Source organism: Cryptomeria japonica, chromosome 1, assembly GCF_030272615.1.
Source record: "Cryptomeria japonica chromosome 1, Sugi_1.0, whole genome shotgun sequence".
Lineage (NCBI taxonomy): Eukaryota > Viridiplantae > Streptophyta > Pinopsida > Cupressales > Cupressaceae > Cryptomeria > Cryptomeria japonica.
Genome location: NC_081405.1, coordinates 158,161,126 through 158,225,384, shown reverse-complemented (window position 1 = coordinate 158,225,384; position 64,259 = coordinate 158,161,126). Strand labels below are relative to the sequence as shown.

The 64,259-nt window shown below is 36.8% G+C and overlaps 1 protein-coding gene across 1 annotated transcript; it reads left to right on the top strand.

Annotated features, from left to right (window-relative positions):
• The first annotated feature begins 25,601 nt into the window (after positions 1-25,601).
• Positions 25,602-27,374, top strand: LOC131855781 (allene oxide synthase 1, chloroplastic-like). The gene has a single exon (XM_057982138.2). The coding sequence runs from the start codon at positions 25,690-25,692 to the stop codon at positions 27,112-27,114; it is 1,425 nt and encodes a 474-aa protein (XP_057838121.2). The 5' UTR covers positions 25,602-25,689; the 3' UTR covers positions 27,115-27,374.
• The last annotated feature ends 36,885 nt before the right edge of the window (positions 27,375-64,259 follow it).

Below are 64,259 nucleotides of genomic sequence, written 5' to 3'. Positions count from 1 at the left end.
TGCGGTTTCTAACTGTTCTCGGGCGTGCGTGCAGATAAAAGCACGACAGGTCAAATAAATTGGAAATATTTCTACCACAGGACCACGGGCTTTAAATTTTTTAGTTTTTTAATATATTTTATATTATTTTAAAAAAAAATTATTTAATAAGTTTCAATTATATTTTGAATAATTTTTTAATATATTTTTTTTCAAATGAATATTAGTTTATTGGACATGTATTGATTTTTTATTTAATTATATACAATAAAAAAATCAATATATTAAATTAAACCTTCATATTTTAATTCTAATCTTAAAGTTAAAATTTAATTTAATATTACAATTGAAATATGAGGATTTAATCATAGGTAAAATATCATTTAAGATTAGGGTAGAGATATAATTAAGATTAGGGTTAAAATATAAAGGCTTAATTATGGTTAGAATATTTTTTAAGATTCTGATTAAAATATAGTTTAAGATTAGGGTTAAATATCATTTATGATTAAGATTAAAATATAATTTAAAATTAGGGCTAAAATATAAGGGTTTAATTATGGTTAAAATATCATTTAGGATAAAGATTAAAATATAATTTAAAATTGAGGTTAAAATATTTTAATCCTAATGTTCATTAATAAAAGTTGAATATCAACATTTTAATTTGACTTGAGTAAAAAAGTTATTAAATATGTAGTTCTCAATTATATAAAGATGATTAACATAAGAATTGATGAAAAAAATCATATAAAAAGATTATCATTGATTAATGAAAATTAGATGGAACCTCCAAATTAATAAATATTATTGATAGTAAATTGATCTATAAGATTAAGCTTATGTCTAGTACATATATATAGGAAAAAAGTTAAAGTGGAGTCTTTAGAAAGGAATATCAAATATGAATATAGAAATAGCATTCCTTTCTAAAGACTTCACTTTAACTTTTTTCCTATATATGTACTAGACATAAGCTTAATCTTATAGATCAATCTACTATCAATAATATTTATTAATTTGGAGGTTCAATCTAATTTTCATTAATCAATGATAATCTTTTTATATGATTTTTTTCATCAATTCTTATCTTAATCATCTTTATATAATTGAGAACTACATATTTAATTGCATTTTTACTCAAGTCAAATTAAAATGTTGATATTCAACTTTTATTAATGAACATTAGGATTAAAATATTTTAACCTCAATTTTAAATTATATTTTAATCCTTATCTTAAATGATATTTTAACCATAATTAAACCCTTATATTTTAACCCTAATTTTAAATTATATTTTAATCCTAATCATAAATGATATTTAATCCTAATCTTAAACTATATTTTAATCCAAATCTTAAATAATATTCTAACCATAATTAAGCCCTTATATTTTAACCCTAATCTTAATTATATCTCTACCCTAATCTTAAATTAGATTTTAACTTTAAGATTAGAAGTAAAATATGAAGGTTTAAATTAATATATTTTAATTTTAATATATTAATTTTTAATTGTATATAATTAAATAAAAAATCAATACATGTCCAATAAACTAATATTCATTTGAAAAAAATATATATTCAAAAATTATTCAAAATATAATTGAAACTTATTAAATAAAATTTAAAAAAAATAATATAAAATATATTAAAAAAAAGTAAAAAATTTAAAGGGGCCCTCCCTGTAGTCCCCTGGTGAAAATATTTCCCCTGCTACACAAGGCCCTGTAAAAAAATTATTTGACCTATCGTACTTTTATCTACATGCCCGGGAACAGTTAGAAGCCGTAGAGCACAGGCTGACAACGTACATCATATACTAAGCATAAAAATAAGGCATAGAGGGGCATAGGCTAAGCAGGTGCAGTTTACATTGTTGCTTAGCCAGTGCCATAGGGGAGAGAGGAGCCAAAACGTGCGCAGGATCTAAACGTGCGATAGCATTGAGGCGGTTAGGGGCCCATAGATGACTGCCTAACCATCCAATACGTGTTGACACAGGTACCAACACATGTACAAGCCAGAACCAATCAATAACACCATAACATATACACACGTATTAGTCAAAAACTATTTCGTTCCCATTCCAAATATAAAACTTTAAGTTCATAACAAAATATTAAAACAATGCATATTAATTCAAAATAAAGGTTTCGTGTTCAGTCATAAAACAGTACATGCCCAATAATGGGACCACAATAAAAATATTGTGTTTGCATTAAACATTAAAAGTATAACTATTCAACCCTTCAGACATCCACGTTCCACCAATACAAAATGACATGACAACAACCTCATGCCACATGAGCACCCATGGATAGTGATGTGGCCACACAAAGGTCTCTTGATGGTCACTAGTTGTCCAAGTGTACGTCAGACCATGGGACCCTTTCGACACCTTTCCACACTCGTCATCCCATTTGTCCAAGTCGAACCAGCCATATATGGTCACTTCAACATCGTCACTGGTCATATCACCTGCATCCATCACACTGATTATGTAAGGCCACGAATTTAACAACCAAAACAATCGACTTAGACATAAATGGAAAAAAATGAATATTCAAAATTTCAAATGCAACACACTAGGTAAAGATATTAAAGGACTTCGATTCAAATTCAAATTCTCATCTATAAATGTGGACATCAAATCTTCCCATTTCATTCAGTGGAGCAAGAAGATAGAGCATGAAGAAGTGAAGAGGATCAAGAAGCGAAGAGGAGAAAGAATACATAACATGTTGCAAAGGTGCAAGAAGACACAAAATCACACAAAGAAATATTTTTTCCCAAGTTTTAATCTTCTTCACAATCCAAAACTTTTTTTTAACTACTATAATAAAATAACTTGTCTATTTTTAAAAAAACACTATCAATACCTTACCAAAATGCAAGCAAAAAACAATTGTCATACATTAGCAATTCTTATTTCTTGCGGACCCCCATGGGCCTAGTTACCTAGATGTTTGCCAACTCCCTTTTTGTTTGCAGTGGGCACTGCTTGTCACCTTCATCCCCACCCCACCTCCCACCTCTACACCACCTTCTTTTTCACAAACATATTGTTCCAACAATATCCACCCCATGACCGCTTCCAACCTCCTAGTTTCTTGGTCCTCCCCTACTCTCCATCTAATAAATGGGAAGATGGTAGTCACTCCTCCCTCTTTAGCCCCATTCTGAAGATCAAAACCAATTTCAGGGATGGCCCTACTAAGAAAAGGTTGCAGGCCAGACAACCATTCCTACCCCACTATTCCCTGCAATAGCCATGTAACATTTTCAGCATTCTTCCCAATCTCTAGCCCCCATGCAACTGCCATACTCACAATATCTACATTGGTGTGGTACCTATGTTCCATTTCCATGAAACATTCACTACTCTGTTTCCATGAAACATTCACCAAGATACACCTTCAGTATCGTAAGAAATTCTTCATCATGGTGCTTGAAAATTGACTTCAATCTCTTGTCAGATATTTTCCCAAGAAATGTGAGGTATTGCTTTGTTGTGTAGAGACTGAATGTAGCTTCCATGGTTACCTACAATTCCCAACTACTTCCCCTTCCCTGCACACTACTTCAAATAAACGAAATTGTCCACGCATTACATACTTCACCCCTATTAATACAACCATTCAAGGGTTATTTAATATCTCCTCACAAATGCTTTCAAGAAATGGTGGCTAGCCAAATCTCTTCTAAGATTTTCCCAACATTCCCTACTCATTATGCAACCACCACCTCATATTCCCAACATTAATGTCATTTATTGCCAAATGTTTTCGAAATTAAAAAGGGTGTCCCTTTTCAATTCCGACTTCATGACATATAATTGTCGTCCTTTTCACATTTAATGGATAATGTGGGAGAGGAGCCAGAACGTGAGCACCCCATCTTCAGGGTGTCCACGTATACATATGTCTTGAAGTATATATATATATATACTTACTATCAAATTTCTTTATTTCATAGTGTGTATATATATATATATATATATATATATATATATATATATATATATATATATATATATATATATATATATATATATATATATGCATTAAACTTTCACAAAACTCTATTTTCAAACAACCAATTCAATATACATATAAGTCCAATTCAAACATCGAAATCCAGATCCAAATGCACAATTGAACAAACATATAAGTGTACATGACTAAAAATGAACCCTCCATCAATGAAAATGAGGGCCTTCATGCCGATTTGAACAGACATTCAATCATTTACTCAAACATGCAATGAAACAGATAATCAAATAGTGACTCAATAGTACATACATATAACTATACAAATCTTCCAAATGAACTCTTCATCAATGAAATATACATATAGAGCTGATTTATTTATATGTATATACAAATATGTGTACATATATGTATATACAGATATGGCCATATAGAGATGATGTACATATATTAACAAACATACATATAAGCCCAATTCAAACATCAAAATGCAGATCCAAATGCACAATTGAACAAACATATAAGTGTAGATGACTAAAAATGAACCCTCAATCAATGATAATGAGTGCCTTCATGCCAATTCAAACAGACATTCAATCATTTTCTCAAACAGCGAAAGAAACAAACAATCAAACACTAACTCAATAGAACATAAATATAATTGTACTGTAACTCTTCCAATTGATCTCTCATGAATAAAATTGAGTGGCTTCAGACCAATTCAAATAGCCATCCACACATTGACATTAAAATATCCAATGAAATGGTCAATCAAACAGTGACACAATGCAATTGAGAGCAAAACCATCATAATCCAAACATTGAGTCTACATGGCTGTATCTACAAACAAAATTGAATTAATTGGCAATTGGAAATATATATCTGTATCTACATACATATACATTTCCAACTATTGTATGTATGTGTATTTACATACATGTACATCTATGTATATACAAATTTGTACCTATAGAGGTGATGTACATATATGTACCTATAGAGGTGATGTACATATATGTATATATTGATATGTATTTTGAGTTGATGTACATAGAGCAGATGTACATATATGTATATACATATCTCTACATACACATTTGTACATACATATATGTGCATTTGTGTATGAAAATTTCGGTACTTGCCTATATGTACATATATGTATATACAGATGTGTATGTTTCTACATAATTTAATTATTATTTATAGCATTTTGTTTCACACTCTATACCGTAACTGTTTCACTTCCTCCACACAAAACCTTATTATCCTTTAACCGTCATAGTCATGGTTATTGTCATGTCCTAGTTTGTAAATCACCAATCATTGTTGTACTATGTAGTAGTGTACACTAAACGCTACATTCCATAGTTCAACTTTCAGGACACATGATATATTTGTAATTTATACCATGATGCAGATTACTATGAAGAAGTCATAATGATACATTTTAGACATCAAACATGGACACAACTGAGCGTGGATGTCTCAAAGAGAGATGAACGCTATCAGATTGTTCAAAATTATGAACATGATAGGGGAAACTATTTGAAGGCCCATCAGACAATAACAACTCAGGGTCTTATTGCAACTCTCCCTCCAACTTATGCAAATGATGAAATCCTAACTCACCTCCATGAATCTTATCCCTCCTCGCACTCAGCAATTCCACCCACCAAATAGCCAGTTCACATCCCATAACCACGCATTTGAGCACAACAAGAATGGATTGTGAAGCATGCTCATATTGTTCACCAACTCTTTGTCTATCCATACCCTTGTGATGATAATCTCTTTCCAACTAGACCATCTTTCTATTCAAGATTATTCAAGGTAAATCTAGAATCATGGCAAACCAACTATCTCAATAGATTTTTCTTAGAAAACTATGGTCCAGAAGTTTGTTAAAGCTCCACAAATCTGTCATGGCAAGAGATACTTAGAAGAGTAGTCAATGAATATATCCTATCATGGATTTTTACCAAACTATACATTCAACCTCATTGTGGTCAAACTGGGTTGCATTCTAATCTGCCTTGTCGACTATACAGTCAATAAATTGTTTGGAAGGAAGCCATTCTTGTTGGCATATTGATGATGTTGTGATTTTCATTGATGGACACACACTTGCTTTGTGTACACTTTCTTTATGTATGAGTTATGCTCAACCGATAATTATTCCAACCGGTATTATGTATTATAGTCTTCAGACTATCGGTGTTTTGCAGAAGATGTTTATTGATCACAAATTGACTGAAGACCTCAATCGGTATGAAGACCTCAAGAGGTTCGAGGAACTCAAGAGGTACGAAGGAACAAAGCGGTAGTTAACATTTTCCAGTCTTCATTTTTGACAACCAGTAATCGGTAAATTGTATGAACTGATATTACTCTGTGACGAGTTACCAACCGATATTTCTGTGATGAGTTATCATCCTCCGACACTTTGGCGGTGATTTTGTGTCATGTTACCAAATGTGTCTAGATGCACTGAACCTAGGAACTTATAATGTAATCCTATTGGACCGACATGAAATCAGACTCCTTTATAAGGACATCATGTCTAGGGTTTTAGATGTTGATGAGGTTTTTGTATGTGCGATCACAGAAGAGAAGATTAGGTTTGTATGAAGAGTAGGAGTGTGGAGATATTGAAGATTGAAGTAATGTTGAAATGCATTAACAATGAGCTATCATGGATCTAACCAAGCATAATGTGTTAGTATTTAGATCACTCACTTGTTGATTACTCACATCTTCGACAAGTCTGAAACCCTTAACCGAGTAGGCCTAGCAAAGCCTTTGTAAATCCTCTAACAAGGTGGTTCACTACTATGAATCTGAAATCCTCTCACAAGGTAGTCTTTAACATGACTTATCTCTAACAAAGATCTAGATTCCTAACAAGATCTGTTTTGGTGAAGAACATTGTATGACCTTAACCAGTTTGACCTTAACTGGTCTGGTTTCTATTCTGCAAATAGTTACTTGTGATTTTTTTCTCACCGTGGTTTCTCCCATTTGGGTTTCCACGTCAAAACATCATGTGTTATGGTGATTGTGCTCTTGTGGGTGAATGCTTTGTTTGCTATTTGGTTTGCATTTATCTTAATCGGTTTATTAGAAAATCTATTGTATCGGTTATCTGTTAAACTATTTAAGAGTTTGAGTTCAGTATTTTTTGGCATACTAATTCACCCCCCCTCTTAGTATTCATCAATTGGTATCAAAGTCAACCTTTCTATAAGTCTAACCACTTGGAAGGAGATATGGGGGAATACACTGTGAGGGAACTTACTCATCATCTCACTCAAGCTGAGAGAGCATATGATGAATTCAAAGTCAAGTATAAAGCCTCTCTGGCAAAAAGAAGAGAGCATACTGAGAAACTGATGGAGCTTACTGAAAATAGTTCTTTTGATGAAGTAGACATGGATGCCCTAGTTGAAGAAGTTGAAAAACTGAATGAATCTAATGTCAACCTGAGAAGGGAGCTGGAAGGACTGACTATTAGAATGTGTCAAGAGCTTGAGAACCAAAGGAAAGCTAGAGATCTAGTAAAAGACAAAGATCATGAGATCTCCAAGCTAAAGCAAGAAATCAGTGCCCTTACTGCTCATCTCCAAGAGAGTAAAGTGGAAAAAGAAGAAATGCAAGGTGAACTAAACATGGCTATTTCTGAGAATGCAACCTTGAAGGAATCCAATGCTTCTATTTCCAAGGAACTCACTGAGTCAAAGGAAATACTTGCCAAATTCAATCAGAGTACTGTTAAGCTAGAGCAAAAGCTTGAATCAGCAAAACCGGTAAAGAATACCATTGAACTTGGTTTCTCCGGTTATGAGGACAGTGAGACCTCTGGAACAAAAGATGTAGCATCAAAGAAGCAACCAACATCAAAGGATAAAGGTAAGAAAAATTTTAAACCTGTTTTCTTTAATTATCTCATAGAAGGACATACTGCTAATGTGTGTAGAAATAAGGCCTACAATAATTTTCCTTATTTTCTAAACAATAAGCCTAGATCCAATAGATTCAATGGAAACTGTTATGCATGCAACAAGTTTGGGCATAGAGAATTTGAATGCAGGTCTGTTGTGAACAACACTGGGAGATATCCTCAAAGAACTCAAGGAGTTGTTCTAGAACCCTCTGTGAACCATAATATTAACCGGTATAATACCTATGACCATCGGTTAGGTGGCTATCAAGCGGCAACCGGTTGGAGAGCAACTTGTTTAGTCTGCCATGGTAGCGGTCACACTACTGCAACATGTAGAAGGAAGAATGGTAGTATGAATAATGGACCATGGAGAACACCTGTAATAGCATGCTATCATTGCAACAAACCGGGACACACTGCCAAAACCTGCAGAATGAGAAAGAACCTATCGGATGATATATCGATCACTCCGGAAGGGGAGATTGATGTTGAAATTGTTCAAGCGAGAATGAATAAAACTTGGAAAAAGAAATCTGAAGAAGTATCATAGGATGAACCGGTTTCTGCACCTAGTGTGGAAGTCTCTGAACCAACAAACTGAGCTTCAAAAAAGCTTAGGGGGAACAAATCGGTGAAATGTTTTGAACCCCCGATTTATATCGGTAAAGACCCAAACCGGTATATGTTAGCTATCAATCGGTAGAAGTTTTTGAAGCGGTACAAGACAAAATTAGGGTTTGTACCCTAGCGATGGAGCATTTATTATGGTAGGTGAAGAATTTGTTTAAAAGGGATTCTTAACGTCATTTTCACTTATCAATTTACGAATGAAGAAATTTTCAAGAATAGAACGACAAAAGGCAATTCGACTTGCGATTCAGAGAATTCAAATCTTGTAGAAGAATCCAGAGATATTTTCAACCTATTGGTGAAGAACACTAAGCGGTAATCAAGCAACCAAAGTGGTGTGGTGTGAGCTACATTGGCAAACCCTAAATTTCAAAATTGTGAAGGTATTTCTCAAAATTCTTGTTAATCGTGGCTTCTGCATCGCACTCCAGTTCTAATGTACCTATGGACTCAGCTGAATTTATTCAAAGGAAAATGAAATACAATGCCCTGTCCCAAATACTTGCGAGAGTCATTGTTGAAGAAGATATTTCAGGGTACATTGACTATAAATTGGAAGACCTAGGATCCCTAGTGATTCATTCCTAGCTAGGTCTGTTTTGTGGGGATGACAATAAAATCAAACTGAAATACAACATCCTAGAGAGGAAGAAACTACATAATGTTGTTTATTTTCTTGAAGAGTTCACTAAAGAATACATCCACATCATCCTGAGTAGAGTACATGGTGACAAAATGTATCTCGAGAGGACTCATGACATAACACCTGAAGCAATTCATGCCGTCACCGGTTTCTGCAACATTGGTGAGGTGCCAGCCCTAAGGAAGGTCATCAAGACTAAAATGACTAAGCCCATCGGTTCTCTGAGCGATCATTGGGGGATGACTGTCAAACCCATCAAAGATGATTTGGTCAAGTATGTCTGCATGGTGATTGGCTACCGGGTGTTTATGCTAGCCGAATAAACTCTGTCCCTACTGTAGTGAATGTCACATACAGAATGATTAAGGAAGATGCCTCATTTGATTTGTGTACCTGTTTGCAAAAACAACTTCTGTTGAACCTAAAGTCCATCATACAGGACAGTGCTCTGAGGTTCAGATTTGGACAACTTCTGGTCGGCCTATTTTTCTACTTCCAAGGCTATTTTCCAGGAGTTGGTGATATTCTATGGTTTGTTGATCAACCGGTCACTAAACAAATTAGGGAAAGTCTCCAAGCGGTGGGAACCAAGTATCCTGAGGTCTTGAATAAATACTTTGATGAATTCAAGTGGAAGATGAGTCAAAGGATGAGGATATCTGAAGATATTATTAAGAAATATGAAGAGGACATCTGCTTTACCATAAAAGTAGATGAATGTATAATGGAAGCGGTAGAGCCTTGAAAGGAAGAAGTAGAACCTATGGGATGTGATGTGATGTACGACATGTTATATGGATATACCTCTATCCTGCTTGCCTCACCTCTTGATGCAAAGAAAAAGCAAACCGACACCTACTTGGAAAGGGTAACACTAGTTGAAAATCCTACAGTGAAAAAGGGCAAGGTAGTGCCATCAGTATCAACACCGGTTACCTCAACAAGTCCAAAAGTGACCAAGAAATCACCAGCCAAGAAGAAACTGGAAGTTGCACCTGCTAAAATATTTGAGAGGAAGCGGAAGACCAAAAACAACTCACCGGAGTCCGAGGATACCAAACCGGAAGTGCAGCCTAAGAAAACCCGACAATCAAGCAAGAAGGCTAAGTCTACCGGTACTGCACCTGCATCATCAACACCAGTAAATATAGACATCTCTTCTTACAAGCCTTTGACACATTGTCAAAGGAATTTAAAGAATATTAAGAGAAATGTGCTTGATGACTTGAAAGAATATTTTGATGATTTTTCGGATAATGAGAAGGAAGAAGTAGAACAGGAAATGATAAAATGTTTGTGTATGAATGACCAGTTGCCATCTGAAATTAGATCGGTGACACCTGATTCTTTGGACAATAAATGGCGCATTGCCATTGAGAAAGAACATGAAATAAGGGAGAAAATATTTGCTCAGTACTTTCTTGAAGCCTCCAATTTCGAATTATTTGAGATAATGGACACGCATAAAGGTCTCTTCTTCATGAGAAGAAGAAGACTCGGGTTGCTAGAAGGCAAAACCTTTGAAGTGGAAAAGGACACTCATTTACATGTCAAAGTTGTTGTCTGGTTACATCAAGTGTTTGAGGCCAACAAGAAGGCCGAACAAGACCCTAACCTATCCTCAGCCAAATCGGATGAGGTATTTGATGGTGAAGGAGAAAGAGTTACAGAACAGGTTGACACTATTGATGTTGATGCATTGGATGTTGAAGATGTCACTCTAGACAGAGAGAAGGAGAAACAGGATAAAGAAAACACAGCGAAGGAGAAGCAGGATAAAGAACAAGCAGAAAAGGAGAAACTGGACAAGGAAAAGGCTGATAAGGAGAAAGCGGAGAAAGAGGAAGAGAAAAATAAAGAGGAAGAGAAAAAGAAAGAGGAAGAGAAGAGGAAAGAAGAGGAGAAGAGGAAAGAAGAGGAGAAGAAGAAAAAGGAGGAAGAAAATAAGAAGCAGGAAGAAGATAAGAAGAAGGAAGAACTAAGGAAAGAAGAAGCAAAAAAGAAAAGAGCCGCAAAGAAGGAGGAAACAGAGAAAGCCAAACAAGCGAAGACTCCAAAGGCAACCGGTGGTCAAGCCAAACCGGTTGACATCACCAGCCCTATTGACCTCCAATCTGCAGATGAATTGGAGCTGTTGCAAAGCATAAAGCTTTCACAAGAAAGATTGGAAATATTAAGGAGGAAAAAGGAACAGGATGTCATTCAAACTGCGGTTGACACCCTCACCAGTTTGATTCCAGGTACTAACCTCCCCAGTACCGATTCCTCTCTGGCCAAGCTAAAACTTCTATGTATCGTTGTAGAGGACCAGGTACAATGCCTGGAAGAAGTTGATGAAGCAAATGCACAGAAGAAGCATCAAAAGGCACTAAACATTGCCTTAGTCAAGAAACTGAATGAGCTCCAGTCTCAACTTCAGAAACAATAGAAGGATATAAGAGATGTTATGGATGAGGGAAAACTACTGTTGAGAAAAATCAGCCAACCCCATCTATTTTGTGATGATGTGCTCACACAAAAGGATAAACTCCAATCAGATCTGCAGACATACATAAGCAACTTCAAGACGCCATATGATTCTTTCACTACATATGGGAAAACAGTTAACCGGTATCAGCTTTAGTCTGCTATGATAGAATTGGAGATTAGCAACTGGATAAGAGATTTGCAGGAACTTCAACTGGTCTTATTACCCAGACTACAGATACTTCAGAATTGCTTTCTCAATCTAGAAGCCTTAACGGTAACTGAAGAGATGAGTACCATTGATGCCATGGAAGAATAGGTATCTCAAATGCAGATAGAAAGTGAGGTTGCTACCTCATTACTTGAGTCATGTGTTGGCAAATGCACACTCCGATGAGAAATTATAGGTGATTGAAGGTTTTTTCATTGATGGCAACCTTGCAATCATATGATACCATCAAGACAAAGATACCAGCACCGACACCGATAGACTCTACACCGACATACAGAACACCAATAGTGAAAGGAAGGATACCGACACCTTGGCCGACTTTAATTTTGTTTAAAATTTATTTTGTAATTAATTGTAAAATCATTGTAAGCCGACATGGCAAGTTGTAATATGACTCATATATGCATGAGATCATTTTGTAATAGGAAGTGTGTGAAAAATAAGGTGATAGGCAAAATTATGCAGACCTAATATGCGAATTATTGGTTAAGGGTTTATGTATGTAGCAAAGCTTAAACCGGTATTGAACCTAGCATAGCAGATGCTAATCGGAAGCAGTACAAGACTTTGGATTAATATAATCCATTTTGTAAGTCAGTGTGACTTCTTCTGTAATTGAGCAATGAGCTCTAGGCACTTGGCCTTCCTGCATGTGCAGGCCCTTATTGTAAGAGTAATATTCACTTATTGTTGTTGTTATTCTTGTTTACTGCATTATCTCTGGTTTACCGACACACAATTTTAATATATTTTTCATGTTTTAAGTCAAGTAAATTTATATACCGGTTATATACTAATTCACCCCCCCTCTCAGTATCTTTGGGAATCCTAACAATTGGTATCAGAGCCTGGTCCTCTATTTTCAAAAGCCTAGCAACTTGAGGAAGATCTTGTCACCGGTAGAGATGGAAAACTTGAGAAAACAATTGGAAACAACTCTTACAGACTATGATGCAGAAAAGGTGAAGAATATCAAACTTGAAGATGATCTAAAGGCTTCTTAGGATATTATTCAAGCACTTCAAGTAAATTTTACTATTTCAAGAAATAAGAGAAGAGAACTTTGTGAAAAAATGCAGAATGAGGAAAATGAAAAGGAAACTCTTAATGATCTGATAAACAAGCTAAGACAAGAAATTAGTACAACAAAGAATGAGATGCAGGATATGACTATGAGAGGTTATTTGGTTTCTCTGGGTTACAATACTTGGAAGGCTATGGAGACTAAGTATGTTCTTCCGGTGAATGGACTCAATACTCCAGATGAGATTCAAGCTTATGAAGAAAATGAAAAAGCAAGGTATGTTATTTTTAGTGCATTATCAAAAACTAAATTGACTAAGGTTATCTCTTTGAATACTGAAGTCTGGATAAGTTAAAAGACATCTATGAAGGGAATGAGAGAGTCAAGCTGACAAAGAGATTAGCTGCTCAGAGAAGATATGAAAATCTAAGGATGGAATAAGGAGAGGATATTGTGAGCTATTTTGAGAAGGTTGATACCGTAGTGAACGAGATCAGAGAACTTGGAGGCACTTTGAGTGATGAAGATGTGATTGACAAGATTTTGATGACATTACCGGTAAGCTACAGTGACAAGATCTCTACAATTAAAAAAACTTATGATCTAAAGAAGTTCATCAGAGAGAAACTATTTGGTACCCTAAATGTATTTGAGGTAAGAAAATTTGGAAAGGATAAAGACAAGTCAAAAACTACATTCAAGGCATCTGAAGACAGTCCAGATGATGAGGAAAGCCCGAAGGAGGTAGAAGCAAACTTTGTAAGAAAGTTGAATAAAGGAATAGGTAAATACAAAGGTATGTTACCCTTTAGATGCTTTAGATGTAGTAAGATTGGTCATATTGCAACTAGATGTCCAAAAAAGGGAAATAGACAAAAGTTTAAGGAAAACAAGGGAGCGTTCAATAAGAAGGCATATTATGTTAAGGATGATGCTAGCATTTCACATGATAAATTAGACTATGAGGATGGTGATTGTTTGTTTTTGGTAGAAAAGGATGTTCCTAAGTATGATATCTCTAATATTGTTGCTAACGCATTTCATGCAAGAAGAGATAATCTGAATAAATGGTTGATTGATAGTGGATACTCAAATAATATGACTGGTAATAAAAGTAAATTCATAAAAATTGAAAGGTATGATGGAGGTTCAGTTGGATTTGGAGATGATTAGACAACACAAATCATTGGTATTGGTTCAATTACCTTTGATGGGTAGCATAACACTGACAATGTTTATTATGTGAAAATGGATACAATTTCATCGTTCAGGACAATGGATGTGAGAGATCTAAAAGGATTCTGGAATGGTTATTGCAGCTGGAAGAAGGACAAATGGAAATATTTACCAGTTGGAAGGCGCTATAAAACATTTCTTGATATCACAACTTGATGATAGTTGGCTATAGCACTAGAGGATGTGCGATATCAACTTTGATAATTTGGTACAGATTAGTTCAAAGATTGAAGTAAGAGATTTGCGCAGATTGTCTAAACTGGAGAACAACATCTGCAGGGAATGTCAAATAGGAAAGGAGTACTCATCCACTGGATTACTAGATTTGATTCACATAGTCTATCTTTGTGGTCTGACTCAGACAAGAAGCCTGCAAGGTGAGAGGTATTTCATGTTAATGATTGATGACTATAGTAAAATGACTTGGGTTGGATTTCTTAGAGAAGAATCTAAAGCATTAGAAATTTCAATATATTCAAGGCAAAAGATGAGAATGAAGTTGGTAGGAAAAGCAAGTGTTTGAGATCTGACAGAGGAGGAGAATTCATCTTGAATGAGTTCAATGAAATTTGTGAAAAGAATGGCATCAAAAGACAGTTATCAGTTCCCCAGACACCTCAGCAAAATGATGTAGTAGAAAGAATGAACCAATCTATACAAGAAGCATCCAGAACCATGATAAAAGGTGTAGAGTTACTTGAAGTGTATTGGAAAGAAGCAATTCATATAACACCATACACACTCAATAGAATTTTGTATCGGAGGAAGTATGGTAAGGCATCTTATGAACTATGGTATGGCAAAACTTTGATAGTAAAATTTTTTGGAAGCAAGTGATATATTAGGAGAGATGGGGATAATCTTTGAAAGTTTGACAATAGAGGAGATGAAGGTATATTCTTGGGTTACTCAACAAAGAGAAAGGCATATCAATGTTTTAACAAAAGATTGAATAAGATTGTTGAAAGTGCAAGTGTAAAAGTTGATGCAAACAGTTCAAAGGAATCAACAATAGCAACATGATATGACTCAGATGAGTCTGAAGAAAAGGAATGGAAGGAAGAAACTAGGAGTGAAGAAAAGAACAATAAGGATGCTTCGGCATCTGCATCCAAGAGAAGATAAGGTATGTCAAGAAAAATCACTCAGAAGAACAAATCATTAGAGACAAGAGAAAAGGAGTTATCACAAGAAGGAAAGTAACACAAGAATAGGTCTTTCTATGTCTGCTATCTGAAATTGAGCCAAAGACAGTAGAAGAAGCCTATAAAGATCAGAACTGGATGAAGGCAATGAAAGAGGAACTAGATCAGAGTGAGAACAACTAGACATGGGAATTAGTCAGCAGACGGAAAGACAAGAATGTAATCATTACTAAATGGATATTTTGGAACAAGCTAGATGAAGATGGAAAGGTTGTGAGGAATAAGGCAAGGCTGGTTTTCAAAGGATACACTCAGATTGAAGGCATTGACTTTGATGAAACTTATGCCTCGATTGCAACAATGGAGGCAATCCAAATGTTCCTAGCATTTGCAACATTCAAATATTTCAAGGTTTATCAAATGGATGTGAAATCAACATTTTTGAATGGAGAATTAAAAGAAGAAGTTTACTTTGAACAAATGGAAGGATTCAAGTTGAAGGATGATTCGAAGATTGGTTGCAGATTGAAAAAGGCTTTGTATGGACTAAAACAAGTTCCTAGAGCTTGGTGTGGGAGGTTATACAAGTATCTAACTAATCAAGGATTTCATAAGGGTTCAAAAAACATTAACTTATACTTCAAGGCTAAATTAGGCAAAATTTTGATTGTGGTAGTATATGTTGATGATATAATCTTTGGAGGAAATGAAGATGTGTGCAAAAGATTTGCTGTTGAGATGCAAAAAGAATTTGAGACGTCCATGTTCTGTGAGTATAATTTTTTTCTTGAATTGCAAGTTAATCAGAATGATAAAGGAATTTTCATATCTTAGTCTAAGTATGTCAAAGAAATATTGAAGAAGTTTGGGTTGGAAAATTCCAAACCAATATGTACACCTATGACAACCGGATGCAAGTTAACTAAGGATGATAAATCACCTAAGGCAAATACAAGTCGGTATAGGTTAATGATTAGAGGACTGATATATTTGACTGGTACCAGACCGGATATCATGTATGCAGTATACTTGGCAACAATGTTTCAAAAGAACCAAAAGAATCACATGTTGTGGCAGTAAAAAGAATTTTTGGATATCTCAAAGGTATAGAAGAGTTTGGTCTGTGGTATCCCAGGAATTCAGATTTTAACCTTACATAAATCCAGACTAGGTTGGAAGTGTTGATGATAGAAAAGCACAAGTGGAGGAGCATTCTTTCTTGGCTCCTGCTTGGTCACTTGGTCAAGCAAAAAACAAGATTTTGTGTCCTTATCTATAGCACAAGTAGAGTACATTGCAACATCTTCTTGTTGCACTTAGATTTTATGCATGAAATAGACTATGAAGGACATTGGTGTGAAATTTAATGACCCCATTCCAATCACGTGTGATAATACTAGTGCAATAAACATTTCCAAGAATCTTGTACAATATTCCACAATAAAGCATATATCTATCAAGTATCACTTCTTGAAGGAAAAAGTTCTAGATAATGAGGTCAGACTTGAGTATGTGCCCACAAAATAGAAAATTGAAGATATTTTCATGAAGGTGTTATGCAAAGATACTTTCGAGTATCTCTAATAGAAGCTAGGGGTATTACCCCCTACCAGATTTAACTAATATATATTTCAGGTGTGCATTGGTCTAGTGAGCAGCACGTACATTCTTTGTTGGACTGGTGGTGATGTGCTTCCTCTCAGGGGGAGCAGGAGTGAGTTTCTCAGGCGAGTTTTTGATCACCTTTTTCATTGTTGTAAATGGAAGGGGGAGAGAGAGATGGTTGTGCATAATGATGATCTTTTGTTGATTGTTGTTGATGGATGTTGCCATCAATGATAAAAGGGGGAGATTGTTAGCATTTCATTGTGTTGTCATTGATGTCAAATCCTTTGGGTTCGAATTAAGTCTGGTTATGGTATGATGAGAAAGAGTGTTCAATTAAGGCATGTTGTGTAGTTGAAGGTTCTCAGTTTCCCTGGATGCATCTGGTATCTCGAAAGATGTTTTTTCTATATTATCTTTGGGTTTGGCGTGATCGAGAGCTCGAGGCCTTAGACCAAATATTGAGACCGCATAGTGTGTGAATGTGTTTTAGGTTTGGCCTTGGTGATGTATATAGTGTGTTGATATGTTCAAGGAGGAATGGTATGATATGGTCCACTTTTCATTCCTTCCCACCACTAGAATGTTTAGTGGAGACCTCTTTTAGATCTTCGTCTTAGCCGACATTCATAATTATGATTTTCGGAGACAATATTTATAGGAGTCGGATTTGATGATTTCATATGTGGCTTTGTGTGTTGAAGACATGCTAGATTGAAGGAATCTAGTGATTGTGTGAGTGTAGTGTTGTGAGATATTTACCGAAAGGAGTTTCGACAGCACAAACTGTGTTTTTCTTATGGTGGATTCTCTTTGTCTTTCTTTCTTCTTTGGTAGTGAGCCTTTTAGTGCAGTGAGCCTTTTAGGGCAATGAGCTCATTTTTAGTAAGCATATTGGAAGTAAGCCCACCAACAGTGAGCACATTGGAAGTGATCCACCCATTGTAAAAATCACCTTAACCAATGTCACCTTAACCGGTGTTTATATATTGAGAATTAGCATTCTTCATAATTTTTCCATGTAAATACTGGCGTCTCTTGTGTCTAATCTAAATTTTACATGGGTTTCCTAATTTTGTTGTCAACTGATTCACCTCCCCCCTCTTAGTTTCTTGGATATTCAACAAGGTTTTGTCCTCCGCACTCTTCTATTTGTTCTTAAGCTCTCTACTATCAATTTTTGATATCTGCCTTCTGTTCTCTTCTATCTCTATTCACAACTCTCTGATTTCTTCTCTATATAATTTCCTACTCTACCCCACTCTGAGTGTATTACCTTCTGAATTCTTCACGCTCTCTATTTTTCCTTCTCTACTTCAAGCTATGTATATGTCTCCTTCCTTTTTCTACTTCTATACTATACACCACACACACTCTTTTGTACTCGGCTCCCCCCTATTTTCTTATCCTTAACACAAAAATCTCTTATCATCTCTTTCTTTTACCTCTTATCAACCTTCCCACCAAAAGTTGAATTGAATGCACATCATGGCATACAAGCCAAGTTTATCCTCTATGTATTCCTTTTAGACAAATAGTCGCCATCATTAAATGCATCCTCTCCATCTTCAGATTAGTCTTCTATGTTCAGTTACTATTCTTAGTAATCTTCACCTACTCATCGATATGATATCTTGTCAATAGAAGACAACTGATCTTCTCGAACCACTCAACTGGTCTTCATTAAATGCGACCACCTCTCTTCTTCATCTCTGTGATCTGATATGATTGGACTACAAGTCATCACTTATTGTGTGTCCATACCACCATTCTTCACCAACAATTTGAATTTTCTTATTGGACAGAGGAATTGGATTTTCTTCATCCAAGCTATGTCTTCGACTTCACCTTAGTCATCGAGTCACACTTGGTCAACGTCCATGTGGGAAAATTTTCTATTGACATTATCATACTCTTGAATAATTGGAGATTTAGGCTATTGGGAACCTCAAGAAACATGGAACAACAAAATGTGTGTGCAAAAAGATAAAAAAAAGTGTGATCGGTTGATATGAGACTTGTGAGGGGCTCATTGATACAACACTATCGAGGATTGGAGATCAGGTGGAACAAAGGTTGACTATAGAAACTAGTGGAAACATTTTCATCAAAGAGTGATTAACCGATAAAGTAGGGGTGGGGTCCACTATCGGAGATCGAGGATTGAGTGGAATGGGAATTGATGACTCATAAATCCATCGAAGAGCGGTTAACTGATAAAGCAAGGGTTCAAATTGCAATTCGACAAGATATATCTGAAGTCTCTCCAAAATAGGGATATTGGTATAACAGGAAGTGTCTACAAAGGCCGACGGAGGTCTCAAAAAAAAGCAGTCACATCAAAGTGCAAGGGTGTCGAGGAGGCTTGTAGGATCTCTGACCAAAAATATCAAGCACGCAAAGAGTGGTAAAAAAACACTGTGTAGTGACGAGAAAGATCTCCCATGCATTGATGTTGAATATGAACCAACACAAATCCAACACTTCTGCAACTTATCTCCCCTTGCATACTTAACCAGATTGGCCTTGCATCTATGTATGTTGACATCAATGACATCTCAATGCCAACATGTATTTGCACACGATAGGAAAGAAAGGGGTTGTGGATAGGGGTTTGCGTTAGGTAAAACCCTGAGTTTGGAATTAACCCTAATTGAAATAGAAATTGAACTTGAATTGAATTGGAAAAGCTTTCCTTTTGAGGGCAAGGCTGAAATTCTTGAATACAGATGATTATACCTTCAATAGGTGACGTAATGCTCTTAGAATAAGTTCTCCATGTGTTGATGCAATAAAATGATAAATCACATAAAATCTATCATTAAATCATAATTGAAGATGCCTTGCAGTAGGTTTTTTCTCCTTGAATCAAATTTACTCTGAAGGAAGAAGGAATTTGCTCTTGAATTGATGATAATGTTAGCATATAATTAGGTGATGAAAATGAATTGAGAGGGATGCCTTATATAGGGATTTCATAATTAAAATCATATTTAGGCTAACTTAGAATTGATATATTCTTGCATGAAGCTATATTTGAATAGGATAAGACCACCCAATTAAGCTTTTGAAACTCAGGGAAAAATGTTTGGGCTACCTAGTTTACCCAACTTTTTGAAAAAAAATTAGGGATATGATCTATCATGATTCTAATGATAAATCCAACATAGTGGTACTAATTAAGATGTGTAGATATGCAAAATATGCTTTGAGAGTTGAAATTGAGGTAAGAAATAGGATTAAATAATAAAGGGCACACCTAGAATTAAGGGCCCAAATAAGAGTGTGATGATGTAATAAAGTGGAATAAGACTTCTAATATTTATTTAAATCAATAAAGTTCCTATAATGCATAGAGGAAAGGGAAAGACTAACATAGTTGCTCGGAGAGTGTGAAATTGGACATACTAGTAAAGGTGAATAATTTACGATGCTACAAGAACATTGCAACAAACTAAAACTATGATAATTTAGGCTTGTACCGAATCTAGGAAATTTTGGGGCAAGGAAAATAATGATAAAATAGATATGATAATTTATGAAAATAGATGAAGATGGATGGAGGATATATGTGGAGTAGGTGTATATAGAATCAAAAGTATAGTAGTAAGAAAAGATTCTATCCACCAATTAAGGAAGTCATTCTTTCAAGGAATTCTCAAACTAAGTGAAAATGTTTTTTTATTTTCTTGAGACATTTTAGTATTTATCCCCTCATCTTTATTTAAATTTTATATTTTATACTAATGTATTTCCTTTTTTTTTGTCACAAATATTTGAGTTCCTATTTAAAACATTTTTGTGATACTCTTATTTATCATGGGAAGTTGTGGCATACCGCTTTACTTAATTGTCTTGCACATTCTTGTTAGCACCTAATATTTTCCTACTTCTACACACATAAGATACTAACAACTTTATAGAACTAATTTTACTAGAATTAATAATTGCAATCCCTTATTATTCTTAAAATTCAAGTTTATAGGTTTAAGAGCACACAATATCCAAAATTGATCCATAATTCTATTTGAATTGGAATATAAAGGATGAAAGGAAAAAATAGGGGTTGACCATTTGACAAGATAGCTTCTAGTCATTGACCATTCTCTCTTTTTAAACTATAGGCACTTTTTATGATTCTATTACACAAAGGTTTCATTTTCTCAATCGTTTTGTTATATTTTTGCTATTTAATTCATAAATTAGTTCCTTTATTTGTTATAATATATATCATCTAATTTCTTTTTAGTGATTTTTTTATCATCTCCCATTAACATAGTCTGTATTTTTTTATTTATATATGAGTACCCTCAATTTCTAGTATTATATGATTTTATGTTAAGAAATACAACACATTTGAACAATTACATTTTCATATATGAGTTATATTATCATAGATAATACTAAATCTACTTTATGATACATTCCCTAGATTCCATATTACTATAATATCCTAATTTGTATCCACTTCTTCATATTCTATTATCATATTTGTTTCTTTTTTAGTTTTCCTAATTTTATAAATGAAAATATTTTATTTTATTTACATTATACATGCAATTTTGAATCTGGTAAAAGAAATTAAATAAAGGTAAATCACTTTACACATATTTGATCCACCAAATCATTTCTAATAGTTGAGATTCAAAATTGAGATCCTTGAAAAAAAAGGTACAAAATTAAGAGATAAAGTTTCTCTTAAACTAAAAACTGGTAGTGTCATAAGCCTTGATTGTAATCTATAAAATGGTGTAGGATCCCAACTAGAATGCATCCTCTTATTTGACCCTTTTATCTCACACATTTGTTTTCATGATAGAGGCTTGTTTTCACCCTCTAATCTCTATATATTGAGGCCTCTTCTACCTCTTCATCTTTTGCTAATGCTACAATTTCACCATTAATGATTCATGTGACTCAAATTTATTTTTATTTTATCATTGAAGGGGAAGGACTATATTTTAAGAATCTTTATTTAACATCACTCATGCACCTCAAATTTCTCAAATTTGTAAAATTCATTCTACAAAAGAAAAAGCATTTCCATTTCTAATATTAATGCTCAATGAGAGGTGGGTTGAATGAAATTCAATTTCATACTTTTTTTATTTATTGAACAGTTGTAAATCCAAATATCTCATCCTTAACCTCTTTCATTAATCTGAAATTTTTAGAAATACTTTAAAATAAAATAATAAATTGGTTGAGAAGATATTTTAGTGAGTATACAATATTACATTGCGAATAATATTATCTATAAAAAAAATTTCAAAACTATTTTCTTAAAGGTTCTTTTAAACTACAATCAATAGGTTTAAAACTAGAGCACATTCCCCATCATCTACTTCTTCTATATCTTTCTAAATATTAATCTTTGTACAAATTTATATATATTTAAGTGGAGTCTAAGTTGTGTTGTGGTAGCTGATTTTAGGGATGATTTCAATTGATTCTTTTAAAACATGATCTATTTTAACCTTTTCTTGGAATTTGGATAGTAGTACCATTTTTTGTGATAACAAAAATAATAAATTTTTTTCAATTTTTTTTGTGGAATATTAGAATACATATTTTCTATTATAATATGTTAGATCTCATTATCAACCATTTTTATCTATTAAATGAAGGTTTTGACATAATAAAAGAGTATATATATTCTTAAACATGGCTTTTTTAATCTAAAAATCCTATAGCAATCAAGGCCAAAACCTTTGCATCGAGAAAAGTAAAAACTAAAACTTTAGTTTAGAAATAAATACATACTAAAAAAGAATTAGGAGGATACCAATTAAAAGGGACCACAAATGAGTAATGCAAGGAATAATTATCTAATTTAGTAATTCAAACACAATGAACGAGAAACACAATATGAGAATAAACTTTTAGTTAACAAAAAATTTCTCCATTACTTATGTAGTATCCTTTAGTATCAAGTGATATACTTGTTTCAAGAAATTGTGAATTTAAATATAATTATATCAATACTCATTACCTTGTAAGAGAGTGTGAACTCCCTTAGACAAAAATTGGCGAAGCTCCAAAACCATTTGAATAACTACAAAATAAATATTTTCCACTAACACCAAAACTAGTAGAAATTATAATTTTGTTATTTAGAAATTATCTAGTAAAAGTGTGAGGTTTGCATTTAATTTATGATCATTCTTTTATGCTACCAATTGAAATTTTTTGTTTCAATTAAAGAAATTTATCTTGTATATATAAATGTGAAGATTTTACACAATAAACTTCTTTATTTCTTGATGAGAAAATAAGAGTATGTTGAGGAGAAAATTTTGGCTATGTTTATGGTTTGGTTAATTTTAAAACTTTCATTAGTTAATTTTATTTAAAAAAAAAATTGTTTCCTTTAGATCAATTTGAATGGTAGAGTTATTTTGTTATTTTTGAACCTACAATTGTAAACTATCCAAAGAATTTTTTTCCTTTTTAGCTCCATTTCATTGTATTTTTTGAGTTCTCTTTGATTATTTTCTTTTTTGTAAAATATGTGTTTTCTTTTTTTTTAAACTATAAGAAAAACATTCAATATTTTTTTGAAGCATAAGTTTAGAGGTATACATAGGATTCGTTGGACTTTTTGGAAACTATCTTGACTTTAGTATTTCAAAAATTCTTGATACCATTATGTTCTCTCTCTCTCTCTCTCTCTCTCTCTCTCTCTCTCTCTCTCTCTCTCTCTCTCTCTCTCTCTCTCTCTCTCTCTCTCTCTCTCTCTCTCTCTCTCTCTCTCTCTCTCTCTCTCTCTGTGTGTGTGTGTGTGTGTGTGTGTGTGTTTGTGTGTTTGTGTGTGTGTGTGTGCACATGCTACAGACACACACACACACACACACACACACACATACATACATACATACATACACACAACAAGAACACACACATAGAGCAACACATCTTCCTTTGTGAAGAAATTATTCTCCAACTTTATAATTTATAATTCCAATACTAACAACTTTGTAATGAGATAGAATACATATAGAGAAAAGATAAGAATGATAAGCTATATGGTGAAATAACACAACACAAGCACACATATCTCAAATGAGGACAATAATTATGTCAAATTGTAGGAGTGTTTCTATAATCAAATCAAAAATTAAAATAAATAAACCTCAAAACAATAAGTTAAAGGTAACTTTAAAAAATAGTGATCATTTATCCCTTCATGTTCCATATTATAAGATAAAAGATAGATGATCTAACCTCCTCCAAAACCCTCTACTCACAACTTAGAAAAAAACACACGAGCTCACCTTAAAAGTAGCTACAAGATAGCTATGAATATCTCTATTTATCCATTCTAATACACACTCTCATAAAAATTGAACAAGTAAGGGCAAGGATATTTTAAATACCAGGTAGGTATTCAAAATGTGATTATTATTTATCTCTTAAGGATTAACTTATTCAAATTATCCAAAGAAATAGTGGAAATAAATGAAATGAATGTCTTAGGCATAGAGGAGACAAACTTTAAAAGAAGATCATTTGAAGAAGCATGATGTAGACTCAAAAGTTTAATTCAAGAATTTAACTAATTAGAATAGTTACATCATTCACTCCCACAATTGCATCAAAGGCCAACAATCATCTGTGGATCTATCAACAATTTTAATGAAGCTAGTGTTATCAAATAAATAAATGATCAAATCCAGTATGAATACATGTACAATGCAAATGCATGTCTCATAAAAATAATAATTTCCATGTCCCTATTTTACTACACATAATGTTCACAATGTGGTATTATTGTGTGCTAAAAATTATGTAAAAAAAATCATTCTATACATTATGAAAAATAAATAATTAATAATGAAAAAATGTGTCATGTAGCTATAAGTTCCTTCCATTGTAACATAATAGAAATTAAAATTTGGATTAGAAGGTGGAAGTCTAGACATGATGATGTGCAAGTATAACCACTTCATATTTTTTAAGATCAAAGTGAAAAACATAGTAAGATAATCAAATTAGATGGTCATATGAAAAACCTCATGCCATTTTTTCCAAAATGAGATCTTTTTCTAACAAGAGTTTAGTTGTATTGCATTAGCTGGTTTGCAAGCTTACTATTAGGGAAGACTTTTGTGAATCATTCAATTACTCATGGTACTCACCACCTTCACTCAAAATAGAATGGATTTTTACAATCTATAAATCCTAAAGTCCTATTCTTAAAAAAGCATAAAAAAAAAATTAATTTTTTTTATTTATATAAGATCTAACATTAATTGCAATTTAATGAGTCAAGCATTTAGCGAATCTACATATCTCCTAAACCAGGAAAATAAACTAGATGATCATATGAAAAAGATCATGACAATTTCACCAAAATGCTCTTTTTCCATGAAGAGTTTAGTTGAACTTCATTAAATGGTATCTAAGCTTATTAGACAAGTCTGTTGCTGATAATTCTAATTAGTCATGGTACTCACCACCAACTTTTGACAATCCATAAACTGTAGATTCTTACACTTGAAAGAGTATCGACAGTGAAGACATTGATTGCTAGGATTTGACAACCGAAAATTTAGTGGATCTCTATGTCTTTCCCGACCTTCAGCTACCGAGAATTCAACAATCGGGTCATGAGGTGAAAAGGTGATTTACAGTTGGAACTTTAACTCGAACAACTTTATAAGATGCGAAGGGACAAAATAAAGCTATAAAAGTACCTAGTTGTGGATGTTCCAATCCACCCAAGCCAGTTTCTAGTTCTTGCATTCAGATTGCCAAGTTATCGTTTGATTTTAGAGCTGAGAGAAGGCCGAGCATGGCTGCTTCGAGCGATGAAGGAGTACAAGAGGTCCCTGGAAGCTATGGCTTGCCTGTCATCGGAGCCATTGCTGATCGCTTCGACTATTTCGTAAAGGAAGGGGTAGATGCTTTCTTCAAAACGCGCATTGAGAAATACAAGAGCACCGTATTCAGAGTGAATATGCCGCCTGGTCCGCCTTTGTTTCCCGATCCTCGCGTCATAATTCTGCTGGACGCCAAGAGCTTTCCCGTACTCTTCGATCTGAGTAAAGTGGAAAAGAAGAACGTCTTCACGGGCGTCTACATGCCCAGCACGGACTTTACCGGAGGCTATCGGGTACTCTCGTATTTGGACCCTTCCGAAGAAAATCACACCAAGCTCAAGAACTTCTGCTTCCATGTACTCAAGACCAACGCAACCAAATGGTTTCCGGAGTTCGAACGGGCCACGGGAGAGCTGTGGGCTAAGCTTGACAAACAATTTGCCGAGTCCGGCAAGGCCGAATTTACGAGCGAGAATTTGCAGATGTGTTTTAATTTTCTGTGCAGGTCGGTGCTGAACAGAGATCCTGCAGATTCGGGGCCTGCCAGTCTGGGAACGAATGGGCCTACTTATGTTGTGAAGTGGATTGGGCTTCAGCTCGCTCCAATTGCAAGCACTGGCGTGCTTCCCAAGATCTTGGAGGAGGTCACCATCCACGCAGCCCCTCTGCCGTTCCTGCTTGTGCGTGAGGATTACAACAAAGTGTACAATTTCTTCTGGACGTATGGAAAAGAGGCGCTCGACGCGGCGGAGCAGCAGTTCGGCCTAAAGCGAGACGAGGCGTGTCATAATTTGGTGTTCAACATATGCTTCAATACCTTCGGAGGAATGTTTGTATTTTTTCCCATTCTTATACAACACATTTCGGCGGCAGGCAAGCAGCTGCACGCAGATCTGGCAGAAGAAGTAAGATCTGCCATTAAAGATAACGGAGGATTGAATATGACAGCACTGGAGAGCATGGCGTTGGTTCGGTCGACGGTGTATGAAGCGCTGAGGATCGAGCCACCCGTGCCGTTTCAGTATGGACATGCGAAAGAAGATTTAGTGGTGGAGTCGCACGATGGGAAATATGCGGTGAAGAAGGGAGAGATGCTTGGTGGGTATCAGCCTTTTGCCACCAGAGATCCCAAGGTATTTGACAATCCTGAGGAGTTTCTCCCGCGGCGTTTCATGGCAGAGGAAGGGGAGAAATTGTTAAAATATGTGCTGTGGTCGAATGGACCGGAGACTGAGGAGACGACGGTGAATAATAAGCAGTGTGCGGGGAAGAACTTCGTGGTGATGATATCACGGCTGCTGGTGGCGCATCTGTTCGCTCATTACGACTCCTTTGAGATCGATCCGTCCACAACCACCAAAGTTGTTTTTACCTCGCTACAGAAGGCCACTTCTTAATTCCCTGTTTGTCACTCTCTTTAATGTCGCGGATGTATGTCGAGTCTTTCGGGGTCTTTTCAGTTAATAAACACGTGCCTTATTGCCTGAGAATATAAGGGTGCTTATAGGTTTAGGTGTGGCACGAGAACATAAGGGTGTTTGTAGATTTAGTAGCTTTTGGATTGTAGGTATATTATCTAGATTATAAGTGTGGTGTTTTATTATTATGTTTGTTTTAAAAAATAGTATATTTATATTTAAAAAATATATGTAAAATATGTCAAGAGATATTTTATAATTGAACAAAATTATTTTTAAAATAAATGTTCTTCTAAAATATTAAATATCAAGAATACATATCCAGTCTTGCATGTAAAAAGTTGTGAATCTAGCTGGAGACAAGTGGTGAGGGTTCTATATTATTTGGGGTAATAAAATAACACCTCCACAAAAGCTGAAATATGACATATTTCATGCATTTACCTGTCATTTGCATGTCAAATTGTTTCAAAAATTTATTTTTATTTACGGACATTTTGATGTCATTGTAGATGCCTCTCGGCATAATAAATAGAGGAGAAGAATTGGTGTGATTCTAATTTGTCAGATTAGCATGTCTAATTGTAAACGTTTTTTAAAAGAATTTTTAAAAATTGAAGATCACGTATCAATTCTATTAATTCAAGAAATAGTAGAAGACTGGATACATCAAATAGTGATCAAGAAGATCATTCCAAATCCATATAGCCTATCCAAGCTCACCAAAATATCACAGTAAATCGAAAGGCAAAATATTCAATCTACCATAGCATATACTAATAACTACTAGAAGCATATGCATAGGGTGTCTCCATATAATAAAAAAGCATAAATTATCATCATTAGTCAACATTCCCGTCTTGCCCAACGTCATCAACTGTTAGAATGAACCAGAGGAAAACTGAGAGGAGGGGGGGCGAATTGGTTTTCCACAAGTTAAACAATTATTACAGATTATAAACCTTCTACTGGAGCAACATGAGAACACTGTGAAAGATAAAGCATGAGAGTCCACAACACACAACACCAATATTTTGACGTGGAAAACCTGGTGAAAGGAAAAACCACAGTGGGAAACCCTACCCACAATCAGATAATACTTCTGCAGTAGTATGTGAAAATATTACAATGGGGATTGCACTTACAATCAGGCCAACCTCTTAGAGGACACTCCTCAATACAAAAGGGAAGTCTCACAGACTTAAATAATCATCAAACTACAATCCAGAGGAAATGAACTGTGAAAATAGCATCTCCTAATGCTTGGTTACAATTTCAATTAAGAGCATTGTCTGCAACACAACCAGAGAACTAAATCATCATACAAAAACCTCCATCAACCTTGTAGACCTTATTTCACATCTACATATATTCGTTAATCGCTCATCTATGCATCCAATCCATCCATCCATCATTCATTCATTCATGATCTACAATGAGATCTTACAATCATATTTATACGTTACATAGACCTAAACAAGTAGGTCGATCGCCCTAATATAAATATATCATTACAATGCATCAAACAATAATTGGACCACAACCCATGTCGGCGAAGGACCCAAATAACGAATCATCAAACACTTCCGAAGAGGATTCTGGATAAACCGTAACACATTACACCAATTGGGAAAAACCCTCAGTGTCAATAACACAGAATATCCTACTGAGCCCAAATAGGATCACCAAATCTTCACACTAGCCAACGTGAAGCCACCAAATAATTGAGACATGATCAAGAACACCTTTAGCACATTAAGAACCATTTCTAGAAGCCGCATCAAAACCACTTAACCATTTCATCAAATATTACCAACCAGGACCAAGAGCATCAATCAACAGTCTAGAACATAATCAGTAGCTTCTAGAGCACCAAATCATGAACCAACTAAATATGACATACATATAATTATCATGAATATCCTTTCAAAACCGAATCCAACAATCTGAACATACCAGAGTAGAATCTCTGATAACCTCTACCAAAACCATGTCCAACCAGAGCAGTGTTGACATCAATGACAACACATAATCAATTCCTGCATATTGCCAAGAATCAACATCATCCATCCTACTTCAACTTCCTCATCCTGGTCTTTTGCATCACCTCCTTCATTGCCATCATTATGATCCTCATCTTCATTCTATTGTCCTTCCTCTTCAACCAGTTTATCAACATCATCACCTTTTTGTTCCTCCTCTTCTTCTTCCTGTTGAGCCTCACTGGATGCCACCTATTTATCCTTCCTATTACCATTTCCTTGATGCTCTGGTTGTCCCTTTATTTCCTTGTAGGATTCATATGTTCCTAGAGGAGGGGTAATCCTTTCCTAGCTAGTGGTGTCCAAGTTCTGGTGGGACACTTCCATGTATTTAATTACTGCATCTCTTCTGAGTTGATACTGATGCTTGTTGATGTACACCTTCTGAAAATCAATATACACATCTTGGAAGTTTTTGTCCATGTGTCTCAAATATTGAGGCCAATAATATGCTCTCTTTATATCTTTTTTTAACAAGGGGGGGAGCCCTCTTCTATCACTTTCATAAATCTATCTATTGTTAATTTAAGTGTGAGAGTGAATTGTTCAAGAATCAATAAGGATGTGAGTCTAAGAGTAGACCCCGTAAGAACTCTATTCTTGTCTTCATAAAGATATTCATTATGCTTTTTCCACAAGAGCCATAACATTTCAATAGAAAGAATGAACCAAAACATATTATGCCTTTTTAAAACCCCTTTAACATGACCAATTACAATTTCAGATCGAGAGTTAACATCACATATGTTCCAACCATCAATCTGACTCATAAACAAAGACTAGATAGAGACTACATATCGACAATTGAATAATATATGCATATAATGTTTAGGACTTCCACAAACAAGACACATGATAGCCTTATCATCAAACAGTAGTTTTTGAATCAACATTTGCCATCTAAAACGTTTCTTTTTAGGATCAAACAAACCCGACAAACAATTAGAAAAGACTTTATAACACATTCTAACATCCCAATTCAGATTCCAAACCTTATTAACATGCTCAAGAATGCAATTAGAATGGACTAATAGCTTATATAGACATTTGGCTTTAAGCTTCAAAAAAGGAAAACCATGAGCCCATTTGAAACATGAAAGATATTCATTATTATCTTTTATTTGCAGAAGTTGCTTTAAACATATCAAGCTCTTCTCTAGAATAGAATATGTTCTTTTATTATTACAAGACGGATCAAATTCTTCTTATAATGTGTTCTATTTTTTAAGTTTTCCATTGCAAAAAATGTCTTTGAATGTAGAGATACAAATTTTGTTCCATTTCCTAGTAGAGCACCCCTGTAACAAGGCTAAAGGTTTGCCCTTATGCATTAAATTCCACCATGGGGATCTACAACCACTTATTAAACCTTGATTAAGAACAATAGCACTATTGCATCTTATCAACCTTTACATATCTCCCAATCCCTCCAAATACTACAAAAGACTACAAAATCTAAAGGCATAATGGTATATTTAGAGATGAGGCCATCAACAATGTGCATGTTATCCCACTTCCTTGCAATTTTAGTGTGTGCTTCTAAAATGTTTTGTTTAACAAATATTTTTTAGGGCTCACTACCCTCCATAGCTTTTTCAATCCACTTTTTGGCTAGTGCTATACCCTAAGTTTACAAATCCTTCAATCATAATTCCCCATCTTCTTTGTCCATACAACACCACTTCCATCTAACCACATGCTTCTTTCTACGCCCCTTCCCATCTGACCATAGATATCTCCTAATAACTTTTTAAGTGGTATGCACTTGATAACTAGGAAAAAACCACACAAAGCATAGTAAATAGAATAAGTAGAGATGACCTTTTGACAAACATAGACTCTACCAACTAGGGATAGGCAGGCTCTATTCTAGCTATTCAACTACTTTTTAATTTTACTGAACATCTAGTTCCACGTGTTAGGTAGGATGGGGGAGACTAAGAAAGGAATGCCAAGATATTTGACAATATTTTCAGGTCCATCCAACGACCAGCCAAATCCTATTAACCACTCTGGAACTTCATTATTACAACCAAGGAGGATGGATTTAGACTCAAATATTTTTTCCCTATATGCAAGGAAAAACAACTCCAACCTATTTATAAGATTTTTCATTTTATCTCTATTTAAAACAATGAATAAATTTATATAATCCAAAAATGGAATGTTAACTAAAAAAGACTCATCAAGTAGTTTAATCCCTTGAGGGCTAGATCCAAGTAGGTCAGATCTCAAAATATAGTGGAAGGCCAAGGTAGGCACCAAGGGGAACCCCTACCTAATAGACCTACTTAGAGGAAAGACTTCAGATAGATAACCATTTATCTCAACATGTACATTAGCATCCATAAAAAGAACACGAACCATTCTACAAAATGAGCTAGGAAATTCAATAGCTTTAGGAATAGTAGTAATAAAGGACCATTCTACTTTGTTGTAGGCTTTCTCAAAATCTAGCAATAAAATACCCACATTCTACCCAAGCTTCTTAGCCCAACTCACATATTGCCAATAGGTTAATAGGTTCTCAAGAATTTATTGACCTTTGATGAAGCCTATTTGACTCGAGGTAATAATGCTAGGCAAAAAATTTATAACTCTGATTCTTCCAGTGAGTAGTTTTGCCAAGATCTTATAGGATACACTCAACAAAGTTATTGGTCTCCAATTTTGGATATTACTTTTATCTCCTTCTTTGGGTAATAGTTTGATTATACCCTTATTGATTTCCTTCCCCAAGGTTCCAGTCTTGAATGCATTACTATAGACTTCAAATGGATCATCTATTACCCATGTCATGGCCTTGTAAAATTCAATTGGGAGGCCATCACCTCTAGGAGACTTCCCATTATTAAAGGAGAGGATAACATCCTTGATCTCACCTTTAGAGATCATCTTCCTAAATTGTTTCATCATACTTGGGGTGTCTTTCCTTGGAATCATTCTTCTGCATAATTTTTGGGCATCTTAACACTCTACCTTTTTATCATCAATAGTAAATAAAGTTTTATAGAAATTACAAAACATTTTGATGATGCTATTATTTTTATACAGCCATTGTTTATCATCTTGAATCAGACCTATTTCTTCTCTACTTTGTTTTATTTTTAGCATATTGAATAAATTTTTTAATCCTTTGTCACCTTCCTTCACCCAAATTATCCTTGATCTCACTCTAGCCCCTTGTGTTCGTTTGGTCTAATATTTCCTTAATGCATGCTATGTGTCTTTAATTTTAACATTTAATTCTGGATTATTTACATTCTTTTGTAATTGTCTTCAATATCAATCAACTCCTTTTGAAGGAGACATTCCTAATAGCATTTCTTTTTCCAACTGTTCTAAATAGATTTTGTATATTACCTATCAATCTATTTCAATATATCACTAGATTTTCTTCGTGGTTTAGGACTTTATAAAGGGCTCTGAGAGAATAAATCCCATCAACAATATCTTTTTGCTTGAGTAGGTCCACATTTAGTTTCAATAGTCCACCCTTTATATCCTTCTTATTAATATTTTTATCTTCTAGCACAATATTTGCCTCAATTGGGCAACGATCTAACATAGCCATTTATTTAACTTGTATACAATTCACATTGGGGTTATCCTCAAAACAAAACAACTCTCTATTAACATACATTCTATCCAATATTAAGTAAACTCTTCTCCTATCCCTTTGGTTATTACACCAAGTAAACCAAATACACTTACTATGTCTTTTCATTTCCTCCGAAGGATCCTATTGTTTTAGTATCCCCTTAAGTCTTGACAAAAACAATTTCTCATTGCCTTTCCAACTTCATTTATTACCCTCTTATTATCCTCTTCATACTCTATCATATTGAAATCCCCAATAACAATCGATGGGATTCTAGGAAGATTAGAAGCCATACATTGCTATAGTGAAATTTTCTCTCTATAATCCTTTGAGGCATTTACTACACATATACCCAAATGTGTATCATCTTTCTTAATCTTTAGCCATAGAAATCTATTGCATGGGGATATGTCATACTTCTTCACATGTTCAGTGCATTTAGGATTGATTAGAACTACAATCCCCCCTCTCCCTTTTTCATGCTTAATAAACTATTCCTTAGCATCTTTCCAAATAAGCCTAATGTTGCTTTGTAACTGAAATCCAATTTCTTTAACTTCTTGAAGGAGTGGAAAGTGTAGAATTTTTTTCTAACTACATAGGTTACTAACTATATATTTTTTGTCTAGAGATTCAAATCCTTAGATGTTACCATTTAAGTAGTGTATCTTCATTTAATTCTCACTGTCGTTCAAAACAATCTGGGTTCATATCACTCCCTTTCCCTTTTTCCCATCTAGCTTAGAGCTATTAGATCTACTTACATTCTTCCTTTTCCTCATAGATTTGTTTGGTGCCACTTTTTCCCATCTCTTTTCCTCCATCATTTTTGAGTCAAAGGGGGAAGGACATATGCACTAGCATGACCATTCAACTCAAAACCCTCATTATTAGAAAGACTATTTCTTGAGCCTAGAGACTAGGCAGTGTTAGATAGGTTAGAGGTTTGAATACTACGGGAAGGAGGGATAATGGAAACTGAGAAGTTTGGTTCTTGGCAAATAGGGGGTGGTTCTTTGAGCATGATAGATTTAGCTGATTCCTTAGTAACATTAGAAGGGTCTTCAAGAGATTTCTATAATCTGATTATACTTTTATTCAATTCTCTCATCTTGTCTAACAATAGTTCTTTAGAATTTTTTGTTCTAGGCTTGGAACAAGTTGAATTTTATATTTTATTAATGTTCTATGCATTGTTAGAATCGCCTTTAGCATTATCATTTTGAATTACATATTTTTTATTAGCATGCTTATCTTCTTAACAATAACAATCACTACTCTAGATTCTAGTTTATAAGGGGTTGCAATCATGGTAACCTATATATTTGTATCATAATTATTATCCATAGGAGCCTCAATATTTATCTCATTACCTTCCTCCATAGGTTCATAATGATTGCAATCCTTCATATGAATTGTAGTATCAACATTAAACCCTATAGCTTTTCCATTTTTTTGTTAACAATTTAAGGGTAGTCCCTTTTGTGGTACCCATCAGATTTGCACATAAAATAATATTTAAGCCCCCCACCCCCAAGGCTTCTTTATGACACTTGACTATTTCATCTATAACAGGGAATTCAATCATGTCAAAGATTTTTACTCCTTCACTAAAAGAGATCAACACCTTAGCATTCATATGTAGAAGGGCAATGTGAGATTCTTCCACTTGAAGAGTTTTACCTAATGGACAAGAACATTTTAAACTTGAATCTATTTCATTGTTAAACAAAATAAGATTTCATTTTTGGATACATCTAGTGCCTATTGTATGGATTTGAAAAGGGAGTTTCCTACATTCCAATATTTTTTGTCAACAACCCTTTTTTGCATGTTGTGAAATTATTTATAAAAATAACAAAAAATCCGGATTGGATCATCTTACAAAAGGTTATATTAATCCAACTCTTCCTTCGCGAGATTGTATTCAACAAGTTATCAAGAAACCTTCTTGCAAGTAGGGATTTATTATCCAAACTCTCGAAAAATATTGCATTATTTTTTAGTCTTGTTCTTCTTTCCTCATGGCCTTAACCATTTATTCATTAGGGTTTAGCTTTAAAATCCTAGAAGGATAGAGTCCTTACCTCCTTTGGATGCTCCTCTGTCTATTTATCCTTTACCTTGGGAAATCCCTGAACCATCTCATTAGACATTAAACACTACTTCCACAGGTATCTCCTTGTTTTCTTCCTCTTGCACTACTTCCTTGCATGTTTCTCTACTCTTTCCATTTTCATAAGGGTTTTGCCTGAACAAACTTACTATTACTAGGGTTTTACTTACCTTCCACTTGTTGTCCTATGTCCATACAAGCCAATCAGATCATAACACGATCACATTTGTGTAATGAGCCTAAAGACCACTGTGTACTATAGTATGCAATAAATCAGTCTAAAAACAAAGAAAAAAACCACAAAATGTATAGGGCAAATTGATGGAGGCTTGAATCAAAGCAAACAAGCACTAAACACCATTAAGGCAAGGATGAGCCAGGTGGAATATCCAGGTGCATAACTTGAGAGACAAAAACCCTCATACATGTAGACCCAAAGTCACATGCCTTAATTCTAGAATGAATAATTAAATAAATTGTAAAATAATTTTTTAAATATTTGATCAAAACTTTATATTGATCCTTTGGTAGTTGAACAAAAACATATTATTAGTTGTTAAAACATCATAGTCTGATTTAAAATTTAACTTGCATGCAGCGATTTAATTCAAAACCTTTTGTTAACCATAAATCTTCTTATCTATATCTATATCCAACACAAATGATTCAATATTTCAACATACAAAATTATATTTATTGTTATGAAAATAATATATATATAGTTAAAATGCAATTTATATTTAGCTTGAAATGATCACAAAATTTGTTGACATCCTTTTGCATTTTATTATAAAATACAAGGTATTTATTGTACTCACCTTTTACATTTATCATAAAACAAACGGGTATGTGCAGGATCATGTTGTGCCAAAATAGGCCCTTAAGTGGCAATGAAATTTCAGAAAAATCAGAGTTATGCAACTTGACATGAAAATTTGAATAAGTTGTGAACATTATTTTTAAAATATGTAAGAAGAGAATATATAGAAAATTGAATGTAGTTTCTAAGCTACTAGTTTTTTTTTTGAAAAAAAAAATCGTATTTGATGAAAATTTCAAATTTCAATGCAGTGGTACTAAAATTTCAGGAAAAAAATAAGAAGTAGACATATGTTTGACCACCCTAATCACAATCAAATCTTAATATTTTTCTATAATATTTATAATATAAGTATTAGACTCATGTCCGGATGTGACACATTTTTTTTTTTAATTTTTTATGAATTAAATAATTATTTATGATTTTTTTACTACAACTTTTCAAAAATTCAGAAACTCCTACGTCTGACCACCTTAACTTAGTCAAAACCTTATGAAATTTAATTTTTTTTAATTTTTCCCTATGTTAGACGAAGCATAGGATGTGACACATGTTTTGGTTTCAAAAAATGTTATACCGTTTGAAAGTTATTAGTGTTTTTCAATCAGTATATCAATCAGGACTATTGTCAGAATTCAATTAGAAAATAATAATAATTATTTACTAAAGTCAAAATAAGACAAGCCTTATATTGTTGGAAAGCTGGGAACGTCCTTAGAAAACCCTTTTCGTTTTATCAATTTTGGCTACAAAAAAAGTCGTCAGCCACCAGTGTAAAGTCTGGAAAACCAGGGAATACTGAAAAACACGTTTTTTCAGTTGATTTTGCAGGCTTGTAACTTCCAAGCCTAATACCAAAGCGTTCCTGAGCCGAAATTTAAATTTTGAAAATTTGAGTACAAAAATCGGATATCGGATAGCCGCCATTTATGAAGTAAAGTGCCACATGGCAAAAATCTGATATCCGATTAAATCGGATATCGGATTTTATTAGTCATTTTTAAAGAGGGAGAGAAGGAGAGGGACGGAGAGAGAGAGAGAGAGAGAGAGAGAGAGAGAGAGAGAGAGAGAGAGAGAGAGAGAGAGAGAGAGAGAGAGAGAGAGAGAGAAGGAGAGGGAGAGAGGGAGAGAGAGAGGGGGGAGAGAGAGAGGGAGAGAGAGGGAGAGGGGGGAGAGAGGGAGAGAGAGAGGAGGAGAGGGAGAGAGAGAGAGAGAGAGAGAGAGAGAGACCATATGACCCCTAATGACACAATTTGGTGTCTTAAGGGGACCTATGGTGTCGTTAGGGGTCATATGGTGTCTTGGGACACCATAGGACCCCTTAAGACACCAAATCATGTTGTTAGGGGTCATATTGTGTCTTACGACCCATAACTATGACCCCTAATGATAGTTATGTGATATGGTGTCCCATGAACCCTTATGACCTCTCAGGACACCATATGACCCCTAATGACACCATATTGGGTCGCTTTGGGTCATATTATGTCCTAAGGGGTCATATTGTGGTCTATGACCCCTTAGGACACCATATGACCCCTAACGACATGATTTGGTGTCTCAAGGGGTCCTATGGTGTCGTTAAGGGTCATATGGTGTCCATAGAGGTCATATGGTGTCTTGGGACACCATAGGACCCCTTAGGACACAATATGACCCCTTAGGACACAATATGACCCAAAGTGACCCAATATGGTGTAATTAGGGGTCATATGGTGTCCTAAGAGGTCATAAGGGTTCATGGGACACCATATGACCTCTATGGACACCATATGACCCCTAACGACACCATTAGACCCCTTAAGACACCAAATCACATCGTTAGGCATCATATTGTGTCCTAAGGGATCCTATGGTGTCCCAAGACACCATATGACCCCTATGGACGCCATATGACCCCTAACGACACCATAGGACCCCTTAAGACACCAAATCATGTTGGTAGGGGTCATATTGTGTCTTACGGAGTCGTAGGACACAATATGATCCCTAACGACACAATTTGGTGTCTTAAGGGGTCTTATGGTGTCACAAGACACCATATGATCCCTAACGACACCATAGGACCCCTTAAGACACCAAATCATAACATTAGGAGTCATATTGTGTCTTACGGGGCCATAGGACACAATATGACCCCTAACGACATGATTTGGTGTCTTAAGGGGTCCGATGGTGTCGTTAGGGGTCATATGGTGTCCATAGAGGTCATATGGTGTCCCATGAACCCTTATGACCTCTTAGGACACCATATGACCCCTAATGACACCATATTGGGTCGCTTTGGGTCATATTGTGTCGTTAGGGGTCATATTGTGTCTTAAGGGGTCCTATGGTGTCCCAAGACACCATATGACCCCTATGGACACCATATGACCCCTAATGACACCATATGACCCCTTAAGACACCAAATCATGTCGTTAGGGGTCATATTGTGTCCTACGACCCCGTACTACACAATATGATCCCTAACGATATGATTTGGTGTCTTAAGGGGTCCTATGGTGTTGTTAGAGGTCATATGGTGTCTTGGGACACCATAGGACCCCTTAGGACACCATATGACCCCTAATGACACCATATTGGGTCGCTTTGGGTCATATTGTGTCGTTAGGGGTCATATTGTGTCTTAAGGGGTCCTATGGTGTCCCAAGACACCATATGACCCCTATGGACACCATATGACCCCTAACGACACCATAGGACCCCTTAAGACACTGAATCATGTCGTTAGGGGTCATATTACGACACAATATGACCCCTAACGACATGATTCGGTGTCTTAAGGGGTCATATGGTGTCGTTAGGGGTCATATGGTGTCCATAGGGGTCATATGGTGTCTTGGGACACCATAGGACCCCTTAAGACACAATATGACCCCTAACGACACAATATGACCCAAAGCGACCCAATATGGTGTCATTAGGGGTCATATGGTGTCCTAAGAGGTCATAAGGGTTCATGGCACACCATATGACCTCTATGGACACTAGATGACCCCTAACGACACCATCAGACCGCTTAAGACACCAAATCATGTCGTTAGGGGTCATATTGTGTCCTACGAATCCGTAAGACACAATATGACACCTAATGTTATGATTTGGTGTCTTAAGGGGTCCTATGGTGCCGTTAGGGATCATATGGTGTCTTGTCACACCATAAGACCCCTTAAGACACCAAATTGTGTCGTTAGGGGTCATATTGTGTCCTATAACCCCATAAGACACAATATCACCCCTAACGACATGATTTGGTGTCTTAAGGGGTCCTATGGTGTTGTTAGGGGTCATATGGTGTCCAAACGTGTCATATGGTGTCTTGCGACACCATAGGACCCCTTAGGACACAATATGACCCCTAACGACATGATTTGGTGTCTTAAGGGGTCATATGGTGTCGTTAGGGGTCATATGGTGTCTTGGGACACCATAGGACCCCTTAAGACACCATATGACCCCTAATGACACCATATTTGGTCGCTTTGGGTCATATTGTGTCTTAAGGGGTCCTATGGTGTCCCAGGACACTATATGACCCCTACGGACACCATATGACCCCTAATGACACCATAGGACCCCTTAAGACACCAAATCATGTCGTTAGGGGTCATATTGTGTCCTACAACCCCGTACGACACAATATGATCCCTAACGATATGATTTGGTGTCTTAAGGGGTCCTATGGTGTCGTTAGGGGTCATATGGTGTCTTGGGACACCATAGGACCCCTTAAGGCACCATATGACCCCTAATGACACCATATTGGGTCCCTTTGGGTCATATTGTGTCGTTAGGGGTCATATTGTGTCTTAAGGGGTCCTATGGTGTCCCAAGACACCATATGACCCCTATGGGCACCATATGACCCCTAACAACACCATAGGACCCCTTAAGACACCAGATCATGTCGTTAGGGGTCATATTGTGTCCTACGACCCCGTACGACACAATATGATCCCTAACGATATGATCTGGTGTCTTAAGGGGTCCTATGGTGTTGTTAGGGGTCATATGGTGTCGATAGGGGTCATATGGTGTCTTGGGACACCATGGGACCCCTTAAGACACCATATGACCCCTAATGACACCATATTGGGTCGCTTTGGGTCATATTGTGTCGTTAGGGGTCATATTGTGTCTTAAGGGGTCCTCTGGTGTCCCAAGACACCATATGACCCCTATGGACACCATATGACCCCTAACGACACCATAGGACCCCTTAAGACACTGAATCATGTCGTTAGGGGTCATATTACGACACAATATGACCCCTAACGACATGATTCGGTGTCTTAAGGGGTCATATGGTGTCGTTAGGGGTCATATGGTGTCCATAGGGGTCATATGGTGTCTTGGGACACCATAGGACCCCTTAAGACACAATATGACCCCTAACGACACAATATGACCCAAAGCGACCCAATATGGTGTCATTAGGGGTCATATGGTGTCCTAAGAGGTCATAAGGGTTCATGGCACACCATATGACCTCTATGGACACTAGATGACCCCTAACGACACCATCAGACCGCTTAAGACACCAAATCATGTCGTTAGGGGTCATATTGTGTCCTACGAATCCGTAAGACACAATATGACACCTAATGTTATGATTTGGTGTCTTAAGGGGTCCTATGGTGCCGTTAGGGATCATATGGTGTCTTGTCACACCATAAGACCCCTTAAGACACCAAATTGTGTCGTTAGGGGTCATATTGTGTCCTATAACCCCGTAAGACACAATATCACCCCTAACGACATGATTTGGTGTCTTAAGGGGTCCTATGGTGTTGTTAGGGGTCATATGGTGTCCAAACGTGTCATATGGTGTCTTGCGACACCATAGGACCCCTTAGGACACAATATGACCCCTAACGACATGATTTGGTGTCTTAAGGGGTCATATGGTGTCGTTAGGGGTCATATGGTGTCTTGGGACACCATAGGACCCCTTAAGACACCATATGACCCCTAATGACACCATATTTGGTCGCTTTGGGTCATATTGTGTCTTAAGGGGTCCTATGGTGTCCCAGGACACTATATGACCCCTACGGACACCATATGACCCCTAATGACACCATAGGACCCCTTAAGACACCAAATCATGTCGTTAGGGGTCATATTGTGTCCTACAACCCCGTACGACACAATATGATCCCTAACGATATGATTTGGTGTCTTAAGGGGTCCTATGGTGTTGTTAGGGGTCATATGGTGTCTTGGGACACCATAGGACCCCTTAAGGCACCATATGACCCCTAATGACACCATATTGGGTCCCTTTGGGTCATATTGTGTCGTTAGGGGTCATATTGTGTCTTAAGGGGTCCTATGGTGTCCCAAGACACCATATGACCCCTATGGGCACCATATGACCCCTAACAACACTATAGGACCCCTTAAGACACCAGATCATGTCGTTAGGGGTCATATTGTGTCCTACGACCCCGTACGACACAATATGATCCCTAACGATATGATCTGGTGTCTTAAGGGGTCCTATGGTGTTGTTAGGGGTCATATGGTGTCGATAGGGGTCATATGGTGTCTTGGGACACCATGGGACCCCTTAAGACACCATATGACCCCTAATGACACCATATTGGGTCGCTTTGGGTCATATTGTGTCGTTAGGGGTCATATTGTGTCTTAAGGGGTCCTCTGGTGTCCCAAGACACCATATGACCCCTATGGACACCATATGATCCCTAACGACACCATAGGACCCCTTAAGACATCAAATCATGTCGTTAGGGGTCATATTGTGTCCTACAACCTGTCGTTAGGGGTCATATTGTGTCCTACAATATGACCCCTAACGACAGGTTGTAGGACACAATATGACCCCTAATGACATGATTTGGTGTCTTAAGGGGTCCTATGGTGTCGTTAGGGGTCATATGGTGTCCATAGGGGTCATATGGTGTCTTGGGACACCATAGGACCCCTTAAGACACAATATGACCCCTAATGACACAATATGACCCAAAGTGACCCAAAATGGTGTCATTAGGGGTCATATGGTGTCCTAAGAGGTCATAAGTGTTCATGGGACACCATATGACCCCTATGGACACCATCGAACCCCTTAAGACACCAAATCATGTCATTAGGGGTCATATTGTGTCCTAAGGGGTCCTATGGTGTCCCAAGACACCATATGACACCTATGGACACCATATGACTCCTAACGACACCATAGGACCCCTTAAGACACCAAATCATGTCGTTAGGGGTCATATTGTGTCTTACGGGGTCGTAGGACACAATATGACCCCTAACGACACAATTTGGTGTCTTAAGGGGTCTTATGGTGTCACAAGACACCATATGATCCAGAATGACACCATAGGACCCCTTAAGACACCAAATCATGTCATTAAGGGTCATATTGTGTCCTACGGGGTCTTAGGACACAATATGACCCCTAACGACATGATTTGGTGTCTTAAGTGGTCCAATGGTGTCGTTAGGGGTCATATGGTGTCCATAGGGGTCATATGGTGTCCCATGAACCCTTATAACCTCTTAGGACACCATATGACCCCTAATGACACCATATTGGGTCGCTTTGGGTCATATTGTGTCTTAAGGGGTCCTATGGTGTCCAAGACACCATAGGACCCCTTAAGACACCAAATAATATAATTAGGGATCATATTGTGTCGTACGGGGTCGTAGGACACAATATGACCCCTAATGACATGATTTGGTGTCCTAAGGGGTCCGATGGTGTCGTTAGGGGTCATATGGTGTCCATAGGGGTCATATGGTGTCTTGGGACACCATAGGACCCCTTAAGACACAATATGACCCCTAACGACACAATATGACCCAAAGCGACCCAATATGGTGTCATTAGGGGTCATATGGTGTCCTAAGAGGTCATAAGGGTTCATGGGACACCATATGACCCCTATGGACACCATATGACCCCTAACGACACCATCAGACCCCTTAAGACACCAAATCATGTCGTTAGGGGTCATATTGTGTCCTACGACCCCGTAGGACACAATATGACCCCTAATGTTATGATTTGGTATTTTAAGGGTCCTATGGTGTCGTTAGAGATCATAAGATGTCTTGTGACACCATAATACCCCTTAAGACACCAAATTGTGTCATTAGGGGTCATATTGTGTCCTACGACCCCGTAAGACACAATATGACCCCTAACGACATGATGTGGTGTCTTAAGGGGTCCTATGGTGTCATTAGGGGTCATATGGTGTCCATAGGGGTCATATGGTGTCTTGGGACACCATAGGACCCCTTAGGACACAATATGACCCAAAGCGACCCAATATGGTGTCATTAGGGGTCATATGGTGTCCTAAGAAGTCATAAGGGTTCATGGGACACCATATGACCCCTAACGACACCATCAGACCCCTTAAGACACCAAATCATGTCGTTAGGGGATGTATTTTTGCAACATGACTTATTATCATGCATTTGATGAGCTTTACAATTTTTGTTATTAGAGAACACTATTTGATAATTTTTTATGATATAATTATCGCATAACCTTTATGCTCATGAAGGTATTTTTTGATGATATACAACTGATGCTCTGCAAAAAGGATTAGAAAATCCGTTTGATGGCAACACACACAAGAGCACAAGAAACAAACATTAGTCTTAGCAACAAAAGATTATCCTAAACAGGCATATCAAGAGAGATATTAAGCATGAAATAGAAAGCATATAAACATAGAATAAAATAGCTAATCAAGATGCTCATAGTTGCTCCTCCCTTGTTCCTCTCCTCTCCAAGTCCCAAATGAGTGTAGCTCTCAGCTTTTAGCACTAGCCATGGATGCCATATGGAGATTCAAGATAGTTGAATATGATAAGCAAATGCTATGCAAGTGTAGATAGTGATGCTATGAGAAAGCTCTATGCTAATGCCAGTATAACAACAATACTCTAAAATGTTTCTCTTTTTGCTTGAGGAGAAGGGTTCTATTTATAGAAGAAATGGGGAAATGAAGGGTTAAGATTGGGTAATCTTAACAAGAGTTAGGATTGAAAGATATTCAATCCATGTGAGACTTTCAACCCAATCCCATGTTGACAAGTGTCACCATGAGGAGGCTTGAGAGGAGAGATAAGGAGCATTAAATGCTTGAGTGGACATGATGGTTACCCTAGTCAAAAAAATAAATGCTTTGAAGAGACACATGGGTTACATGAGGGTTAAGTTAGGGGTCAAAGTCCTTAACCATGGGTGCAAGTGGAATTAACCATTAATGGTCATGTAAGAGCCATAAGTGGTTTGGAAGACTTTAGAGGTTAATTTGTTGAACACACAAAGCATTAATTGCTTTTCAAAGACTTTGGAGTCTTTGAGAAGTGACTCCAATTTGCTTAGGAATGTGACAATATTTAGGGGATGGATTAGGTTAATTAGGAAAGGTTTAGAAGAATCTAGAAGGGGTTTTAGGCATGCAAGTGGATTTTGTAGGAAAATGCAAGTGGGAGGAATTTTGGTATTTTCAATTAAAATAAAATCATTTATTTCAATTAAATGGTGTAATTTGCATTTGGATAAATATTCAAATAAATATTAATTTATTTAAATGAGAAAAAGGAAGATAAAGCATTAAAATGCTTGAAGACTTTGAGGGAAACCATTAAAGGCTTGAAGACTTTAAGGAAAACCATTAAAGTTTGAAGACTTTAAAGCCATCAAGTTTCAAGACTTTAAGGGAAACCATTAAAGGCTTAAGAAGACTATAGAAGGAAGCCATCAAGTTTGAAGACTTTAAAGCCATCAAGTTTGAAGACTTTAAGGGAAACCATTAAAGGCTTAAGAAGACTATAGAAGGAAGCCATCAAGTTTGAAGACTTTAAAGCCATCAAGTTTGAAGACTTTAAGGGAAACCATTAAAGGCTTAAGAAGACTATAGAAGGAAGCCATCAAGTTTGAAGACTTTAAAGCCATCAAGTTTGAAGACTTTAAGGGAAACCATTAAAGGTTTGAGAAGACTCTAGAAGGAAGCCATCAAGTTTGAAGACTTTAAGGGAAACCATTAAAGGTTTCAAGTGGGTGAGGATAAATAGGATTTTAAATAAATAATTTATTTAAAATAGTTGTGCAACTTGCTTTTGTAGGAAAATACAAGTGGGTGGAGGATAAAGGTGATTTAAATAAATTATTTATTTAAAATAATTGTGCAACTTGCTTTTGTAGGAAAATACAAGTGGGTGGAGGATAAAGGTGATTTAAATAAATGTTAATTTATTTAAATGTGAGAGGTGGGATTTTGGGGGATTTAAATAAATATTAATTTATTTAAATGTGAGAGAAGATTTAATTAAATAAATATGATTTATTTATTTAATTAATGGTCTGAATTTGGTTAAGTGATTTAAATGAAATAAATTGAATAATTTATTTAATTAATAAGAGAATAGGGTTAAGATGAATTAATTAAATATTAATTTAATTAATTATTAATTGATGGTTAAATAATCAAACAAATACTAAGTATTCATTTAATTAAGTGGACAGATTTATGTGACTACATTTTGCCCCTCTTTGAGACGGTGCAGTTTATCACGTCGTTTCAAAGAAAGAAAAATAAGTGTGAAGAAATGCCCCATAAAATGTAAATTTAATGCGTGGTATGCCCCCTCGAGAGATGGGCCGAATTTTTATTTTTTATTTTTTTGAAAAATCGGGCGGTCTCTCGAAAAAGAATGAAAAGTGGAGGGGATGTAGAATAGAAGAAATTAGAACTAATGATGAAAGAATGGGAGAAAATGGAGTGAATATGAAGAAACAACAAGCCAGCGAGTACCCTAAGGTCATGAAAGAGATACATAGCAGATGTAGTGTGGGGTTTGGATTGATGCTATACAATTGATCAAAATTGGTTGGACAATCTGGTGCAATCGGTTTAATTGCCCCGGTCAAGTCAAAGCATGACAGTTGATGTCAGTTGGTCGCTTGGACATGATAAAGTCTGAGTAAGTGAATCAAAGTGACCTGATGTGACTGAGACAATTGATATAATTGCCCAATGAAGTCAAGGTATATGAAGCAAAATACTCGTTGAGATGTAGACAATTGATGTAATTGTTCGATGTGATTGTGTTTGATTGGTTGATCAGTTGATAGTATGTGCGTGTGATGGATGGTTGTGGGGAATCATGGCAGCCCCGTTGAGACTAGGTCATTATGATAAATGCCTGATGTAGTCTAGGATTACCATAATCGATTACCTGTTGAGACGTGAAGATACTTGATCAGAGTATCTGTTGATAGTCTAGGTGTGTGTGAGTCGATGTATCTGTGCAGATAGAGTAACTTTCTTGACTTATTGGATGACTTAGGATAGGAAACACAATCCCTCCTATTTAGAGATGGATGGTGATGAATGTGGCTTGATTAGGCTGATTGGGACACGATGTAGGGTATGTGATGCTAATTGTTGAGATGGGGAGGGTGGGGGGGGTTCAATGTTAAATAGAAGAAATGGAGGACCTATTACATTCCTATGGAAGAAGGGGAAAATAGAGTATCCATTGTCATTACTATGTATGAATGATATGCAGCTATTTATGAATGTATGGATGGATGGAATGCAACGAAATGCAATATATACAGATGAGATGGAATGACGATCCATGGTGCTTTATTTTTCATCATTGAGCTTTAAAATGTTGTAAGAAAATACAAGCAACTTGACATAAAGATTCAAGATGACCAGAGTATTTCTTACATGGATTTTGATATAGCGAGTTAATATAAGCAACTTGATATAATGGATCAAGTTGACCTGAGTATTGCTTGCGGAACAGACAAGGATTATCTCCTTTCATACATGACTTAGATCGTCCTCCTTGATCTTAGGCTGATCATATCCTGAGACAAGTGCATACCGTAATAAGAGATAAAATCTTTATCCAGTTTGGATGAGGTAGGAGGAACCAAAGAAAGAGAATTGTACCTGCAAACAAACAATATATACATAAAGAATAAAGAATATGGATCCTTGGTAATGGTGCATGCCCATATGGTCGAGGTATACACTGTAGTCAGCAAGCCGTAATGATCTATGACTGCATTTGGCATAAGATCACGTAGCTTGGTGAACTTCCCACATAGACACCATTAGTACATGCCCTAGAACTTCATCGGAAATAATGCGCAAATGATACAAAATAATGCTGAAAGATATCGATACAGATAAATGAATGATTGTACTCACAAATCAACCAAGTATTTGATAGCTTAACATAATTTTCTTGTCAAAGAAAAACGTTACTTTTGTTTTTGTCTTGGTAAGGAAGGATGCATCCTTGTTTAAAGACAATTTCCGATTTGTTGATGTTGATTGTGTGGTTTGATTGATAAGTGGTCATTTTGTGGAGTATATCACAATGTTTGTTCGGTATCTACAGGGATGAGTATGTACAAGGTGTTGCCATGTTTTTGTGTAATTTTCAATGGTTTTTCGATGTTTTGGATTTTGTGGAACAGTTTTGAATGTTTTTGGATTTTGCGAGACCCTTTTGAATGTTTTTGGATTTTGTGAGACATTTTTGAATGTTTTTGCCAATGAATCATAAGTAATGTAGAATCCACTTCCATCATCTAGATTTTAAGGGTATTGCCCCCAAGTGTAGACATGACTATGAAAAAAAAAGTGGGATGCAAGATGCATGAAGTACTATCTTTGATTACACATCAAATAACAAGCCATGGTTTGGATGGATGGATGTGTGTATGTATGAATGTGATCGCAACGAGCTTGAAAGATACTGGAGCCCTTGTCTTTATGAGTGGTGCCTGTTTGCCAGGTTTTCACCATCGCACTTACCCAAGGTGCCACCGGAGTGGTTGTTCACCGTTTGGATGTATGATTTTTCTTTACTCTTTTGAATGTTTTTGTATTTCTTCAGGACATTTTTCTGAATGTTTTTGGTATTTTCCGGTATGCAGGGGAGCCTGATGCTCTGTTCAGCTTAGATATAAAACCGTTTGAGGTGCATGCTGTTGATTGGATCTGCAAGCGGTTCTCCTTCTGATGTAACTAACTGATATGCCCCGGACCCGAATACAGCAATGACAATATATGGGCCCAGCCAGTTTGATTCAAACTTTCCCTGATGTTCTCTGTGTGGTTGGTTGCGAGGATTCTATCATAGAACAAGATCACCTACCTCAAATGTACGAGATCTAACTCGGTGATTGTAGCTTCTACTCATGCGCTGTTGATAGGCTTTGAGATGGTTGTATGCAGCTTGTCGCTTCTCATCTAGTAACTCTAAGTCCTGAAGACGGGATACTCTGTAGGCTTCATCATCTATTAGATTATGCAAGGAAACCCGTAGTGATGGTATCTCCACCTTAATAGGTAAGATAGCTTCAACACCATAGACCAATGAATAAGGAGTTGCACCTGTAGGGGTTCGAATGCTAGTTCGATATGCCCATAGTGTCGGATTTAGTTGAACATGCCAGTCACGGCCGGCATCATTGATTGTCTTCTTTAGGATCCTCAATATGTTTTTATTGGATGCTTCGGCCTGACCATTGCCTTGTGGGTAATAGGGAGTGGAAAAGCGGTGTTGGATATGAAATTTCTCACAAAGTTCGCGGACATCCTTATTTTTGAAAGGAAGACCGTCATCTGTGATGATGGACATGGGTACACCATACCGGCAGATGATGTAGTTGAGGATGAATGAGGTGATCTGCTTGCCGGTGACTTGGGTAAGTGGAACAGCTTCGATCCACTTTGTGAAATATTTGGTGGCGGTAATAATGAATTTATGGCCATTGGATGAAGATGGATGGATTTTACCCACAAGGTCAAGGCCCCATTGACAAAAAGGCCATGGTGTTGTGATTGGTTGCAGTTCCTGAGCTGGTGCATGTATCAGGTCACCATGAACTTGACATTTCTTGCATTTTCTGACAAAGTAGTAGGAATCTTTTTCCATAGATGGCCAATAGTATCCATTGCGCAGGAGTTTCTTGGCGAGTGATGGACCACTTGAATGAGTCCCGCAAATGCCTTCATGGAATTCTTCCAAAGCCTTTGTTATCTCATCTTGTTCCAAACATTGAAGGAGAGTACCATCAAGACCGTGTCGGTATAGGGTTTCGGCAATAATGGTATATCGAGCAGTTTGGCGAATGAAGGTTTTACGTTGGTTATTTGATTGGTTGGGGGGAAGGGTGTGATCACGGAGATAGGTGTAGAACTCACCATACCATGGGGATTCAGAATCGACAAGGCGACATATCATCTCAGATTCAAGGATATCGTAAGCGGGGATCCAAAGCTGTTCTACCAAGAACTCGTAGCATGTTGAATTCTGTGGGAGATTTAGTAGAGAGGCGATGGTAGCCATAGCGTCAGTAGCTCGATTCTGATCTCTTGGTATCTTCTCAAAAGTGATAGTAGTAAATGATGTCTTTAGAGTGTCCACCATTTGTTTATATGGCATGAGTTTATCATCCTTGGTCTGATACTCATCGGTTGCTTGTCGAATGACCAGTTGTGAGTCACCATATACTTGCAGTTCTTGTAATTTCCATTGTACGGCTAACCTGAGTCCTGTGATCAAGGCCTCATACTCTGCTATGTTGTTTGTGCATGGAAATGTGAGCCTGTAAGACTTCGGGATGCTATCACCTTGAGGTGTGATAAACAGAATGCCTGTCCTCGAGCCGTGCCTAGTGTATGAACCATCAAAATATAGTTTCCATGGTTGTGCTGTTGTGATCATGAATATCTCTTCATCTGGAAAATTGGAAATGAGAGGATGATCGCCCATGAGAGGTGCATCGGCCAACTGATCTGCAATAACTTGACCTTTGATAGCTTTTCGGTCCACATACTCAATGTCAAATTCACTTAGAATCATCACCCATTTGGCCAAGCGACCTGTGAATGCTACTTTGCTGAGTAAATACTTGAGTGGATCAATCTTTGCAATGAGTTGTACTTTATGTGTTAACAGATAGTGCCTAAGTTTTGTGGCTGCTAAGATCACTGCTAGGCAAGCTCGCTCAATAGGTGTGTAATTGAGTTCATAGCCAACCAGTGTGCGAGAGATGTAGTATACAACACACTCTTTGCCTTCTGCATTATGTTGTGCCAGTAATACACCTAATGTTGTACTTGTTGTCGAGATATAGAGTAACAATGGTCTACTTGGATCTGGTGGCATCAACAATGGTGGATTCATGAGATAGTCTTTAAGCATATGAAATGCTTACTGGCATCGGGCATCCCACTGAAAGCGGATGTTCTTGTGTAGCAGATGTGTAAATGGGTGACACTTATCAGCCAATTGTGCAATGAATCTTCGGATGGATTGAAGTTGGCCTTGTAATGTCCTTAGCTGGCTGATATTCTTTGGTGGTGGCATATCCATGATTGCCTTAACCTTTGCTGGATCGACCTCAATACCTTTGCTTGAGACAATGTATCCTAGAAGTTTCCCGGAGGTTACTCCAAAGACACATTTCTTTGGGTTGAGTCGAACATGGTATTGTTCCAATCTATCAAAGATTTTATCTAAGATGTGGAGATGTCCTTCTCTGGTGAGTGATTTTTCTAGTAAATCATCCACATAATCTTCCATCATAGTATGCATCATGTCATGGAAGATGGTGGTCATTGCTCTTTGATAGGTTGCTCCTGCATTCTTTAGACTGAAGGGCATTACATTCCAGCAATATGTGGCCCATGGACATGTGAAGGTTGTCTTATGTTGATATTCTGGTGCGATCTTTATCTGATTGTATCCTGAAAAGCCATCCATGAGTGAAAGCATGGCATGTCCTACTGTTAGATCCACTATGATGTCGATTTTTGGAAGGGGGAAGTCATCCTTAGGACATGCCTTATTCAGATCTCTGAAGTCAGTACAAATGCGGATGCCCCCTTTTGGTTTGCCGACAAGGAACAATGTTGGATATCCATTCTGCATAATCAATTGGTCTAATGAAACCAACATCTAGGAGTTTCTTGAGTTCTATTTTGACTAGTACTGCAATTTGGGGATGCATCTTGCGAAGCTTCTGCTTGACAGGTTTGGCTCCTTCTGCTACTGTGAGGTGATGCATGATTAAATCAGGATCAAGCCCAGGCATGTCTGCATATGACCATGCAAAGTTGATCTGATGCTTCTGGAAGAACTCTATAAATTTAGGCTATTCCTCTGGAGTGAGAAGAGATGCCAGATGTATGAGATGAGGATTGTCAGGAGTCCCCACATTTTATTCTTTGGTTTCCTCGATGAGAATCGTTGATCGTTCCTATTGTGTACTATCAGGGAGAATGTCAAACCCTTCATCCTCAGGCACCTCAGAGAGGTTTTCACCGTTGGATACGCTCTTTCTTTTTACTTTTGTCAGATCAAACAGTGCCACAGTGTGGTTTTCACTGGAAGATCCATGTTTTATGGTTATATTTTTGCAGCTGAAAGGTTTGGCATCCACCCCAAAGTATGCTGCCCTATTAAGTTCAATGGCGAATCCAGCTTTGTGATCCCCGCTTGGTAGGTTATCCCTTAATTCCAAAAATTCAATGATGGCCTCATCGTTTTGGAAGAGGTCAAGACATGGGGGATTTGGTTGGTTCCATTCGATGAGTTCAGGGTGGATAATGGGCATTACTTCATCGATTAGGTTAAGTGCGTTGGACATATCAGTGAGGGTTAAGACGTTATGGTGAAGGTCGTTGATGGTACTTTCCCTGTCAGAATCAGGCGTAGGATGAGACGTAGGGTCTATGGAAGATGTTTCCAGTTCAGGAACCCAAGTGGTATTTATCTGTGCTTCTCTGTAAACAGGGATATCTTTGCGTGGTGGAGGTGGTGATGTGTCTTCCTCATCTGAAGTGTTAAGCTTTACCGAATCAAATTCCCATTCATGTGAGTCGGTCTCTGAATCACTTTCCAACATCCGATTACTATACCATACTAGGATGTCCTTTGAGTTAAATACTACAGGTGTGATTGGTTGATGTACCTTTGTAGTGATCGATGCTACAGGAAGATTGATGGGGATCAAGGAATCTAGTACGGGGAGTATCGGTAATATTGACTCAGTTGCTTCTGCTGGGACAGCTGGTGCTATAGATGTTGTTGCGGGTTCTGACACAGTTGCTGCTGCTAATGGTACTATTGATGGGATTACTGGTTCGCTTGGTGGGATGATTGGTATTGGTGATATTTGTGTTGGGGTTTTGAGCCTCGATGGGGCAGTTGGGATGGTGCTTGATGGTGCCTTGATTATAAAAGGTGTCCTCTTTGCAGTAGGTGGACAAAATGGTTTGTTGGGTTTTCCTTTGAATCTGAGCTTAGGAAAGATCTCTTTTTCAAAGCCTAGGCCCGTGTTACCTTTGGGCTTTAATTCCGGTATCAGAGGTTCATGTCGTCCTTGTTTGTAATATCCTAAAGCACTTTGACCATCATACCCCATTCTTTGCATAATGAGGAGGCCTTTGCCATACTGATCCGTAGGAAGTTTAACTTGTGGTAGATTAGTGGTGATGGGATCTTTATAGATCCATTCCGCCAAGTCCTCATCTTGGGTTTCTTCTTCTTGACTCTTTCCAAGGATGAAAGGCGTCAAAGCACATGCTGCCATGACTATGGGTTGTTGGAGTAACTGTTGTGGTTTACCATGTGTTCGAGGAGAAGTGGGCATTTGTCCCACACAAAAGAGTTGACTCAAGTTGTATTCCCCAGGACCTTCCTCTGCTACTTTCATTTTAAGCTTTTCTTGCTTCGGTATAGTGGTGTTTGAACTGTCAAGAGAGGCGGGACTTATATATGATGTGGAGGAAATGGCTTCTCTATTATTGGGAACGGTAATTTCTAGTTGATGGTTGATATTATGGCAATATGCAAAGGGATTTGCGTCACCCAGAATTGTGATCTCTACACCGTTATGTGGGAACTTGATACATTGATGGTAGGTAGATGGAACGGCTTGCATGGCATGTATCCAAGGTCTTCCTAACAATAGATTGTATGGCAGAGGAAGGTCCAGAACCTGACAAATGATGTGCTTTACCACAGGGCCCACTCAGATTGGTAGTACCACAACTCCTTTGGATGAACGCTCTGCATCGTCATAGGCTTTGATTGTGATCTTCTGACGAGGATCTACTGATTCTACCGCATATCCCAATGTTGTGACTAACTGTAGTGTGCAAATATTCAGGCCTGCTCCATTATCGATCAAGACTCACTTGATCCTATGCTGGTTGATAAAGCCTTCGATGTGGAGTGAGGCATTATGAGGTTGTTGGAAGGAAGAGTTGTCACTTTCAGAAAAAGTGAGACAAGGTGATGATTTGAGACTTCCAACCATGGCTTGAAATTGGTCTATATTCAGATTTGCAGAGACTGACGCCTCTTGGAGTGCTTGATCCAAGATAGTTTTATGAGAGGGCGATAGGCACAATAGTTATAAAATGGATATAAGTGTAGGGGTTTTGTCTAATTGTTCCACAAGATTGTACTGCTTTGGGATGGAGGTGGTGCCTTGTGGAGCTACCTTTATGGTAATTTTGCCGCGACGTGTAACAACATTGCAATTTGAGTTGGGATTTTTTAAGGTTATGGTTGCAATTTGTTCATTAGCATCATATAGATGATTTACAGTGTAATTATACGCAGCCTGCGTATAATCAGCGGTATCAGGACCTCGCCTGGAAGTGGAAGGACCCCTTTGATCTTGTGATGGAAGTGGATTTTTGAACATCAGATGATCATTATTTGTTGTTTTTGGGTCATGTCCTTCAATTTCAATTTCTCCTCGATCAATAAGATCCTGAATGAGATCTTTCAATCGGTGACAATTACTTGTCTTGTGCCCTCTTCCTTGATGGAATTCACAGTGTTCAGTATCTCTCCACCATGTCGGTTTGACCTGAGGCTCATAGTTTGATAGTTTAGGTAGAGTGACCAAATTTTGAGAAATGAGTTGTCACAACACTGTTTTAATGGGTTCCCCTAAGGGAGTGTATGTGCGTTTCTGTTTTTGCTGACGAGGTCTAGGTTCATCATGAGATGTGATGTGACCTTGATTGGAAGGAACATTTGTGTTATTCTGAGGTGGAGGATTTTGTCCTGCAAACCGAACCACAGGTTGTGCATTTTGGATAGTTCGGGCATCCACAACCCCATCGTTGACGATATTCTTGTTTTTATTCTAGAAGCTCGGTTTATCACTATTGAAGCGTGGGCGAGGACCATCCTTTGGTTCATTATAGATTTTGATGAGTCCTTTCTTGATAAGTGCCCGTTCACATTTCAAACCCTTGGTAATCATATCATTAAAAGAGTCTGTGTCTTTGACATCCAGGTGAAATTCCATTTCTTCGTTTAAGTTGGAAATGAATATTTCCACTAGTTCTCATTCAAGTAACTGAAGAGAACGTCTGCTAGACATTTGGCGCCATCGTGGCAGGAATACTGAGAATAGTTCACCTGGTTTTTGTTTGGTGTTGCACAGATCAGCCATGGTGATGTCGCGTTCAATGTTATGAGAGTAATGAGTGAAGAATTTTTGGATAAGTTCCTCAAATGTTCTAATGCCACTTGGTAGTCGAGAAAACCATGATGTGGTTGTTCCTCCCAAGCTTTGGGGAAAAAGGCGCATTAGGTATGTGTCTTCATATGCTACTTCAAGACAAGCGGAATGAAATTCTCTGACATGATCGCGGGGATCCCCCTTTCCTCTATATTTTTTGAATTTGGGTGTTTCGAATCCTCGTGGAAATGGTGGCATGTAAAGATTCCTATCAAAAGGATAGGGACAGATGTCATTGAGTGAGAATTGGTTAGTCTTGATACCACTATGAAGCTGTTGGGCGAGATTCTCAACTTGTTGCCGCAACATCTCCATTTCATTTGGAGGAGGAGGTGGTGGGTTACCTCGAGGAATGTTATATCTGATGGGATCTCTACCTCTTTCCTCTTCATGGCGACTTTGTCTTTTTGATGCTTGTCTTAATTGGGCAAGATCAAAGTCAGAGGGGAGTTTTGCTCCTTCTTGAGCGAGTCTTAAGAAGTGAGCATCCGCATTGCTCCTAAGTATTTCATCAAAAAGTCTGTTAAAGAGAGGGTTATGCTGAGCCCTTTCTATTGTTGCAGGAGTGGGAGTACTTGGGTTTTTGTCATCTGCATTTCCTCCAAGTGCTTCTTGAAATTCATTGAGATTTTCCTCTTCTTCTTCTTCCCTTTCTATTTCTCGTTGCCTGGACTGTGATCGGGTTTGGGCCATTTTGTTTATAAGCTTTTTGTTGAAGTTGTGTGAAAATGATGATGAGTTTTTGTTGAAATGAGAGATTGATGGTTGGTGAATTGTGTTGCACGTGGATCTCTAGCACTTTTAAGGTGGATGTAACCGAAATTCCTTTTTTGAATTGCTTGTTTTTTTTGATAAGATTTGATGTGATAAGGTGTAGAGAAATCTGAGATGTGTTACAGATTTAACTACCTAGTAATGAGAGGATTCACTCATGAACTAGTTTTAACCTGCGTAGATGTGTCTCTTAGGATGAGCTTATCCTAGATGTAGAAACAATCTAAAAAGTGATGTGATGTGTTTGATTTCAAGCAATATCTAAAAGAGAACTTGGGATAAGAACCTCTTAATGTTTTGAGAGTTGGGACAAATTGATGATGAAGTGATGATGTATGAGTGAGATGATGGATGAAAATGTTTTCAACTTCAATAAAAACTTTGTGTTACAAATGGGACAAACTCTATCTCTTCCCTTTCGGGTGTTGGTGGTATTTTTCGAGCTGTGTTGTATGTGATACAGACGTTTTGGGAAGAAGTTGGGATTAATCTTTCCTCCTTGGTTTTTTGTGATAACTCAGAGCTCTATATTGCATAAAAGCTTTGCGGTTCAATGATTCGGAATCAAATTCATTTGTTTTTCCTTGAAGGTAGAGACGCATGTGACGCAGAAAGACTCTATGTGAGACAAAGATTTGTCTATTTATATAGAAGAATTTCTTCCTTTTGATCAAAGCCTTTGAGCTTAATGGTCTTCTTTTCAAGTTGATATTCTGATGACGCTTCTTCTTTCGCAAGATGTCAAGAATGGTCATAAAGGTTTGATTTTTTTGTTGTTTGCACTTTGTTTTTGATGTGTTTGGTTGTTTTGAGAAATGTTTGGTTGGATGAATACTTTATTTTTGGGAGTGATTTTCTGATTTTTTTCTTTGACAAGAAAACAAAGCAAGCACACAAACACAAAAATGTTGCTTAAAAGGCACAAATGAGTATGGGTCTAGATTAACCCAATCCTTGGACTTGTATATGACCCTTCCTTTAGATGTATTTTAAGGTGTATTTCCAAAGCCTGAAGTCGGCTCAATTTGCACTTGGTCTTTAAAACGAACACACTTCAAACACTTTTTATCCCTAAGGTCAAATGGCCAGTTGTGATAAATTTAGCCCACATCTTGATATTTCTTCGACTTTGGTACTACATACCTTATGAATCCCGCCGTGGCAGGTAAGGATGTGATATACTAAGTCTTGCACGAGCATAACAAATAGATGATCCCAATGATGGGGGAGTCACCACTTTTATCAAGCCACAAGTGACTTTTCAAAAAGCTATGTTTCTACGCAAGGAAATATGTATGGTGAGTATCTTGGGAGCAAAACCATCTATGCTCTTGCACTAAATTTTATCGCAAATATTCTCAATCAATAGAACGGGTGGGCTACTACTTAAAGGTGTTTAGTCATGTTCGATGTTTTTGGACATAAGTTCATTCTGTAGTGACTCACTTAAGAGCCTTGTAACTGGTGGTGGGGCCCATTTGTCCTTTCAGCCAGTTACACTATAGGAACAACTATACCCAAGGCTACAGCTTTTGCTCTCACCTGATTTCTATAGTGGCTAGAAGGATTTACCGCTTGAGGTCGTTCCCAAGAGTATCGATCCCTTGGCAGGCCTCTCTTAAAAAGATAAAATTTTTGAGTGTTACTAACACTTTTCTCTTGCACCTAGGACCACGAAAGCCAAGGGAGAGGATAGTGTGTGTTAGAGGTAGGACCACTCGACTGACTTTTTGCACAAGCGTGCCAAACACGTAAAACACTTGTTCTTTTTAATCCATCATTTTCAAATGTGATCTAACTATTTGGAGATGTTGCTCCAACAGTCATGGTGTTCTTTTTAACTTCAAAGGCAAAATATTTTGTAAACTAGGAACTTTGAAATCCTAGTCAACTGAATTGCAAACACGTCTTGCTTGAAGTAAAATTGTTTTTGAGCCTGAAGGAAAAATAGCTTGTTCTTTTTAGATTGCCTCGAAACAAAGTGTTGATTGTAAATTTCTTTTAAGTTGATGCAAGAAAATAAATTTTGTTTTGTTGATTTTAAGCACCAAAACAAAGTTTGTTTCCTAACTTGCAAGAAATAAAGTTGTTTTGTATAAGTTTGTGGTTCTTTTTACCTTGGAACAATGAAATTCTTTTTAAGAGCCCCAAACAAATGTGTGATTCTTTTTTTAAAAGCCCAAATTTGAAATATGAAGTTAATTTTAAACCAAAATAAAAAGTGAATTCATTTTTTTAAAACCAACTTCAAAAACAAGTTAGTAAGAAATATAAATCTACTTTTTAATCTAATTTAAATCTACACAAAAGAGAAAAATAGTTAGTAAAATCCGCCTATTTGGTGGGCTTCTACAAGCCTAATTTTTTTTTTTTTGGTTACAAGGTGATTTGTACAACGTTCTGTTACAATAGCGCTAGTCTGCGTTTAAACAGAGGCGCTATTTAACACAAACGTGCTAAAAGAAAGGGAAAGACAGAGAGGGCAAAAGCTCTGAAACAAGGTGAATAGTGCCAAAACAATGTCAAATGCACCAAAACAGTGTCAAAAGCGCAACCTGTGTGACATTTTCAACATTCAAACATGTTATTGGTTAAAAAAGTTGATCTTTTTGGTGTTTGGATTCACGTCGGGTTCACCAAATGATGTTCTGCAAAAAGGATTAGAAAATCTGTTTGATGGCAACACACACAAGAGCACAAGAAACAAACATTAGTCTTAGCAACAAAAGATTATCCTAAACAGGCATATCAAGAGAGATATTAAGCATGAAATAGAAAGCATATAAACATAGAATAAAATAGTAATCAAGATGCTCATAGTTGCTCCTCCCTTGTTCCTCTCCTCTCCAAGTCCCAAATGAGTGTAGCTCTCAGCTTTTAGCACTAGCCATGGATGCCATATGGAGATTCAAGATAGTTGAATATGATAAGCAAATGCTATGCAAGTGTAGATAGTGATGCTATGAGAAAGCTCTATGCTAATGCCAGTATAACAACAATACTCTAAAATGTTTCTCTTTTTGCTTGAGGAGAAGGGTTCTATTTATAGAAGAAATGGGGAAATGAAGGGTTAAGATTAAGTAATCTTAACAAGGGTTAGGATTGAAAGATATTCAATCCATGTGAGACTTTCAACCCAATCCCATGTTGACAAGTGTCACCATGAGGAGGCTTGAGAGGAGAGATAAGGAGCATTAAATGCTTGAGGGGACATGATGGTTACCCTAGTCAAAGAAATAAATGCTTTGAAGAGACACATGGGTTACATGAGGGTTAAGTTAGGGGTCAAAGTCCTTAACCATGGGTGCAAGTGGAATTAACCATTAATGGTCATGTAAGAGCCATAAGTGGTTTGGAAGACTTTAGAGGTTAATTTGTTGAACACACAAAGCATTAATTGCTTTTCAAAGACTTTGGAGTCTTTGAGAAGTGACTCCAATTCGCTTAGGAATGTGACAATATTTAGGGGATGGATTAGGTTAATTAGGAAAGGTTTAGAAGAATCTAGAAGGGGTTTTAGGCATGCAAGTGGATTTTGTAGGAAAATGCAAGTGGGAGGAATTTTGGTATTTTCAATTAAAATAAAATCATTTATTTCAATTAAATGGTGTAATTTGCATTTGGATAAATATTCAAATAAATATTAATTTATTTAAATGAGAAAAAGGAAGATAAAGCATTAAAATGCTTGAAGACTTTGAGGGAGACCATTAAAGGCTTGAAGACTTTAAGGAAAACCATTAAAGTTTGAAGACTTTAAAGCCATCAAGTTTGAAGACTTTAAGGGAAACCATTAAAGGCTTAAGAAGACTATAGAAGGAAGCCATCAAGTTTGAAGACTTTAAGGGAAACCATTAAAGGCTTAAGAAGACTATAGAAGGAAGCCATCAAGTTTGAAGACTTTAAAGCCATCAAGTTTGAAGACTTTAAGGGAAACCATTAAAGGCTTAAGAAGACTATAGAAGGAAGCCATCAAGTTTGAAGACTTTAAGGGAAACCATTAAAGGCTTAAGAAGACTATAGAAGGAAGCCATCAAGTTTGAAGACTTTAAAGCCATCAAGTTTGAAGACTTTAAGGGAAACCATTAAAGGTTTCAAGTGGGTGAGGATAAATAGGATTTTAAATAAATAATTTATTTAAAATAGTTGTGCAACTTGCTTTTGTCGGAAAATACAAGTGGGTGGAGGATAAAGGTGATTTAAATAAATTATTTATTTAAAATAATTGTGCAACTTGCTTTTGTAGGAAAATACAAGTGGGTGGAGGATAAAGGTGATTTAAATAAATGTTAATTTATTTAAATGTGAGAGGTGGGATTTTGGGGGATTTAAATAAATATTAATTTATTTAAATGTGAGAGAAGATTTAATTAAATAAATATGATTTATTTATTTAATTAATGGTCTGAATTTGGTTAAGTGATTTAAATGAAATAAATTGAATAATTTATTTAATTAATAGGAGAATAGGGTTAAGATGAATTAATTAAATATTAATTTAATTAATTATTAATTGATGGTTAAATAATCAAATAAATACTAAGTATTCATTTAATTAAGTGGATAGATTTATGTGACTACAAGAACAGTATCACATTACGATTTTTGCGTCAACATAGTGGGTTATGTTGATATAATTCGAAGGGACGTATTGTTATGGTATATGATCCCACCTTTTCATTTATTATCATGCATTTCAGTTGAAGTGATTATCATAAATCCGTTATGTTCATCCATGCATTTTATGTGTAGACTCTTCTTAAAAATACAGGTTCATGCTAGATCATTCGTTGTTGACGAGAACCTCTCTTGGTGATGGTACATATTCCTTTGTGCATTAATGAGATTAAATTGTGGGTCTTGTTGTATTTATTATCATGAAGATGATTCAAATGCATGTGGCCAGGACACATTTGCAGTGGATCAAATTGTCATGACAGATGATCTATTGAATCAAACATTTGACATTGATAGTCAGGTAAATAGGTTAATGTTGGGCCTTCAACATCAACACCTACTAGTCAAAGTGGTCATCGAACTTTCACTCAGGGAACCTTGTCTATTTTTATTCATTAATGGTTTATAAAATAAAGTCAGTTAGATTTTGGCAATTGAATAACATTGTTTCATTTTCAGATGCTGACATCAGATGCACCTAATATTCTCTCCACAATGGAGCATGGTGTTCTCTAGCAGTAGCATCCTTGATGCTTTTGACAGTAGTATGAGTCAGATTAATAAATTTCTAATTTGATGCTTCCCACAGGGCTTTGCAACTTCAGATTGTGAGTGTGCCCCTGTTACAAATTAATTGTACTTTAATCAACATAGATGGTCTATGATGGCTTTTTTGTAAGACTATATGGTTTTATTACATATATTGTACTTTAATCGACATATAACAATATCCAAGTCGTGGTTGGCATGAGCTTGAATATGGTAAGTTGTATGCATCTTGAAGTTGAATATGATATGTTGTATACATCTCGAAGTTGAACTTTGATTAGACTTTGTCAGCATTTGATGAATCATAAATGTCATTTTATTATTAATCTTGTGAGTGTGAGGTGTAGGAATAAATATCAATTACTTTGAAAGTCATGGATGGTTGTCCTCATATGATAACCACCAGATGGTTGTGCCTTATGAAGAAAAGTTAAACAGATAATAACTAATTGAGAACATCAATTCAAATCCATAATCTAGAGGATACTAATAATAGATCTTTGTATATTTATTTTTTCTAATAATGAAACATGTACAACTGTATTGAGATAAAATGAAGCTTTTCTCTCATATGAAGATGTCACATTGGCAAATTGGTCTTTATTATAATACACAAGACATAAGTAAATCAAAATGCTCTCAGGGTACAGTTTTGGACTTGAACCATATTGCATAAATCTCAAGGCTTCAACTTGATTATCATTAAAGGTTTCTGATTGTTTACAAAATATCCCTTCATATCCCTTCATGGATGTCACATGCGTAGGGTATGACCCCGAGCATCAGATCAAGTGGGGGGGGGCAAAGCAGAGCATGCGTAGGGTAATTATGCCTAACTGGACATGTCGGAGCCGACGGTTTGTCATCGCGACAAGCTAAATGAGAAATCGACCAGGCAACAACATTCCATTGAGTGAGACTGACGATTTTTTTGCCAACCGAAAAATTGCTGCCCTAATAAAACCGTAGGGCAACTTGAAATACCGAGATAGGCTTTTGTAGGGACCCCTCTCATGGCCTTGTAGGTTCAACCGGATCGTTCGTAGGTGCCACAGATTCTGAGTTAGGGCCCATCAAAGTTTGACAATTTTGAGCACTTAGGGCGCTCAAGGGACGACGCTGGTAGGGTATGACTCCGAGCGTTCGATCGAGTGGGGGGGCAAAACAGGAGCATGCATAGGGTAATTATGCCTAACTGGACATGTCGGAGCCGACGGTTCATCATCGCGATGAGCTGAACGAGAAATTGACCAGGCGACAACATTCCATTGAGTGAGACTGACGAATTTTTTGCCAACCGAAAAATTGTTGCCCTAATAAAACCGTAGGGAAACTTGAAATACCGAGATAGGATTTTGTAGGGACCCCTCTCGTGGCCTCGTAGGTTCAAACGGATTGTTCACAGGTGCCACAGATTTTGAGTTAGGGCTCATCAAAGTTTGACAATTTTGAGCACTTAGGGCGCTCAAGGGACGACACCGGTAGGGTATGACCCCGAGTGTTCGATCGAGTGGGGGGGCAAAACAGGAGCATGCGTAGGGTAATTATGCCTAACTGGACATGTCGGAGCTGACGGTTCGTCATGGTGACGAGCTGAATGAGAAATCGACCAGGCGACAACATTCCATTGAGTGAGACTGATGATTTTTTCGCCAACCAAAAAATTACTGCCCTAATAAAACCGTAGGGAAACTTGAAATACTGAGATAGGCTTTTGTAGGGACCCCTCTCGTGGCCCCGTAGGTTCAAACAGATCGTTCGCAGGTGCCATAGATTCTGAGTTAGGGCCCGTCAAAGTTTGACAATTTTGAGCACTTAGGGCGCTCAAGGGACGACACCGGTAGGGTATGATCCCGAGCATTGGATCGAGTGGGGGGGCAAAAAAGGAGCATGCGTAGGGTAATTATGCCTAATTGGACATGTCGGAGCTGACGGTTCGTCATCGCGACGAGCTGAACGAGAAATCGACTAGGCAACAACATTCCATTGAGTGAGACTGATGATTTTTTCGCCAACCGAAAAATTGTTGCCCTAATAAAATCGTAGGGCAACTTGAAATACCGAGATAGGCTTTTGTAGGGACCCCTCTCATGGCCTCGTAGGTTCAAATGGATTGTTTGCAGGTGCCACAGATTCTGAGTTAGGGCCCGTCAAATTTTGACAATTTTGAGCACTTAGGGCGCTCAAGGGATGACGTCGGTAGGGTATGACCCCGAGCGTTCGATCGAGTGGGGGAGCAAAATAGGAGCATGCATAGGGTAATTATGCCTAACTGGACATGTCGGAGCCGACGGTTCATCATCGCGACGAGCTGAACGACAAATCGACGAGGCGACAACATTCCATTAAGTGAGACTGACGATTTTTTCGGCAACCGAAAAATTGCTGCCCTAATAAAATCGTAGGGAAACTTGAAATACCAAGATAGGCTTTTGTAGGGACCCCTCTTGTGGCCTCGTAGGTTCAAACGGATCGTTCGCAGGTGCCACAGATTCCGAGTTAGGGCCCATCAAATTTTGACAATTTTGAGCACTTAGGACGCTCAAGGGACAACGTCGGTAGGGTATGACCCCGAGCGTTCGATCGAGTGGGGGGGCAAAATAGGAGCATGCGTAGGGTATTGTTCATTAAATGAATTGTATTGTTTATTGAATGAATTTTATTGTATTGTTGATTAAATGAATTGTATTGTTCATTAAATAAATTGTATTGTATTGTTCATTAAATGAATTATATTGTTCATTATAAAAACAACACTTATGATGAAATGAAATGAATTGTATTGTTCAGTAAATAGCCATTATTAACCATTGTTAATTATTGGAATGAAGATTAAATATTTCCATGATAACACCACACACAGATGAGCAACAATTTATATGATCGAATATCAACTTCTATATATATATATATAAATGTTGAATGATTACAAATGTATGTCCATACACAAATATGGCATAAACACCAACTGAAACAAAATGTATGTCTAAATACGTGAATGTATGTCCATATACAAAATATACATGCCAACTAGACATGTAAGCATCCCAAAACTATCTATAACATCCTAAGCTATTGATGGATCATCAAAATCGATCCTCTTCACCACACTGCTCGGCTCTGAAGGATCCTGCACAAGAAAAACAAAACATGATTAATATTAGTTATATTATATAATTACATTCAAAAAGTTAACATAAAAATGAACTATTTAATTGAACTATTCATGTTTACCTCATCTCCATGTTTTCTCTTCAGCTTTGCAGGACTCTTGATGTATGTCTTTGGTAGACGAGGTATGTTTTGAATATTTTCATAAACAACCTACATATGTTTAGAAACATGACATTGATACAAGTTAGCATATAATTGTCACTGATAATAACAAATTATATCTACTAATCAAAAAATAAAATAAACACACATCTACTCGAGGCATCTCTTCTTCTTCTTCAGGTATACTGGGTGTAGTCATCAAGGATGTGAAGCCAAGGATTCTCTGTATATATACACAACAAGTATATGAAACTATCAATCTATGTCTAGACATGTATAATCACTATAAGTTATTTAAACTATTCATTCAATCATATTTGCATTCAATTACTTTTCCCTTGTCTCCAATTGCACTACCAGATCCTAGATCACACTGCACCGCACTCGTGCTGCTTGTGCCCTACAAGAGTAAAATAAGATATACATGCAAGTTACTACATAATCTAATTAATACAAATATAAATGATGAGCATGTATGTACAATAAAATACAAATGACTAGGTGTAATAATATATGTATCGTCAAGCTATCGAGGCCAAATGAAATGGCCGACAAGGTGCCCTCCTGAATCTGTCTCAACTCATCCTCGGTCATCAACTGTTAAATAGACCATGTAAATAAAAATTAGTACTTAATATTATCTAATTTATAAATATTTAATTAAAATATAACATGAACTGTGAAA

Coding starts and splice junctions, on each gene's coding strand:
- LOC131855781 (XM_057982138.2), top strand. CDS start 25,690: ATGGCTGCTTCGAGCGATGAAGGAGTACAAGAGGTCCCTGGAAGCTAT.